Here is a 72,089-nt window from a genome sequence, read left to right on the forward strand (position 1 = left end):
GGGAACGGGACAGAAGCAGGGAACGGGACAGGAGCAGGGACCGGGGCAGGAGCAGGGAACGGGGCAGGAGCAGTGAACGGGGCAGGAGCAGTGACTGGGCAGGAGAAGCGACGGGGCAGGAGAGGCGACGGGGCAGGAGAGGCGACGGGGCAGGGGAGGTGACGGGGCAGGGGAGGTGACGGGGCAGGGGAGGTGACGGGGCAGGGGAGGTGACGGGGCAGGGGAGGTGACGGGCACAAGAGGTGACGGGGCAGGGGAGGTGATGGGGCATGAGTTAGAGCAGTAACCGGGCGTGAGCGGTGAAAGGACCAGGAGCGGTGAAAGGACCAGGAGCGGTGAAAGGACCAGGAGCGGTGAAAGGACCAGGAGCGGTGAAAGGACCAGGAGCGGTGAACAGGACAGGAGCGGTGAACAGGACAGGAGCAGAGAACAGGACAGGAGCAGAGAACAGGACAGGAGCAGGGAACAGGACAGGAGCAGGGAACAGGACAGGAGCAGGAAACAGGACAGGAGCAGTGAACGGGGCAGGAGCAGTGAACGGGGCAGGAGCAGTGAACGGGGCAGGAGCAGTGAACGAGGCAGGAGCAGTGAACGAGGCAGGAGCAGGGAACGAGGCAGGGGAGGTGACGGTGCAGGGGAGGTGACGGGGCAGGGGAGGTGACGGGGCAGGGGAGGTGACGGGGCAGGGGAGGTGACGGGGCAGGGGAGGTGACGGGTCAGGAGAGGTGATGGGGCATGAGCTAGAGCAGTAACGGGGCGTGAGCGGTGAAAGGACAGGAGCGGTGAAAGGACAGAAGCGGTGAACGGGGCAGGAGAGGCGACTGGGCAGGGGAGGTGACGGGGCAGGGGAGGTGACGGGGCAGGGGAGGTGACGGGGCAGGGGAGGTGACGGGCACAAGAGGTGACGGGGCAGGGGAGGTGACGGGGCATGAGCTAGAGCAGTAACCCGGCGTGAGCGGTGAAAAGACAGGAGCGGTGAAAGGACCAGGAGCGGTGAAAGGACCAGGAGCGGTGAAAGGACCAGGAGCGGTGAACAGGACAGGAGCAGTGACGGGGCAGGAGAGGTGACGGGGCAGGAGAGGTGACGGGGCAGGAGAGGTGACGGGGCAGGAGAGGTGACGGGGCAGGAGAGGTGACGGGGCAGGAGAGGTGACAGGGGCAGGAGAAGTGACGGGGCAGGAGAAGTGACGGGGCATGAGCTAGAGCAGTAACCGGGCGTGAGCGGTGAAAGGACAGGAGCGGTGAAAGGACAGGAGCGGTGAAAGGACAGGAGCGGTGAAAGGACAGGAGCGGTGAAAGGACAGGAGCGGTGAAAGGGCAGAAGCGGTGAAAGGACAGAAGCGGTGAAAGGACAGAAGCGGTGAAAGGACAGAAGCGGTGAAAGGACAGAAGCGGTGAACGGGGCAGGAGCAGGGAACAGGGCAGGAGCAGGGAACAGGGCAGGAGCGGTGAAGAGGGCAGGAGCGGTGAAGAGGGCAGGAGCGGTGAACATGGCAGGAGCGGTGAACATGGCAGGAGAAGGGAACAGGGCAGGAGAAGGGAACCGGGCAGGAGAAGGGAACAGGCCAGGGGAAGTGACGGGCCAGGAGAAGTGATGGGCCAGGAGAAGGGAGGGGCCAGGAGAAGGGAGGGGGCAGGGGAATTGATGAAGCAGGAGTGTTGATCGAGCATGAGCAGGAGTACTGACTGGACTGGAGCAGTGAAAGGGCAGGAGCAGGCGTTTCCCAGGGCGACTGGAAGGGTAGGGGGCCAGTTTAGTTTGGGGGGACCGGTTTTGTACAAGTGCAGGAGTTTTAAAAACACTGCAAAGTTCTTTGTATATTCAGCAGGTTTTGGTCAACAATACAAGTGCCAAGATAACTTTGGTGATCAATGTACCTGCTGGAGAGAGATGGGAGCATGTTTTGTCTAGTGGCTGTTTTACTCATCTAAGGTAGAGCAGAGTGGTAATATGCCTGCTGCAAAGAACATGTACCATGCATATCAAAGAGCAATATATTATGTGCATAGTTCAGTGGGTACTGCTTTGTGTTCACTTCCCGAATGAAAGGACACTTGAATACATATGGCCTGGCAGTTCAGGCTGGACTGTTCACATTGGGCACAGGATCAAGACTGATTTGCATATGGCTCGGTCCAAACTGGAATGGCATGGTGAGCAAAAAACGATGGATTTAAGCCCAGATCTCTGAACTGGGGTGAATGTATGACATTGTTCTGCCTTCTGTCCATCAATTGTTCTTTTTGCATTTGTCACCCCGAGTGGGACAGGTATGCTCAGACAATAGTCCCGTGCTCTCCATGCCACTGGAATCAAGCTATCCTGGTTGATGAGGGCTGAAAGCCCGAAACCGGTCCTAGGATGCTTGATTCCGGTCCAGGGAGGACCTGGCCTGGCAGTTCGGGCTGGACTATTCTCATTGGGTGCAGGATCAAGACTGATTTGCATATGGCTGGGTCCAAACTGGAATGACATGGTGAGCAAAGAAACAATGGATTTAGGCCCAGATCTCTGTACTGGGGTAAATGTATGATATTGTTCTGGATTCTGTCCACCAGTTGTTCTTTTTGCTATATTATGATTGAGCAGCTAGCTGGCTGACATGAATATGAAGGAGCCTTTGTGGGTTTCCTTGAGTCTAGATTCTCCTGAAGAGTCCCTTTCTCTTCTGAGCCTTGCTTAACACATGTGTACATAAGGAGCCCTGTATTCATGACCTCAATGTTTGAGACAAAAAATAATCATGGATTTCTGAATAATGAGAGTAAAAGCATTAAGGTAACATGTTGTTCCTGCTTATATTTCACATGCTTTACATAAACCTGTATTCCCTATGCGTGTTTGCTTTTTCCTGAATTAAACCTCAAATAAACATATCCATTCTTTTAATTAAATAATGTTATAAGCTGTAACTGGTCAGTGAAATGCTAAACGTACTAAAAATTGGTATGTTTTGCTATTTCTAGCCACACCCCTGACTCCGCCCACTGATTCAATCTTCGGTTATTCCTGCCCCCTGATTCTCCACCCACAGTTCCCCTACTTTTGTTTTCCCACTTCGACCACTGCTGTTGACACACTTACAGAGACAGACAGCGTTTAGTAAACTGTGACACAATGATTAATTCTCTGTTTTCTAAAATGTACTGAATAGAAACTGCTGTATCTTGAATTAATCAACTAATACACCTTCAATGTTTATTTTGTACTTCAGCTTTGACTTTTTTATTTCGATTTTGGTTTGATTACACACCTGGGGTCTACTCATTCTTTCCTCAGTGCCCTGAAAGACACACCCAATATTGTTTGTTTAAATAATTCCTGTTTAATAAAACTCGGTTCAGCTGCACTACAGTTTCTTTAAAAAATACTGGCTGTGCTACTGTTGTTCTTACAAAACATTTCTGAATAACAATGTTTGATTTCGACAATTATGTGTCTATAATGAATATTTCCACACAGAAAGATCTGGGAAACTAATAATGTGCCCCATTTGAATGCCTGTTTCAAGGATTACTTGATAACCCTCTTTGCATGGACATAAGGCTTGCTCTTGTTTTTTGTTTAAATAGTACTAAACAGGCTATAACATGCAGGTAGGAAAAAGGAACAGTTCCCCAGCTGTGGCGCTCCAAGCTAAGGAGCTGTGCTGCCCAAAAATCACACAGTCACTGAAATATAATAACGTGTCAAACTGTATCTAAGCAGTTGGCTAACAGTAGCCAGACAGCAGTTCCCCTTGCCTTTGCCCCACTGCCCTTACATTGAGAGAGACTTTCCTCAAGATTATACTTTGACAACAGTCTGGGCAACCATCGATTAAAGAAGGAGGTTCCGGGTTTAGCCGCACTGCTGCAATACAAATTTGAGCTGCTGCCATAGAGACATGTATAGGATATAATTTGTGTCTATCATTCCTGAGCTGAGCGTCTACCCCTAAAAGCATCAGCTGTGGTGTGATACAAATCTGAGTTTTTAACCGGTTCTGTGATCGCGTCGGCCAACGGCCATCGCAAGCACAACCTCGCTGGTGCTGTGCACGTCCATTGACCGACGAGGCCACGCCCACTCATTAATTCTCCCGCACTGTGGGAGAATTTGTGCACCGGTTAAGCGGTTAAAATCATGCTCAGATGCTCCCCGATTTTGTTCCTAACTTGCAATAACTTTATACAAATATAAAACCTGTGCATGATATCAGCCTCACTTCCCACACTTCGCAGACAGTTTGAATTGGGTCTTTTTATTCCAGCTACACATCCTCTGAAGGGTGTGATATAAGTTTTTTTAGTTTTTTTTTTTAAAGTTTCAAAACAAAGCTTAATTGAACTTTGGTACATTACAAAGTAGTACACATGCTTGACACTGTAAGTATATCGCATCATAATCATACCCTCTTCCAGCTCATGACTAAGCAGTACTATATTCATTATTCCATCACAACATTATCTCAAATGCTGGCCAGCTGTTCTCCTCTGGAGACAATAGATTCTTGAACTCGCCATCCCCTACAGGGTAATGTTCATCATTACCACTGTCCGAGATGGTATCTATCCCACAGTTTTTGTGCCATCTCCGCAGCTGCATTCCTGCATCAAATCCTTTCAAGCATAACTTCACGATTTGTAAGTAATCCCTCCATCTCTCCTGCCCTTAATTCCATGACTACCCACTTATATTCAGTCCCAACATGTTGTTCAATTTGGTACTCCCCCTTCTTCCCGCCCCCCTCTCCTCCCGAACTCTCTTCTGAACCTTTTTCTTGGTGCTCTAGTAGATAGGCTGTCAACGGGCTCCAGATATCTTTAGGCCTAGATTTCATTGGCAGTAGTTCCGCATAGTCGTGCAGGTGCTCTTGCCAAATAGTGAGGTCTCCTAACCAGTCCTTAAACTTAGGGGCTCGCCCCTGTCCCCATCTGCACGCCACCTGCCTCTTTGCCAGTAACATACCCAGCGCCAGATACTTTTTATGGGCGCTGACGACAGTCATGATAAGGCCTAGTAACGCTATCAATGGCGATGGGCTCAGCTGTATCCCTAACATTTCAGACATTGCAGCAAAGATTTCTTCCCAGAACGCAGCCACCTTTGGGCACCACCATGCGAGGTGCATGAAATCCGTCCCTCCCCTACCACACCTGATACATCTGTCTGAGTCTCTAAGTCGGATTCTACATAGTTTAGCTGGTGTATAGTACAGCCTGTGTGGGAATTTGTAGTGGACTAAACGTAACCTGATATTACTTGTAATTGCCTCAGTCTGTTGGTATCCACCCTCCCATTGTTCATCAGTAAGCGGGGTCTCCAAATCTTTGTCCCATTCTGCCCTGGCTCTTAGTGGCTTGGTGGGAATAGCAGTTCATGTCTGTTTGTTCAATGTGGAAATAATATGCTTAGGTTCGTCCGAGAGTAGCACTGTGTGAAGGGGTAAGAAAATGTCCGGTTCATTCGGAAACTTTGGGGTTAGAGCCTTCAGCCTTTGGCGCAATCTATTGTATAGGAAAATGTCTATATGTGTAGGCGTGTGTTCCCCAAAAAATTGATCCTGAGCGCGGAATTTCCCTGCAATGTAAAGGTCCCCCATGCCTTGTAACCTAATTACTGCAATAGTCTCTTACATATTCCCTCACAGGTAACCGCCAGTAGGGGGTTATTCACCAGTGTCACCTTAGGAGAGTACAGTATCTCTGTCTCCGTTTTATGTTCTAGCCATTTCCACGCTGCGACTGTGCAGTCTACCGTGGTCAGGTCTCTTTCGCGGTCCTTTATTGGGACATAGATGTATCCCTCAGGGGGCACCGGAGCCATATGTCCATCCTCTACAGCTAGATGTGGCATACAGGGGGGTGGATGGAACAAATAGGCGGCGAAATGCGCCTGCACACAGTAATAATATTGCTCAAAATTAGGGACATCATACCCACCTTGACGATATGGAAGCATTAATGTATTCAAATTGAGGTTCGCCTGACCCCCTCCCCAAATGAGTCTAACCATTTGTGTTCTGAGCGTGTTAAAGAAGAACCTACCAGTATGATATGGGATGTTAATAAACAAATAAAGGAATTTCGTCAGTACTGTCATCTTTAGAAGCGATATGCGTCCAGCCATGGACAGAGGCAGTTTTATCCATTTGTTTATGTTATCCGTCACTTTATCAATAGCCCTCCCATAATTGGTACGCATTAAAGTATCTTTGTCTCGCGAGACATAAATGCCTAAATATTTGAATTCCTCCGTCTCCCATACTAATGGATAGTCCGGGGTGTAATATAAGTTGTACAGCATCTTATGATGTTAACATATTAACCCCGCACATAACAATATCTCACACCCTACATTCATAGATTACTGAAAGAAGATGTTATCGGGGGTAGTGTTTCACCTTTTGCCCCATTTCTCCCGTTGGGTGTTTAAATAATCTTGGTTAAGACCAATAAGTGACTTATACATGTTTTAATCTGGTTGCCACCACCGGGGTTCAAGGACTGAACAACCGCGTTCTGTCTAGCAAGAGTTTACCATCACCAGGTTTATAAAAAGAAATCTCTTTTTGTACATATTTAAAGAAACTTTGCTTAGAAAAATCCATATTTCTGCTGCAAATCCACAAAAGAACATCTTTTACCTTCAAGAAAGATATCCACTATTTCCCATAAGCCAACCTTCCCCCAAAACAGACAACATTTGTTGTGAAATACAGACGGAAACAGGAGAGAATGTCAGAGAGAAGTATGAAAAACGAGATCAGGCCCTGCCAATTTGTCCCTCAAACTTTAAAAAATACATTGTATGAGCAGCCTCAATTTTCTTGAACCACACTTATTTAAAGTAGCTAGGTTCCAGGATTCTTAGAAAGCATCCACTTGCCTCTCTGTCCAAGGTTAATTTGAAAATACTAGGCAGACTTAGTGATTCAAGATATGTATCACAAGAACTGACAATTAACAGCCCCATGTGTTGTAACATGGAGGAGCACTAGTAGTACCTACATTTGGGCACAGCACAGTCCCCCACCCCATCTATTAGCATAACTAAGTGCATCAGGGATCTTCTTGCCCTTTTATACTCACAGATAAAGCCGTTAGAAATACCCTCTGACTTCTTGAACTACTCCTGCCCTGTCCGCAAAGGGATTGCTCTTAAAAGATAGGTAAAGAACCTTTGAAAGCACCAACATTTTAATAACATGCATCACCCAATACTTGTTAAATCAGGATTTTCAATACATGCCAGATCTCTCTTGATTTTATACAAGATAGGATCATAGCTTAATGAAATTATGTTATCCACCTTGGTGGCTAAGTTACCTCCCTGGTAGACCACGTTATCAAACTTCCAAAGATCATGAAAGCAAGTATCATCCTTACACACATTTTGGGCATTGCACCTATTTAAAAATTACCATGAAATCTGCCCAAAGCTATCAGCTTCTGCTTTTACCTTCTCGGATTCTTAGTGAAAATGACCCATCTTATGCATATGCCATTATCTTAGTGACGAAGCCATTAGTCACCACAGGGGTTATGGCTTTGTTATTCCTAAGGTTTTCTAAAAGTGGATCGTTGTAGAGAGCAAATCAAAGAGAGGGAGAAGAGACACGCCTGCCTTTTCCCCCTGGCAATCTTAATAATACCACTTCCCGTGCCCATCAGTTGGAATTTGGCCATCAGATTGCCATACATAGTCAGTGTGGCTGATTGAAAACCGGGGCCACCCCTAATCTCTTAAAACCTCCCAGAGATATGACTAGTTGACCCGGTCAATTGCTTTTTTTGCATCCAGTAGGATCATTGCTATAGGGGTACTCGAAATCTCAGCTATGTTAAATAACATTAGCACCTGTCTAATATGGTAAGGCGTGCTCCGACCAGGAACAAACCCATGCTGCCATGGAGAGACCAATTTGCAATGACCCTGTTGAACCGGGCTGCTAGCACCTTTGAATAGATTTTGGCTTCACTGTTGATGAGTGAAATCGACCTGTAGGATCCAGGTTCCAGCTGTGGTTTCCCTTTTCTAAAGAAAACCATGATATTGGTTATTGCCCATGATTCAGGAGCCGAATGTCCCCGCTGAGCCTCAAGAAGGTGGCAACCATATCGGCTGAGAGCCCTGAGAGAAAAGTAAGATAGAATTTAAAGGGGATCCTATCTTGCCCTACAGTCTTCCCAAGTGCAGGAGAACCCAAATGCCTCTTTTAATTCCTCTAGAGTAAGCAGAGAGTCAAGGTCTAAGCTATCTTTTTTGCCTAAGGTGACAACACCTACTTGCTGCAGGCATTGTTTAATAGCATACTGCGAAGGGCCAGATCTGTGCCTAGATGAATTCATAGTGAGCTGCATGCTTTTGTGAGTACAGGGTACAGCATATTAAAGCCAGACCTATTTAACATTGCTAATGCTTGTTTGCTTTAATACAACAGTTTGGCAGACAGCCAAATCTGTTTCTAGGCTTAAAAATAAATATGACCTTCAAAAATCTACAACATAATAAAAACCTCAGTGGGTGTTATAGATTTTCAGGATATGTATAGCCCAGCAACTATATTGTTACAGTTCAAAGCATTCCTGTTCGTTTTAATTAATTGAACGTGTCATAGGCTAAACTGCACTCGTAATATGGCAGACGGGGCATCCCCATCTTCTGTGATGGAGTACCCCATTCACCAAACTCTAAATAAGTCCCTTAGGGGCATATTATCAAGGGGGTTTATCTCCGCTTTTTTGGCTTTAACAGCCAAGAAAGCGGAGATAAAATGATCTCCCTATTACCTAGCTGTCGCTAACACCAGTTAGCGACAGCTAGTAGGAGATAGCGACCATCTTGGGCCCCACTTTGCATGTCAGAGAAATTTATCACTAATGACATGCAAAGTGGGCGTGCCAAGATGTTAGCGACTGGAAACAGTCGCTAACAACGCTATCTCCTATTACCTACTTTTGGAGATATTCGCGCTAAGCGCGAATATCTCCAAAAGGTAACACCTGCCCTGAGCAGTTCTTAGCCATGTTATCCAATGGGAGGTGGATAACATGGCTAAGAGCATTAGCTCGGTAATGCATGAATATCGCGGACTTTTCAGCGATATTCATGCATTGCGGCCGATTTTTATCGCATTTGCGATAAACCTTGGTAATACCAAGGTTTATCTGAGATAAAAATCGCCGCAGGTCGGCGATACATTTTTGTCTCTAGCCAAGCAATAGCGATAATTATCGCTATTGCTTGGTAATATGCCCCTTAGTTTTTCATATTTGTTTTTAGTTCTTTGCTTTTGTAAAAATACGTTTTAAATTTCACAAAATTAGCACAGTCAGCCAGATTCTGGTACAGAAGAGTACGTTTTACATCCATTAAGATCTATGTACAAACTGCAGGGCGGCTTTTAAAATACCAAAACACAAAACAGTGTAAACCCATAAAACGCAGATTAACATTCATCAGGATCGTGCAGTTATGTACTTCTTCTTAATTATGAATTCCAAGTTCTGGTAATGATCCTATAAACCCGGTGACTAAGTAAATGCTTACTCATACCTTTGGAAGATGTTTAATCAAATGGGGATAGCTGACAATCCGTGGCGCTGCAGTAAGAGCCAGGCATCCTCTCAGCAGTGTTGCAAGGTCAAGGCAGCCTTTCATCTGTCTATATCTTGCTGAATTTCACCTAAGATGGGGACCGCATTGCTGGAAAGGGGATCAGAGGGGAAAAACACAAAGTCCTTGTGCGCACATCAGCCTGCTGATCACTGCAATACACCCACAGGGATGAAAACATGCTTCTTGCAATTTATTTTCAATTATAATTCTCAGACTCGCACGAGCTGGCACGGCTTTTCAGAAATCAGCAGGCTGCTCCTGCACTTCAAAAAAATATTTAAATGACTCGAGTACTTTCTGCTGCTATTTGTAGAACCAAGGAGAGAAATGTTAACAGAATAAGAAGGCTGATGAGACGACTAATGATTCACCTACAGGAAAAGCAATCAATAGTTTAGTTATAGTGTACACACAGCGACCAATTTGTTGTACACAGACAACTATCGAATTTATGAGATATGTTTGGATAGATGTGACTGCAAAGAAAAATGTGTCATAAGGCGTTGTTTCGGACAATATAAAAACCCACATGGGTTTGTGTGGTATATTTGTGCTGAAAAGCAACATATGGGGTCATTATGATGACGGGCAGACTTTGTCCGCCCGTCACCATAGTGGGGAATGGGACCGCCCGCCATAAGGGCGGGGGTCCCGGGGGTGAGATTAGGATGTGCCCGCCACAGTGGCGGGCACATCCTGTATTTACAGCATTGTGGCGGGCGGTGCTCTCTGCACTGCCCGCCACAATGCAGAAAATGCTTTTCACCATTTGCATAATGAAAGCGGCAGGCACCGCGCGGTGCCTGCCGCTTTCATTATGCAAATGCAGGGAGGTACCACAGGTACCCCCCGTGTGCACCCCCCACTGTCCTTCACTCTGGGGGCCCGCAGGGGGCCCCCAGAGTGAAGACCGCCTGCCTTTCCATGGCAGCATTGCCCCCACGGAAAGGCTTGCCTCTCAGCCCATTGTAATATGGCGGGCGGTGTCTTACAGACACCGCCACCATGTTACAAGTTTTCCGCCCCGGCCGCAAGGCGACCGGGGCGGAAAACAGGCGGGCGGTGTTCTTCACCGCCCCCTTCCCCTCCGCCATCCTAATCTGGCGGAGGGGATTTGGGCTTGCGATGTCGGGCGGTTTGCCTCCGCCAGGCTGGCGGAGGCAAACTGCCCGACATCGTAATGGACCCCATAGTTTCTTACTGAAAAAAAATCTTCTTCCAAACTTAAAGCTTCATTATTACCTTTCTGTAAATAATGACTTTTCTGATCCAATAAGAAGGATAAAGAAAACTTTACATGGATGGTAATTGTCTGATTACTTACGATCATTCTTCATTACTCGCATACATCTCTGTATCTCAGTGACGGCTCCTCCGCTAAGGCAGGGGAGCGTTGCCCCACTGTCATAAAGCAGTGAAGGAAAATAAAAAATAAAATGATAATAATGTTATGTTATATTTTCAAGGAATAGCATCCAAACTTTTATTTCTCAACCTGTTCAAGTTGCTCTTGTGTATGACAAGTTATCAGCTCCCATCACACGGTCATCTGGTGAGGAGCTGATATCACACGGTGTCACACAATTAGCTGGAAACTCCTGCAGAGAGCATGTTTCCAACTAAGGGGCATATTATCAAGAACGGCGTTAAAATTATCACTGCTTTAGCGTCAGGAGACTGCCGCAAAAGAAGCGATAATGGGCTTGATAATATGCCCTTGTGAATTCCCGTAGAAGCCCATGTTCTGGTGTGAACCTGAGCTTCTATGGGAATTCACAAGGGCATATTATCAAGCCCATTATCGCCGTTCTTGATAATATGCCATCTAATTGTTTGGAGAATCTGCTCAGCTGATGTTTCAAGGTGAGAAACCTCCCGAAAACATGGCAGCAGTCTTAGAAGCTTTGTTTTTGCTGTTGGCTGGGGATGGTGTTTTGGGGGAGGAAGGGAGGGTAAAGGGTTGGGAGGCAGCAAATTTAAAATTGATGGGCTCTGCCCTAAGCCCTGCTCCCTTTGAGGCCCTGTCCCCTCCTCACATGGTGAAAAAGTTTTACAAGTTGGCAGGACTGTTACAGCGGGCCCCAACTCTTCAAGGGGGCCCATTCATCTCAAGGCTAATGAATGTCTTTCATACATGGGAGATCCAGGGCCGAACTGGGAACGAAAACCGGCCCTGGCAAAGTGCTCGGCCGCCCCTCGGGGGTGGGGGTGAGCCATTGGGGGTGCGACCGTTCTCTTTGCCGGGGCCGGTTTTCGGACGATTTTGTTACAGGACCGATTTTGCAGCTAAACTGGCCCCCATCCTTGCAGCACACCGGGGGATTGCCCGGTGCACGCAAAGGCCAGTCCGGCCCTGCTCGCATCACATTCCGCAGGAGGTCCCCATCATTTTGCATTACATTACTGCTTAAGTCAGGCATGTGGAATCTTATGGAATGGCAAGTTGAGCACAGGAATATAGTGGCTCCTGGTCAGGGACCCTTCGAACAAGGCCATAAATTCAGTCACCATACCAGAAAATTAGTTGATAGGAAAAACCAAGAAGACTAAATATCAGGCTCTGAATATGAATTCAAGCTGCATGCTGCAAGTGTCTTAAGGACTGCATAGCTACACTGTAATAGCATGCGAACATAAAGGACTAATGGCAGCTATGAAAGCTGCACTGAGATCGAGGGTTATTTTCTATCTGAAGGAACAAGACAGAGACTACAGGCATATTTACAAGGAGCAAGCACCACCTTAGCATCATTCATTTTGACTCAGAGGCAGTATAATCAGTGCTCCACCCAGCTCCATAGTTTCAAAGTAATGCATTGGACCCAATGTGCCAGTTTGTGGAGGCCTGTGTCACAAAAGTCATGTTGAACTCATGCTGTGAAATGTACAACTTTTCACTGTGTCACTCTACGCCTTCTCAACCAGGGGACTTATCTACAAGAACTGACACAGCAGCATTGATGTGTCAGATTTAGTGCGCCTGCTGTAAATGTAAAAAAAAAATGATGCTGCAGCAGTGCTAACTCCTTGTAAATATGCCCTCAGGCATAATGATTGATGCAGGGCTTTTAACATGGGACTAGCCACTGTGGGGCATATTTACAAGAAGCTAGCATCGCCTCTGCATGATTAATTTTGATGTAGCAGCAGCACAATCAGTGGTCCACACTGCTCCATATTTGCGTCACTGTTAGAAATGGGGGTCTCTAGTTGGCAGAGATATGTACCTTTGTCCAAGTAGAGACCCTTGCTTCTAGTCTGAGTGAGGGGAATACACTCTCTAGATAACCCCTGCTCACCCATTTGGTAGCTTGGCACAAACCGACTGGATTATTCCAAAAGCAATGTGTAAAGTATTTGTGCTCACAACACACAGTAATATAGTGATAACACCACAAATGGACACTACACCAGTTTAGAAAAATAAAGTGTCTTTATCTAAACTCAGCAAGACCAAAATGACAACAATCCAGCATACATGTAGTAAAATAGCAATTGCAAATATTAATTACAAGAATAAAGCTTGTAGGAAAACAAATAGCTCCACCTGGGCTAATGCGACATTGTGACAGCAATAAATCCAAAGTACGGCGCCGGACGCGAGGCGTCAGTTCCTATGATGGTACGAATTAGTGGAGTCACCCTTCGACGGTTATCGGTGCTGTGATAACAGGATGCAAGCGCTGGCGTTGACAGAGTTGGTGTGAGCGCTGACATCGGGAAATGCCGATACCGCAGGTGTCAACAGACCTCAAAGGGCATCAGAGCTGCGGTGAAGGCTGGGTGGTGCGTAGTGCACTTCATGAACTATGCCCCAGGCCTTTGTGCAGGTCACAGCTTTGCTGAAGGCATCAGAGATTAATTTTATTGCTTGTTTTATGTTTCGTCCAGCTCACAACAGCAGGAATAACCTTCCAGAGGCCCAAAACTGGAATAGGCATCTCCTGGCAGGTGAGAACCCTCAACAATAGTGTTCAGGGGAGCAGGGGGTGAAGTCTTTGTGTGCCTGAGACTTCAGAACAGGAGGCCAGCACACACAGGCCCTTGGAGATTCTGATTCAAGCAGGTTTCTCAGCAAAGTTCCAGTCGTTATCCTTTTCTTGGCAGAAAAAGTAACTGCAGGCCAGACCCACACAACACACATCAAGAGTACAGTACTACTCCTCACAGCTCTCCAGCTCTTCTCTTTGGCAAAGGTTTCTCGAGTCCGGAAGTGATCTAAAATTCTGGGGTTTACTGTCCACTGCTTTTACCCCATTTTGTATTTGTTCCTCTTTGTGCAAGGGTCTCTGAGCCTAGTCCAAACCTGGTCTGCACTCATTGGTGCAGTATGACTATAAGGGGTGGAGCCATGTCAGACACACCACTACATGTCCTACATTTTACATACACTGCACCCTGCCCCATGGTACCTTGGGCTCACCAGAGGGGTGTGTTACATGTAAGAAAAGGGAAGGTTAGAACCTGGCAAGTGGGTGCACTTGCCTGGTCGACATGGCAGTTTAAAACTGAGCACAGACACTGTAGTGGCAGGTCTGAGATTCCTTTACAGGGCTACTCATGTGGGTGGCACAACCATTGCTGCAGGTCCAATAGTAGCATTTGATTTACAGGCCCTGGCACACTCAGTGAGTGCACTTTACTAGTTACTTGCCAGTAAATTAAATATGCCAATCAGGGATAACAAATTGTAATAACAACTTACACAGGGATCACTTTCACCTTGACACTGATCAGCAATGGCAAACTGCAAAAAGCATCTCAGCCAACAAAAACTAAATCCAGCACAGCATAAAAAATGTAGGAGGTAGAGGCAAAAAGTCAGGGAAAACCATACCAAAGATGCCATGTCTAACAGTTACTCTGCAGATTGACTGCCTCAAAATCCCTAAGCCTTCTCAAACCAGGTGTAAGCATTGATGCAAGGTTTTTAACATGGGACTCACCTCTGTATTCTGACACATTGCTGGAGTTGTGTCTGTCTTATGACCAGCTCCAGCAATGTGTCACTTTAGTGCCAGAAGATGAGTCAGAGGTTTATGATGATCCATGAATCCTTGCCCTATGCAGCACTGTCTTGTAAATACAGCACATCCATGGTATCATTAGGGCATTTGAGGAAGGTAAAAGAAATCTGAAGCATCAATGCCAATGCATCAGTTCTTGTAAATATGCCTGTGCGTTCTGACGCAGTGCTGGAGTTGCATCAGTCTTTTGATCAACTCCAGCATTGTGTCACTTTAGTGCCAAGAAATGAGTCAAAATGTTGACACATCCTGGAATCCTTGTGCAATTGAGCACTGTATTGTAAATGCAGTGCATCCGGGGCGTTGTTGTGACATTTGCGACAGGCGCAGGTAATCGGACGCACTAATGCATCAGATCTTGTAAATATGCCCCTACATTGTTACATTTGCCCTTCTTCAGCAGGGCTGAATGGGCGAACCAAAAGCAGCCCTGGCACAAATGCTCATACCATCCCCACTCTTTTTGTCTCCGCATGCAATCTCTCTCTTCCCATCCATTCATCCATTCTCTCTCTTTCCTTCTCACCTTTCTCTCTACTCACTCTCATATTTCTATCTCTCTGTCTTCTACCTCCCTCCCTTCGTCTCTTCTTTCGAAGCTCCCTGTTCCTGGTGCAATTAACCTTGGGGAGCTGGGAAGGTGACAAAGGCTGTGAATCTAGTGGCAGGAGCATGTTTCAGGACCATTGGGCTCCTGAGACGTGTGTTCCCACTCCTGGATGACTGCTACAGGAAAACTCTGGTCCAGACACTGGTCGTCAGTAAATTGGACTACTGCAACAGTTTACTGCTCTCTGTCAACGAGGAGCAGTTGAGCCGTTTGCAAGTGGTCCAGAATGCTGCGGCCAGATAAATTCTGGGAGCTCCTCCTAGGTCTTCTTCACATCCTCTTTTGTGTAATCTCCACTGGTTGCCTATTCGCCAGAGAATCAAGTTTAAAGTGTGCTGTATAATCCATAGATGACTTCAAGGATTTGGCCCTAAATATCTGGCTGAACTATTTCAGCTGTATATTCCTACCCGTTCATTGCGCTCTAGTAACCTATCATTGTTACAAGTCCCTTGGATTAAGAAGGCAAGACTAGGGGGCCGTGCCCTGTCCTTTAAGGGTCCCACTTTATGGAACAACTTGCCCTTTGCCCTAAGACAAATTACTAACACACAGGCCTTCAAGAAAGCTTTAAAAACTCATCTGTTTCCAGCCTCTTAATATCTTGGCCTCCCTATCACTATGTTTCTGATCTGGCATCTTGGAAGACCATAAGCGCGGAGATACCCTATGGGTCGATTCCTGCGCTATACAAGAACCTAAATAAATAAATAAATAAATAAATACATAAATAATTAGAAAAGGCACCCTCCTATAAATCTGTCTGAAGGTCTGGGAGTGACAAAGGCAGCCACAGTAGCATTAAGCTTTCAAAACCGGGTTCTCGTGGCACCAGCCCACCAGGGAATAAAAGGCACACCCAGCCCTGCTCTTCAGGTTGCAGGTTGTGGTAAACAGGTGGAGGTAAGAGTGAGTTTGTTGACCCATGAGGACTTGTTTCTGTTTCAGCAGTGTGTGTAAAATGTTATTTGCTTGTGGTTGTTGGTTGCACAATCAAAACAGTGGATAACTGCAGGAGTCTTACAATTTGGACAACAGTTTAGTGTGCTTTCTATCCTTAGGTAGATGAAGATGTGAGCTGTTTTATCACTTTCTTTTGTTCAGTTGACCCTCTGTTAAGAATGATTAGAACAAACAGAGGTTTAAACAGAGATCCAAACAGAGAGCCAAAATAAATGACCCAAAGTTAATTGCTTGTTGTTTTATGTTTTCTGCAGTAGTGATAGTGAAATAAGTGTGCATTATAAGAAATCTTGCGCTATGTGCTTGATAGCAACATAAGAACCAGAATAGCATCAACATATTATTGTCTTTGAAACTAACCTTCAGTGGATCTGTATAGAAGATACAACCAATTGCATTTGGGGCCATTCGTTGTTATTCCGCATGTTGAAGCTTCTCTGTTATGAGCACTAGCATCTTAGTTTCACACCTATGCATGCTCCTCAAGATCTTCAGATGCCCCAAACCAAAACCAGAAGGATCATCAGGCAGGCCCTCATCACCAGCAGGCTGGACTACAGGAAGTCACTCTAGGTAGGAATCACTGCACGCCTACTGAAGAAACTACAGACAATACAAAACTCAGTGGCCAGACTCATTCTCGGCCTCCTCAAACAATCCCACATCACACCCCACCTCAAAACGTTACATTGGCTCCCAATCCAGAAGAGATGCCAGTTCAAGATGCTGACCCATGCACATCAACAAATGCTTGCCCTTGTACCAACAAACCAGGCACCTACGATTTGCCTCCCTCTTCCTCGCACACACAGCCCGAGTCCTGATTTAAATGAGTGCTGGATGAAAACCAGCCATGGGAAGGTTAATTTGTGTACCTACAATGCCTTTGGGTCAGCTCACACAATAGTTCTATTTCCTATTTAAATAATGCAAGTGGACAATGCAAAATTCAAGGGCAGTGTGAATGCTAATATTAATGCCACAGTTTGTTTATATTTATTTTATAATAGAGCTTTGTTGGACTTGGCCCTTTTTGCAGGGTCATCCCTAAACTTTTTGCCATTCTCCTAGCCTTTTTTCTAACATGGTGTTGGTGATTTGAGGACTCTGGGCACTTTAGCACTGCTGACAGTGTAAGTGCACTCTGTGATAAATATTGTAAGATTGGTCTACACCTGTTTGGGCTATTTAAAGTACCTTTCAGTCCCTTGGTATCTCATATACCCAGGGCTGGTAAATGAAATGCTACTGGTGGGTTTGCAGTGCTGATTGCGCCACCCACCAAAGTAGCCTTTCAAAACTTTCTCAGGCCTCTGCCATTGCAGGGCCTTTGCAAGCAGTGTGACGTGGCACCTAAAGTGTGTGCCATGTCAGTGACCCCCTTTTACTACATGTCAGTCACCGCTAAGGTAGGCCCTAGCTAGCCCTATGGGCAGCGTCCCTTGTGGGTAAAGGATAGGACATGTACCTTAAGTGAGTGACATGTCCTGGAAGTGACAAACAGCCATTTTGTGTTTCAGTGGTAATTCCTGATATGAGAGGCGCAGCGTGGTCAAGTTTGGAATATTTGGAATAGTCATAATAAATCTACGCAATGGTGTACGCAGATTTATTATAACTATTTTAGAAATGCCACATTAGAAGTGGCATTTCTGTGTGCTATGTGTCTGCCTGCCTGATGTGAATTGCATGTCTGGCTGTTGAGTGTAAGGGGCAGGTGAGGTGTGTGTGACTCCAGGAATGGCAGGGTGAGTCAGCGCTAGGCTGAATGGGACATCTGCATTTGGAGTAGTGGGAGGAGAAGTCCCTGGTCCCTGAATAGGATTGTGCCTGCCCTACTGAATGCTGGATCCACCCCCTGTGGTGTGTCTGATTACTGAGCCCCCACCTGACTGTTATATTTCATATCGGTACCCTGAGATAGGTTTAGAGAACATCGTACTCGTTCCCTACATCATCTCCCCTTCATTTCATATGAACGATCCTTATAAGGACATAACTCCAAATAAGGACAGAATGCCTTATAGGGACTGAACGCCTTATAAGGACTGATGCCTTTTAAGGACTAAACATTTCACTGAGTTCATGACAAGGGTGGGTTCTGCCTGATCGATATTGCTAAGACGTCATCCTTAGCACATATGAATAATTTATGAGTACACTCTCCGGGGGGCATACTTCACCTCTCCTATCTACGCACAAAGATTTAATCCCCAACATCATCCTCATACTAAATAATGTGTAACACATGTACATAGACTGTATAAATACAGCACCTCTTGCTATCAGTAAGCAGGAGGAAACCAAGACTTCGAGGCTGACACACTGACCAGAGACGCTGCGGTTCCGGCATGTCATCGCTCCAGCTGACAGTGGTCTAACCATCCCTTGCGGGGTGTCCAACTCAAGTCCAGGACACAGTCCCACACTCTCACTATTCAGGTATGGGGTTTTGACTAAATCCTAGCGGGATTCTTGGCTCTTAGATTCTAGGCTTTTAGACTATAAAGGCTCTTAAGCTTATTAGCTCGTTAGCACCTACTCACATGCTAGGTACACTCAGGTACATCTAGACAGGCATCTTAGGAGTACGTACTTTATTTAATAAATGATATATTCATGTATAGGTTCATGACTATTGGAAAATGGTAAAGCTGTGCTATTCCTTTTTATTCACTGTACTGCCAATACAATATCTCTGCTACTGTGTTACAGTTACAGCAGTGCACTTATCTTACATGAGAAGAAGAACAGTACAATAAATTCTGATTGTAATCACGCTCGACTGTTTATTCTGTGTATCTCTCTGAGAGCAAACCAAGCAAGCACGAGTGACTAGGTGAAAAGTAGTATATTGTTCCCATGCTTCTGAGGTTATTATGTTCTGAAAGTTGCACAAAGTACTCTCACCGATAACAGGAGATTCTAGTAGCACTGTGAGCCAGCTAATGCGAAGACATGGGCTCACATATTCAGTGGGGGTGTACGGAGTCAGTTTGCCACCAAGCCCACAGTACATGTTATCCGCAAATGAGTAGGTCCTGCATGAAGGTTACTATTGGAACTACACTACATGGCACCCAACGTGGTCTAATGGCACCCCAACGTGTCAAACATGGTTTGCCCAATGTGGTAAATACATGGCGCACATACTCAACAGTAGAATCTGAGTAGCTCAGTGGTGCTTAATCTCATAGAGCCTACTTACAAAACCCAGAGACGTCTAGAGTAGGTGGGAAAAAACTCCGCCATAGCTGAATAGGTTGAGATATCCTATGTATTGGCTGTTGATTAATCAAGCTTGAAAGGGATTATTCCCAAAATTGTGCATAAAACCTTTGCATCAAACCTTTTTTTAATTTCCTTGACCATTATTCCGTGTCTTAAACATGATGTCTGTCGAGAACAGTGAACTAAACCCACTATAGCAACCACTTCCCGATGATGAGGAAGATGCAGATGCAATACATATTGCACCCAAAGTAAGACAAACTCTGACAGTCAAACTTGTCAAACATGGTTTATCTCCGAGAGGAGGAGCAGTAATATTCGTGATAGAGTCATACGAAGATTTCAAAACAGAGGTATTCTACTCATGGGTTACATTCCCAGAAGCAGATGCTGTACCAAAAACCTTTCATTATTACACACATGAAGAATTTCCAGCGGCTTACACTCAGTTTGAGGAGATAGATATTCCGCTTCCCTACCAGGAACATATTTTCTGGTTTAATGGCGCCCTACCCCAAACAAGAACAAGAGCAAGACTTGGTTCTTTAGGAAGACCAGGAGCAACATGGCCGATATTAATGACGTATGCACCACATCCAGACATTGACACAATGCCAAGTGATGAACTACTTGTTCAAATCAAAGAGTTGATAAAACTCTACAGAAACATGACACACTTTGTCTTAAGGACACTTGCGGTCCAACAAACAGTAATTACACTTAATCGTGCTCCTACACAGAGCTCAGGTGCTAAAATTACTCCACAAACATTACACGCAGTAATGGGCAAAGTGCCCACAAAACGTGAACAAATTCCTTTCTGCGTAGGTCAGAAAATAACCCAGTTAGAAGCAGTATTTCCAAATACAACATCATTTTAAAAAAACACAGAATATTAACAATCTCTTTGCCCATGGGGATTATACCACAGTTAGTGGATTGTACCTCTTAGGGTACAGTCGTTGCTGCCATACATACCAGAACTCATGGTATTCTTTCATTAGCAGTAGTACCAGATGTATTAGGACAAATATAAAATTACTTTGGAGTAGAACCTGCCTAAAACTTAGGGATGAAGTTATTATATAACTACAACCAGGTATCAGCTATAATACTAGCTAATATTAAAGAGGAAGGAGCACAAGTGGCAATCCGCCAACGCCTAAGGGAGGCCGGCCCGTTAATACAGGAGGCTGAACTACCCAAAATAATTGAAACTGCGTATGCAGAATTTGGCAGAGATAGTTTGGGGGGAAAAGCTTTAAAACCTCAACTACAGGGCAGTCTTGAAAGGGACACTTCTAAGCAGGCACCTACGTCTTCTACAAAGAAGTGGGATAATAAAAAAGTAAACTCTAAAGACAAGAGAGCTCGGTCCCGAGGTAGGTCTCCTCAACAGGAGCCCTCTGAAAAGAGGTACAACCTTAGGAATAGGGATAATATTTGGAAACCTGACAGGCATCAGGATACTGATGCACGTTCCTCTTGATCCTTTCAGGGCTCGAAGAAAAGCTCTGAAAGGGAAGGACTGTCAAAAAATAGAGAGGAGCACACACAGTCCGGAGACAAGCAGCTCGCTCAAGACTTTACTTCTAAGGAAGAAAATAAGCAAAACTCAAAACCTCAATTTAAGAAAAAGAAAGATGCTGGTCTGAAAATCAGACACACCCAGAATTCTGAGGACATAACTTCTGAACGAGAAATGGGCTCTGTCGATTCTAGACAGTGTGGCAGAAATAACAATAGCTCGCCTGAAACTGAAGGAATTTCTGGTGACAGCCGAGTTGAATGATTACATCACGGTGGAAACACCAGACACCAGGGTCAGCGTCCCACATAAGTTATATGAAATAACACTCTGGTAGGAGAGGAACAAGCCCAGGAAAGTAAAAGGTCTTTTTTGGAAGAACTTATCATCTGGGTATGACATCCTGATAGCAGAACAAGATTGGCCGCCTGCATTCGTAATGGAGTGCCCCAGGGGAGAAAGTATAATTTTTCCTGCATTTTCCAACCACGTTCCCGTTCACCTTAACCATACATATGCGCATGAGTGGGTAGTAGCCCAATCTCCGGCATTGTACAAAAATCATGCAGGGTGGGATGAGAACTCACCCTACCACGTTATCCCGTTAAAAGTTTCACCTATTGCTTAGATGCAATATCCAATAAAGCAAGAACCTAAAAAACAGGTCAGGGAGATCTTAGATCAACTTGAATACCAGGGGGTCATTGAAAAATGTCATTGAAAAATGTCATTGAAAAATGTACCTCCCCAATGAACAATCCTTTGTTTCCCGTCCCTAAACCAAACAATACATATTGTCTAGTTTTAGATTACAGACATTTAAACTCATGCACAAGGGCATTTGGTGTCCAAAATGCACATAGTGTCACATGAATGAATAACATTGTGCTCAAAAATACAAATCACACCTGTACACAAATGCAGAAATGCATTTCACTTCAACAGAAAAAACTCCTGACAGCCGTTCAGAAAGAGCACTGGCTCAGGGGAAACTCATTATTGTGGTAACTCCATTACCAGCTTTAGAAGCAGTTACAAAAGCCAGCATCCCAAATTCGAAAGCATTACATCCAAAATGGATACAATGGGCTAATTCTCTTACTGCAACAGATGTTAAATACAGATTTGATCCAAGTTTAAAAACTCAAGCATTCCTGCAATATGAACAAGAATATCCTCTACCAAATGAAATCTTGCCTCTAGATCAGTATGAATATATTATTTATACTGACGGATCTGCGCAACCAGCGATAGGGAGTAAGCAACAATATTTTTCAGCATGTGCTATCGTTAAAGGTCGCATGCATGATGGCAAATTCCATCCTAGTTGCACAAAAACGCAATCTCTAGGAGATTGCACAACTCAGTTGGCAGAATTAAAAGCACTTATAATGGCACTTGTAAATATGGATTGAGAATTTCCCACATTAATTGTGTGATTCGTTTTACAGTGTACAGTTGTACAATGAGTACTCACAGAACTGGGAACAAAACGGGTTTAAAGATGCAAAAGGTGTCACAGTTAAACATAAAATGTTATGGGAACAAGTAGCGGAATTGAAATCCGAGCTACCGAGGACTCACGTGATCCATACACTGAGTCACCGGCGTGATGTCGTTTATGCTGTAGGGAAGTAATTGGCTGATGAAGCCGCAAAGGAGGCTGTTCGCATGGCTTCCGTATCTTTGCTGACTCGTTCAAAAACGAGAATAAACAGAGAAATATTGGTAGCTGTCATTGCATCACGCAAAGGGAGCACAGCAGTACCTAAAAAAGGTCCACTCAAATACTCTTACAAGTTAAATGTACAAAACATTCCATATGCTCAGATTCCTGGAGTGGGGGGTAAAGTAAATCCAAATATGGATCGTAGGCAAGGTCTAATACTAGCTGCACACAGGGGTTTGGGCTCCGTGCACACAGGTGTATCAGCGACTATTTCTTTACTGAAACAGCGCTATTGGTGGCCAGGGTTAGCTAAGCAAACTAAAGATTATGTCTTGAAATGCGACATCTGCCAGCAGATGAAAGGATCCACTGTTACACGCCCGGCACAGACACCATTACTGAAGTCAGAAAAACCTCTTGCATGTGTTTACTTGGACCACTGTGGCCCCTTACAAAGGACAGGGTCTTCAGATATATCATGGTTGCAGTGGATTTACGCTCCAGATTCCCATGGGTATGGCCTCAGCGTTCTGCTGATGCTCGAACTGTTATAAAAGATTTTCGATACTTTATCTGTACATACACAGTTAGCACGTTACACTCTGACTGCCGCCCTGCATTTAGCTCTCGGGCTTACAAAGAGGCCATGGAAGGAATGGGTGTAGCATTGCAGTTCTCATCACCGTACCATCCAGAGGGAAATTCAGTTGTGGAGAGAAAAAAACAGGATTGAAAGCAATCTTTAACAGCTAGGGTATTACGCAAGGGCAATAGTTGGGTCACACACCTTTATTGGGTCCAGCGGGCATTAAACAAGCAGCCAAGAAACTCACTAGGAGGTGTCACTCCATATGAGGTCCTCTTTGGGACACGAATGTGGGTACCTGATCTTGATTGTGAAGGCTCAGTGGCAGATAAAAAACCATTTGATATCAATGATCTTATATCTGGGGGGCAAGTCTATCTCTGTCAAAGCTGCTGAGGCCTGGAACTCGCTCCCAGCTGACCTACAATTCGTTTCAGAACCTCTGTCTTTCAAGAAGCAGCTGAAAACACACATATTCCACATGATTTACTAATTTGATGCGATCCCTGCCCTCATCTGTGCTCTCCTCCGTGCCAGGACACTCTCGAGTAACAGTGGGCGCTATAAAAGCATTACAACATAACATATAACATCTTTTGGCTGTTTTACAGGATCTAAATTAATCCAGGACAAAACAAAGCAATGTCCATCTAAAGCAGACCGCCACTAGAGAAGTCAAGGTACTCACGGTAAGATCTGTCTGGATCCCAAAAGTCCCAAAAGTCGGGGATCTGGTCAGAGAGAAAATAGCGGACAAAAAAGAATTTCGGCCCTCTTACAGAAAACCTGTACCAGTCCTTGCAGTACACGGAACAGGAAATGTGCTGCTCCCGCCTCTTGCCGGAAAAAAGGAGAAAAGATTAGTCTCAATCGACTTAATCAAACCACTCTATGTGACGATACTAAACAGTAGGCATAGTGGACTCTGATGTATCAGACGTCCTCCTCTAGCTACAAATCAAGAAGTTCAAACAGAAAGACTCATCACATTTGAAGAGCCAGCTGTAAGGAAAAAAGGACTAGGCAACAATGTTATATAACTTGTTCCACTTGAACAAGACATTCAAAATGAAAATCAGAATAATTCACAAGTTGTAATTTGACCAAACGCAGATGTCTACATCAACTTGCCTCGTCAAGAGGAAAATAACATTTCAACTAATCCCGATACAATTCCAACAATTGATCGAACTGCTTCTAGCTATTTCATTAACTTTGATACATTTTATCTGGATCTAAGCAAGCTGGTAACGACGCCAGCCAAAACACTGATCAAGCAAAAAAGCTAAGAACTTTCTTCTCTTTCTTCAAAAGACATACCTAATATCACCTTGGATTGAACTCTGGGTAATCTCTGGGATATTGTTTTTTATTTTCTGGCTAGGCTTAGTATTGACTTTTAGTATGCTAAATAGACACTATCTTCAACGAAGTTCCACAGCACAAAAGGTCAATATCCTACTGAATCCTCATCCATCATCACATCGTGAACAAAGAGACTTTTCGTCAGTGAACATTACAGCAGTTCCTATACCCAATGGTATAGTAAGGATAAGGTTGATTTAAATATATTAGGGCCGACCAAACTTTTATAAATTAATCATGTATTTACTTTTATAAATTAATCTTGTATTTACTTTTATAAATTAATCATGTATTTAAAATCTCATTAAGTGATTTTATTACCTCCAGTACATTTTCTGCTGGCTTTTCTAATAATGAAATGTTAAAGGGTTCTTCAGACTATGACAAATTGTACTGTTACCAACATTTTGGTCATTTTCTACACAAATTCATTTCACCTAGGAATGTTTTTGAGTACCATCAGTGGGAACATTGCCAAACACCACCAAAAACCAGTTCACATGCGTTTGCATAGAAATGTGCATACTTTTCAGGATTTAATACAACAGATCCAGCCTCATTTTCTAAAAGGTTACCTACACCAACACATGGGTGGCAGAATACTTCTATAAAGGAAGGGCCAACAGTTGATGACATACTAAAGTACAATAGATCAGACCCAAATTGGAAGGAGTGGGTGATTTTGCCCCTTGAAACAAACATATGTCATAAACGGTTCCTACATATCGCTGAGGGGCTCAGCATGCATAGGCCAGACCCATGTTATGTACAGAGAGAACATACAGGGGTAGTGACATCCTATAGTGTTGGGAAGTTGTGCCTAGATTGGCTAGAAACCACAACACTTGCAGAGGTTAAACAAAGCTTAGTTTTACTTTAGGAAATCTTGGGATTTACCATAAATATTTCAATGCTGGAGTGGAGATCGAGAAGTGTTTCTAAGTGGTACTTACTGCAAGAACGCTTTAAGTGGTTCTCTCATGTGCCAAGATATTATTCTGCACAGAGCTTGTAATTGTTCAGTAGTGGATCTGTCTTGCCACATGAAAGGGACTCCAGCTGCCGTGATTGCGCCAGCTTTTAACCTACTTTCAAATGGGAGTTACTTGATGCTGAGTGATCAGGTTGTGGGGGATGCTCCTTGGCATAGCATATCTGGTCACTGTGAACACCACGGTTACTTGCTGTATGCAAGTATTGTTTCCTCCGACAAATACAGTCAGGGAGGTGCCATTACAGCCCTCACTGAATGTTTGATGCTTTGAGCAGAATGAAAGTCATGCTTTTACAGCAAACCTTGCGGTTAAACTTCCCCTCGAGAAACCTTTGAACTCCAAGTTAAAAGACCTCGACAGAGATACAAGCATTGATTCGTACCAACTGCCCCCTACATTTCGTTTCTTTAATATGTCAGATACCAGTGGCATTGTACACCTATTTAAGACCATAGGGTCAGGATTCCTTAACACCTTCCAGACGATCCTTGGAGTTATTACTAACTTCATACACTCCGTATTTGGAAGCATTTTCTGGGGTCTACCTCTGATCCTGCTTGCTGTAGCTGGAGTCCTGATTATTGTCTACCTGCTACACAATGGACGGACCATTTCATGACTATTGAAAAATGGGAGAGCTGTACTATTCCTTTTCATTCAATGTACTGCTGATACTATATCTCTGTCACTGTGTAACAGTTATAGCAGTGCACTTATTTTACATGAGAAGAACAATGGTACAATAAATTCTCATTGTAAACACGCTAGACTGTTTCTTCTGTGTATCTCTCTGAGAGCAAAACAAGCAAGCACGAGTGACTGGGTGAAAAGTAGTATATTGTTTCGATGTGTCTGAGGTTATTATGTTCTGAAAGTTGTACAGACTAATCTCTCTGATAACAGGAGATTCTAGTAGCACTTCTAGTTAGCTAATGCGAAAACATAGGCTGACATATTCGGTGGGGGTGTACGGAGTCAGTTTGCCACCAAGCTCACAGTATATGTTATCGGCAAATATGTAGGTCCTGCATGAAGGGTACTATTGGAACTACACTACATGACGAAGGGGAAGAGAAATGCTGTCAACAGAGTACTCCAAATACCCCCTGAACCAGTTGCATCTGGTTCCTCTAAGCCCTGTGTGCAGACAAATAGAATCTGTGTATAAATATAGGGGCTGTGACCCCATGTTTGTGTGCTGTTCCTGACTTTGCTGGGGCTTGTTGCTGATGGGCGCCCAGGAGGAACTGCCACAAGGGCTTGCCTCCATGCTGGAGGGCCCAGTGTGCTAGCCTCCCTGGGCCCAACTATGCCCAGGACTTTGGTTGCCTCCAGCACCTGGTGAGCGCTATATTTTAATCTTCTCAGGAATGAGAGTCCTTTATTGTGTGGCATCTGCAGCACTGGGCTACATCGTGAGTGCTATGCTTTATTTCCTTACTTCCCAAAAAAGAGGAGAGCAGGGGCTTTGCAGCACGGAGCTGAACCCTGTTAAAGGGAATCACAATGTGGGGATTCCTCTGCATTTTGTGCCTTTTCAGCGGGAGCCCACCCCGCCTTGTGATGCTTAGCGGAAGCCTATCCCCCTTTATGAAGATTTAAAATGGTGGGTACCCACCCAGCATTATGGTGCCTTTTGCGGGTGCCGACCGCGCATTATTTATTTTCAGGCAGGTGCCCACCCCGCATCCTTCTGCCGAGAATCTACGCCACGGGGGATCGAAACCGGAAGTCAGGCACATCTGCCTGGCGGTGGGCTGGGTTGCGAGACGCGAGCGGGAGCCCTCTGGAAGGAAGGAGTAGTGCTGCAGCAGTTCAGCGGGGCTCCCATGGCGAAGGGAGAGCCCTGCATGTTGCTGCACTGACCGAGGGAGTCCAGTGAAGGAGAGAGAGTCCCTGAGGTGTGGGGGCTCTCCTGAGTATGACGCCAAGGACCGGAGTCCCCAACCAAACCTCCCGGTGAGTGAGGGCCGGGTTGATACACCTGAGGCACTGCAAGTACCAATCTTTGTTTATTCTTATAGCTGCACCAAAATTGCAGGCAGCTGCATCTAGGGGGATCTTTTGTTTCCTAAGAGTCCCGGAGTGGGGTTCAGAATGCACGTGTAGTGCCTTTGCCATTTTTTCAACATTGGGGGCCAATTTTATGCAGAGAGTATCCGCGGGGGCCCCGAGGGCACAGTCGCCTTTACTTTGGTCACAGCTGCGCCGCACCAGCGCAGACAGCTGCAACATTTGGCAGCAATTTTTTATAGAACTTCCTGAGTGGGTCAGGAGGGGCACAGTCGTGCCAGGGCCTTTATTTGATTCCCAGCTGCGCCCGCACCAGCGCGGGCAGCTGCAACATTTCGTAACATCGTTTTAGAGAGTCCCAGTGGGGACCCACCCAGAGTGTACAGGGAGTACCCATGCCTACAGTGATGATCACAGCTGCACATCAATTAGTGGCAGCTCCAATGTTTAGGCCTGCGCAATTGCGCACTTTGGGATTCTGCTGCATTGGCAGCCAGCCCTGACATTTGGGACATAGGGCATTTGAGACACCTGAGAAGGGCAGTTGGCCTGGGGGTCAGTTGTAGGTTGGTAGGGTGCAGGGCCCTACTGTGATTTATGTATGATAATTTCTATGTCATTTAGGCGTAATATGGTTTAGGCCTAATGAGCTGCATGAGGTGTTTTTATGTTTGTGCTGCCTATGACATAATGTGTTTATGTTTAGGATGTTTATGCATAATGTGTTCATGCTATTGAGGCCTAATGTGTATTGTGTTAATGCTAATAATGTGTGGGCCTAATGTGATTTATTGCCTAATGTCATGCTATGATATTTTAGGATGGTGTCTAATGCTAATGTGATAATGTTTAGGTCATTATGGTACCAGGAGTTACTGGTTGTGTTCTGCATTTACTTACCTGTTCTGATGGTTCTGACTATGACCCGATTGGCCTGGTTCTGTATATAATCCCCTGTGAATATTGCCTAGTGCCAGTTGGCACAGTGTAAATGTGTGATTATGTTTCTAATGTGTTTATGAGAATACAAAGGCTATTTGTGGTATAACCTTGTGTGGAGTTTCTTTTGTAGTGTGCCTAGTGTGTTGCTGCTGTGTGTGTGGTGAGCAAACGCTTTACACATTGCCTCTGGGATAAGCCTGACTGCTTGTGCCAAGCTACCAAGAGCGTGAGAAGGGGTTTCCTTCAGTGTGTAACTCCCTTGCCCTGACTAGAGTGGTGGTTTCTGCCTGGCTTTGGCGCAAGCCTTAGCCAACCAGAAATCCCATTTCTAACAAGTTTCAAATACCACATGGTTAAATATACCAACTTTTGCTTTGCATCATATATGAAGCTATATTGGACCTCCTGTTCCAATCACTACTACACAATGTATGACTGAAAAACCTCCTGAGGGTGAATACAAGATATGAAATGTAATTCAAAATTGGCAAAGGCTGAAGGAGGGTGCCTCAAAGCTGACTTTCTGTGTATTTATGTGTTGATGACTAGAACTTACCTAAAAGTGTGTCAAACATATTATTATTTATTTCCAATTACTGTACTCTTCAAAATTGCTAATTAGCCAGTCTTCAAATTCCACTGCATACACCCCTGCACCCAATGTCTGTAACAGAATGTGCAAAAGATAAGAGAAATGCTAATCCTTGTGCTGTGATGCAACTCGCTCTCTTATTCAAATGAAGTTTGTGATGGCTGCATGCCTTGGCTACTGCTGCCAAACAAATGAAACAGCAAATGCTAAATATTGAGGCCAACTTTTGTCAAGGTTTTGTGTCGCCCTTGCACCATGCAAGGGTGTGCAGGGACAACATAAAACCTAAGTGAGATTTTTAAGCCACGCAAGGCCACTTTGTGTGGACCTGCATGGCTTGATAAATCTAGAGCACAGCAAGGCAGTGCAAATCTCTGCCTTGCGTTACTCTGTGCCAGGAAGGCATTCCATGGGTGAAGCACAGGTGTTCCCATACATCCACCCATGGATTTGTAGCATTCTCCGATTTACCATTAGTGGTAGACCTTCAAATGTTTCAAAAGGAATGCCTCCTCAGGTGAGATGTAACGAGAAGAAATATCTTTATTTCTCCTTGTTACTTCCTCTTTCTATGTGTGCTGAATTCTGCAGCACACATAGAAAGAGGAAACTGCCTCTCAGGATTGTTCTTGAGTAGTAATGTGCCCCTTCCTTCACAAAAACAATTCTGCCTACAATGCAGGCACCCTTGCAACATGACGAAAGGGTGCCCGCATCGACGCTAGGCAGGCAAAAGCATGCCAGCGCTAGGAAAGGGCTGGAATGTGCCATAAAATGGTACATATTGCTCATTACTGCCCCTTCACACAGTGCAGGGCAGTAAGGTGGCTTGCTGCATTGCACTGTGTGAAAGATTAATAAATCTGCCCCTTAATTTCTGAGGCAGGAAACTGCTCAACCAATTGTAACCCCAATGTTTTACCTTATTCTATCATAATCCAAATTCACTTAATTAGTATTTTAGCACATATGGATAGAATTGTGCCTCATTCATAAAGGCAAATCAAAAAAGATCTTAAGACACACCCAGTAGATTTGTTTAGGAATTCCATCCATCTGTGAACCCATTCTCCATTGAACTTACATCTTTATTTCTCAAAAATCTCTCGAACCCTCCCTATCAAGAGATTCTCCACTCTCACTCCCAACATTATTCCTCATCTGCGTGACACCTTTCAAGTTACCTAAGGCCCTCCTCTTCCTTTCACCTGAAGGCAATATCTCTCCGATTCCTGTTGATACACTTCCCCTTCAATCCGCAAGTGCTCTTTCGCTCTGCTGACTTTTAACCTGCAAGTTGCATCTTACCTGCATGTACCTTCTGCCTCTTAGCTTCTCCTTCGCTCCTGCATATGGGTGTCTGTTCTGTCTCCTACTGAAAGCCGACTCCTACCTTTTTTCCTCCACCCTATTGTTCTCTCACTTACACCTGCATGGTTCTCTCACTTTCATATCCTAATTTCCAAGTTTGTCTCTTTCCTCTTTACAGCAACATGAAAATGGATCTTTAAATGTGATCAGAGACACCATTCCTCTCCTCACAACACTGCCAGTATAACGAGTGGGGAATGTGGTTTGTTACAAAGGGACACACACATAGAGTAGGTTAAACAGTATATAATCTAGGAAAACCTCAGATACTGAACCTCTAAATAAGACCAAGAGACATGCTCTTTATTTGTTCCTTCCCACTTATCTCCAAATATCCATCCCAACATTCCAAATAACAGCAGACATTTAAGGTTACACATGCCATGTTCCATCCACAGGCATTCAACCTACCATACTCCTACCCCTTTTAGCAACAATAAATCTAACCAACGAAATTAACCAACCAGACCATCAGCAGAGCACAAAACACATAAGAAAAAGACCAAACACCAAATAACCCAGCTATCAACAAGAGCAGAACCATGACAACACTCACAACTCACAATAAAAAGCCATTCATCCAAACACTCAAGACAACAAAAATACAAAGAGTGTAGACTACAACAACTAATTTCCTTAGCAAAATCATTGTACCTAGTAATCCATGACAAATCATGCCACCTGCTAGGCAAAGAACAGAATCGTCATCCTCACACTCAGTTCCTCCCCAAACTTCTCCAAACATGAGCCCCACAGGTAAATACGAAGGCAATTTGAATTGATTAGTTACCGGAACACTTGCTGAACTTAAACAACAACCCTATTCATAATCCATACAAAGAATATTGAAAGTTGAACTAGCATCACCAACCCTGCATCAGTCCTTACATCCGGCCTTGGCTGCACATTTACTACACTTTTGTACTCAGAAATACTTTCAAGGTCCCATATCCCACCCTCTTTCGATTTCACAGGAATTAAATCTATCTATGGTGTCTCCCTGAACTAATGGAATTGATTGTAGAGTTCTGTGGGGTTCGATTATCAATAAAAACTCATCTACACTCAACATAATGCATATGTCAATATTTGACCCAATTTATTGCTTACTAGGCTTTGATATTATAATAATAATTTAGAGCTAGAACCTCAGTATCATAACCCAGTTCAATAAGTGAGTTATAAGCTTATGATCATAGATAAAAGGTGGATTTATTCATATTTAAAACTTTGGAGTGCAATTAAAGATGCTTGTTCATGTTTTCAGTGGTGAAAGTCTTTGGTATTGGCAACGACTTGAAGTTTCACACTTGTGCTAGTTTTTCTGTAGTGTGACGACACCTCAATTCCCGTGCCATTCTTTACACCAGGAAGCAGTGACTGTATTAGATGTAGGCCTTATCTTGTTTCTGATCAGAGACATGTATGGATAGACTGGTTGATTACTCTGTGTGATATTTTGTATATATGTTTTGTGATACATGATAAGGTCCTTGTAAATGTCCTTAGAAAGTTGTCAAAGTTCAAAAGGTGTCAACCACACACATATTAGATGAGTTCATAAATGATCATTGCAATAAAACAGACTTTGATTTAAAAAAGACATTGTATCAATATAAAGTTAATAGTAAATGTTTAAGCCTAGGTTTTCTAGGGATTATTTGGGCAATGCCTTGTATTTTATTCAGTAGACTAATCCTATCCCTGAAGGAAACTGCGTTTGACCTAAAAACCTCAGAAAGCCCACTTAGCTTTTTATCATTCCGAGGTCAATAACATGATTACCATTGAATTGAATAACAATACAAATCTGTCATTACACTTCTGTGTAATTTTTAACAAATCCATCTTTATTTGAAATTAATACACAACCATCCAAGATGTGTTAAAACCCCTCTTCGTCAGGGCTGATCATTCATATGAGTTGTGGAACTGTAGTGTAGTTCCTATTATCCCAATAGGCTCTGCGCATTGGAATAATATCTTCAATAGTATAGACGTAGGACTGAGGTTAACTAGGTCTTCTACCGACGATATTAGACTTAAAGTTATGTGTGTGCCAGCTAGCTCAGAGTTCACTAGAAACTTTCTCGAATAGGCAAGGAGGAGTTTAACCTCCCTGGATAGACAAGAAGGGATTTAGTTTCTGACAACCATAGAACATGACAACTTTGCTCTCCCCTAATCAAGAGTATATCTCTAGAGTCGTGTGAAAACAAAAGACAACTTATTTTACTCAGTCAGTACGTGCATTCTTAGTTTCACCAGATTGTAGAGAAAAGAAAGAGACGGGCGTGTTCAATAAAAAGGTGTTATTTATTGATCAGTCTCCTTTCTCATACAAGAGAAATGAATCGCTATTATTGCAATACTTATAGTTAAGTAAAGTGCATACAGTAAAAACAGAATTATAAAATAATACTGTAAAAGCATTTATATGGTTTCTTAGCCATATGATACTTAAAATGGAGTAAAGTTATATACATATATACATTGACTAATCGTACTCAACTGGTGCTTCTAACTACGCCTACCCTGGTGTACCTGACCTAAGCCTAATACATGGGCGGGAGTAGATAAGTAGCAGTTTAAGTTAAGTTTGCTTTGCCAAGGATCTGATTCAAGAATTCTCTGTGAGGGGTTATTTAGTTCAGTACCTGGGATTTAGAAGGCTGGAGGGCTGGTATCTCAATCTCAGGACTCGATATCCCAGTTGCCCGCAAGGGCGGCTGGAAACGCCGGGGCTGGATTTCTCTGCAAGAGAAAAGGCAGCGTCTCTCTCTCAGCGCGTCAAAAAGGAGGGGCAGCGTCCGTGGGCTTTCTCTGCATCAGCTGGGCTCCTCGGCAAGTATCGCTGCTCCAATCTCGTCACCACCGTGTGTTTGCTTAGGGCAATGTCGGTAATATTTATACCTGAAAGGTGCCGAGATTGACGTAAGGATGGACATAAATACGTCAATAAGGATGTCATAAGAACTGGTCGTTCGTACATTCTTTACTGGAGTTCGTGGTTAAATCAAAACAATAGCTGCGGGGTATTTACCAGGTTGCTGGAGGTTTGATTTGTTTTGAGAACTCGGTATGCTTTCTATGGGGGCTGGGGGAATAGTGCTTGCCTAACGTGGTAGCATGCGCTATGACCTAATCAGAGAACGGGTTTCTGTGCCGTTGTATGGCCACTATTGATTTATTAACCGGACAAGGGTCAGAAACAGGTATATTGGTACAGTTCCCATAGGAAATACATCACACCCACTCCACGGAATCTATGTCCATATTTACTAACCTAAGCATAGTAAACATAACTAATATTGTATGTGTATTCAAACCGCCCCAAAATACATTAATTTGCATTAAATTTGGATTTGCGTAATACATGAAAAATGAATATAGTTACTGTATGCATTCAAGCAGTGTAATCATTCAAAGAGGATGCACATTTTATATCTGCACGAATGAATTGCGAAAATAACACATGAAATGGCTCTTAATACAGAAGAAAAAAGTGCGAGTCCATTTCATCACATAGAAATACAATCGTATGTGTAAATAACCTAGAGGTCGAGGTAAAGTTTTCTTGAGGTACCTAAAAATAGAAGTGTCTGCTCTCTAAGAATAGTTTACTTTAAGCAGAAGATAAGTACCTGAAAGGTAAATATTTTGGATGTTTGGAGAACGTTCCTGTTTGCCGGAGCAGACTCGAAAAAAAATCGTAGTGGCTTTATTTTTAAATTTGAAGGCCAAATTCAGAGTTCAGGGAACGCTGTGTGCATGTTTGCTCAAAGTCATTCTTTCTGTTCTGGTGAAAACATCATATCATTAAGATGTTCGAAAAAACAGTCAACAGCTTCTGGTGAGAGTTCGACAAGGTTGGAAAATGACGCTACCATGCAGTCATGAGCATGATTGCTTTCAGTGATGGTTTGATCAGCATAGCTGACAGATGGTCGTACCTGATCGAGGCTTCTTTCATCTTGTACTTCACTACCCTTCAATCGCAGTGGTGAAGTCTCCACGGATGCCGTTATCAGGATTGGTAGCCGCTGGGGACAGCACAATGCATGAGCCTTAACTGGACTCAACAAAGTCTCTGTATCCAATGGCACTTCCGATTGTAGTGTGAGACAGGTGTCCAACACGCATTGTTCGCCGCATAGCAAGCACCTTAATACAGGCATAACACAGGTCTGCCATAAGGGTCTGAATGAAAGAAACCAAGTCATATTTAAATCGCGTAGCCGTGCTAATCCAAGGACTTTAGTTATGCGGTCCCAGTAGCGGATAGCTAGGATCGTTTCTTCCATTGTTGTTGGAGTCATGTCTGTGACACGGTTTGCCATATCGAAGCAAAAGTAGCAAAAATAGGACGCCTGCTACTAGTCCCAACAGGAGAGGTAGTCCGCCAAAGAGAGAATGGACGAAGTTTGGAAAAATACCCAGGATCGCTTTGAATGGTGCTAAAGCGCCTGAAAAAACTGTCTTAAATACACTGGTGATACCACTTGTATCAGAAATATTTAAGATTTCGTTCAACATTTCTGCGAAGTGTAGGGGGCTATTGGTTGATAGCAGTGAATGAATCTCTGCCGTTGTCCTTGCAACTTGGAGATCATACGTTTCTTTTGATGACGTCAACCTGGTTGGCGTCTGTAGGAGCACAGTCTTCATTCTGCTTAAAGTATCAATTCGAATAGAAGAGAAATTAAAACTGGGCCATAACCTTGCCTCCCTGTCTGGAGTATCGTTTGGGAACAATACTCTTTCACAGCACATGACCCTGGTAGTCACGCTCACGAGATAAGGTTTTCCGGGCATTAGGCTGCAACACCTGCGATCTACAATTAGAATGTAACTCCCGTTCGAGAGTCTCCTAAAGAATGGTTCTATTCGTGTTGCAGGTGTGCCTAGCTGGTGACATGAAAGGTTATTTGAAGTCCCTTCACAGGCCCCATGCAAACTTAAACCCTGACACAGAAGTATACCACTTAGTGATTTTGCACAATTATTGCCACTAAGAAATACACTCTGTCCTTTATTACTAACACATGTGTCTGTATAGGGCAAGTCCCATGTCGACTTAATGTATCCTTTACCCAACCTTTCATACTGGCCTGCCTGTATATATTTTTGGCAGTATTGAAACTGGAAAGTAGTTATCGGAATATTTATTATCCCATGTATTATCCATTCAATGACAGGTCGTTCTGACATTGTCAATGGTAATCTCTCAAGTTTTTCAATGCTCAGAATTGTATAGTCAGCACCCTTCTGTGCCAAACTGATTTGTTTATCAGTAAGGTTAAAGATATTAAACAGTGACGTTGTGTTGATTAAACCCCAAGGCACATAGCCTGAACGCAGATTTTGCAACGTCCAGCCAAGCTGTACTATAGAACGTAATTGAGACTGACCGTGTTGTAACATCAGTAAGTCTTGCTCTATTATATCGATTGCTGAAGATACAATACTGTCCAGTGAATATATTCTGGAAGACAGAGTCATTAACCCATTGTCCACAACAGAAAGTGTTTTTTCCAAATTAACACGGTCAATTTCCCGTATTTTTTCTGCTGTCTCAATTTGAGTTTCTTTCCAGGCTTCGTTATAAGCTACATATATAGAGGCCGCTATGAAACGTTTTTGACGCTGTTTGCGTGGTCCCATGATGAAATCGCGCAAGTCAGCACCTTCTTTAAGTAAAGTTAGGTGTTGCTTAATTTCCGCCAGTGTGGATGTATGTAGCCACTGAAGGCAGAGCTTTCCCACACTGTAAGTAGTTACAATCCCTGGATGTTGTCTCTGGGAGTATCTTGGGTCTGGCCTGGTCAATGTGAACCCCTGTATTTTGTTCAGGAATCTGTTTTGACAGTTATTTGTGTCTGTGGGCCAGATCAACCATTTTTTCCATTCAGGATGTGTTCTGTTTTGGTTTAAAATACTGGTTACGTCTATCTCCACATCAGAGGTGCTATTACTATCCATTGTTGGCTTTGGAATAGACGGTTTGTTTAAGTCTTTGATTTTGGCTAGACCAAGACAGCTGGTCTGCTGAATCGTGTCATTCAAAAATATAATTTGTTCTGGGATCATGCAGGCTCTAAATAATGATTCTATAACTTGCACTTGCCAATCTTTTGTGCCCCAGATCGTTTTCGTTTCGATGTTATCATTCCAGAAATCAAAACCAAATGTATTAATTTTTTCAAAAAATGAGTCTGAATATATCAATTTTGTGTTTGTAAGCATGGTTTTCACTCCTGTCTTATTTAACAATTTGAAGTAGAATGTTTCTGCATTGCTTGTGTTAAACCCTGAAAAGTATGAATATTTATCATAAAATGTTTTTGAACTGCCTTTTGGTGGAGTTGCACAATGTTCCCATTGGTTAAAATTTAAAACATTTATAGGCTGAGTAGATTTATGCAGATAATGGTTACCATAATGGTTATAGCAAAACATTTGATCGTAATTTGATGAACCTTGTAAATAATCATGTTCTGTAAATTTGTCTGACATCACTAGATCAGACATCATATCATTAATACTTTCAAAATCCCAATTATCAGCGACTGTGCTTGGTTTTACAAAGTCACTTAATGAAATCTTAAATTGGTGTGGGTACTTCAGTAGTTCAACCGGACCATATATTTCATATTCAGTTTTGTCCCATGCTACCCCGCCGGGTATAGGATTGGCTGTGAAGTTGACAGAAGAAAGTTCTCTCTTCTCGACGTGTGAAGATGTGTGTGGTTTAAGGACCAAGTTGATATTCTGGCTTGCTTTGTCCATTTTAGCATATCTTCCCTCAATGAAATGTCCCAAGCATAGTACCATGATGAGCCAAAGTATGAGGATAAATGCACCAAATGCCACCCAAATTTCAATCCATGGAGAAATCAGATAGGTTTCTTTTAGTTGATGAAAAAGTTTCTTTGCTTTGTCTTTAAAAGTTCTTTTTGTTGGATGATCGTCAGGTTCATTCAGATCTTCAGAAAAATCATCGAAGTTGATGAAGTAGCCGGATGCTGTTCTGTCAATTGTTTCAATTGCATCTGGATTACTTTTTGTTTTTAGGATTTGCTTTGTTTCATTAGCATAGTCCGTTACATCAGTGTAGAGTGGAGTTTCTTGATGTAAAGTTTTGATTTGGGTTTTAAGAGGTTCAAGTTCTATTGCTTTGTTGCATAGTCCTTGTTGGTTCACTGTAGATTTTTCAAATGTGATCAGTCTTTCAGTTGGAACCTCTGTGGATGTAGCAAACTTAGGTGTTCTACTACTTCTTGGGAGTCCACTTGGCCTACTACTTGTTATTGGCCACATGATTGTGGTTTAACCAGGTCGATGGATACAACTCGGTTCTCCTTTTTACCAGCAAGGGGCGGTAATACTACTGATCTCGTCCCGTTTACAGACAAGACAGGAACTGCTTTTCTGTAAGAAGGCCCAAATTCCTTCTTTACCGCGATCTTCTCTCTGACCAGATCCCCGATTTTTGGAATCCAGACAGGCCTTGCTGGGACAGGTGGTTTCTCTTCAGTGGTGATTGGTTGTTGTTTCAACTTTATGTTGCTCAGGTCTCTTCTTGTTTCATTTAAGTCCTGTAAAATAGCCAAGCGATCTTTGATATCAAAGCATTTTTCTTTAACCACTGAAGTCTTACTATCTAAGTCCTGGACTAACATTCTAGTCCCAAACAATAGTTCGTACGGACTGAGACCTCTCAGAGAATTTCTTGGCAGATTATTTAGACTACGTTGGACACTTATTAAATGTTTGACCCACCCAGCTCCCGAACCTAATACCTTTGCTGTTATCGATTGCTTTATGTCACGGTTTTTTCTTTCCACGATTCCGTTTCCCCCAAAAGGGACAAGAGTACCGCAATGCAATGCCCATGCTGGTCATGGCCTCCTTATAAGCCCGGGAGCTAAAAGCAGGACCCTGGTCAGAATGCAGCATGCCAATTGCGTATGTGCCGATAAAGACTCGCAAATCTTTTATAACAGTTCAGACGTCAGCCGAAAGTTGGGGTCTACATTACAAGTGAAAATAGTCTCTACATGTTAATAAGACGCATTATTCATACTGGGTGAGTTTATGTTGTTAGCCTATTCCTTATTGAGCAAAAAGCCGTGGCAATACACCGTTTCGTTCACCACTGCGATCTCTGTTGCAGTTTGAACAGTTTTTCGCGAATAGGTGTTGGTCCAGACTCATTCCTGGCCACCAGTATGTTGATTGTAATTCTGCTAGAGAATCCTTGATTGTGCGATGTCTAAGACACTCGCCAATATGTGCGTCTACTATTAACAAGACTCTCCTGTTCATGTTTGGAATCACTCTATCCCCCACTCCAGGGATTCGAGCAAAAGGAACGGAGTTTGCATCGATTATGTATGAGTACTGTACTGGAAAGCCTTTCGGGAGTGTTTCTATCGCATCTTTTACTGTAGCGCTGACAGCCTGTAATATTTTGCTGTCTATTTTTGTTTTTGATCTGGTGATAGCAGCTACGGAAGCCGTTTGCACAGCTGCCTTCGCGGCTTCATCAGCCAATGAATTCCCTGCAACGTGAACGCCATCACGTTGATGACTCAGTGTATGTATCATGTGAGTCTTTTGTAGTTCTTTTTGTAAAAGAACTACTTGTTCCCAGAGCATTTTATGCTTGATTGTGCCACCTTTTGCATCTTTAAAACCGTTCTGAACCCAGATCTGCAAGTATTCATTGTAGAGACTGAACGCAATAATATGAATCGCACACTATGAGTGTGGGGAATTTTCGATCGGTATTTTCAAGCAGCATCTTGAATGCTAGTAGTTCAGCTCGCTGAGCTGTACAATCTCCTAGAGATTGTGTTTAAGTTACTAGTGGTCTAAATTTTCCTTCGTGCCAGCGACCTTTAACAATCGCGCACGCAGCACTGTAAGCTTGCTTACCCCCCACTGCGGGTTGTGCTGATCCGTCTGTATATATTATACAGCCGTAATGTTCTAGAGGCAGGATTTCTGTCGGCAGAGGACATTCAAATTCATATTGGAGAAATTCTTGTGTTTTTAAATTAGGATCAAATTCGTATACCACGTCTGTTGCAGCAAGGGAATTAGCCCATTGTATCCATCTAGGATGAAGTGCTTTAGCATTCGGAATGCTTGCCTTTGTTACCGCCTCCAGGGCTGGTATTGGTGTCACGATGATTATTCGTTTTCCTTGTGCTAGGGCTCTTTCTTTCGCTACAGCAGTCTGTACCGCGGTAAGGATTTTTTCCGTTGGGCTAAATTTCACTTCAGCTTTTGTGTACAAGTGTGATTTGTATGCTATCGGTACCTTTTCTCCCTCATTAGAAGTCAGGTATGTGAATCTGCATCTTCCTGGAATGACTCGAATCACAAGGTTGCGTGTGTTGTCACGTGTTTGTAGTTTTGTTTTAACTAACATGTCTGTTTGTAAAGATCTCAAAATTTCTGTGTGTTTTTGAGTCCAGTTGATTCTTCTAAAATCTGGTTTTATTAAATCATAGAGGGGTTTAACCCTCTCTGCATAGTTTATAATGTAAGTTCTTCCGAAATTCAGGAAACCTAGAATTGATTGCAAGTTTTTCAGTGTCCTAGGTGCTTGGATTACAGCATATTTCTCTAGAAAATCTTTAGCCAGGCTTTTGCCTTCACTTGATAATTCATATCCTAAAAATAGGACAGTCAGATGGGCAATTCTTGACTTCTTGAAGTTGAATTTGTAACCCTCTGCTGCGAACCCAAGTATTATGGTGTTTACTCTTTTCAAGTGAGTATCCAAGTCATCGTCTGTTAGATAGATGTCATCGACATAAGATAATGCCTCATCATCATACATTTGTAGTAACTCTGTTACTCTTGCTGAGAATAATCCTGGGCTGTTCTTGAACCCTTGGGGCAAACGACAGATATTTTCTGCGAGCCATTTATTGAGAAAGCTGTCAAATATCTGCTTTCAGGTGCTATATTTTGACAAAAGAATCCATTAGAGATGTCTAATGTTGTTTTGTATTTTTTGCGCACTATGCTATTCATTAGTGCTGCACTGTGTGAGTTTTGCACTGCAAAAGTTTTGCAACATGAGTTAAAGTGTCTGTAGTCCAAAACAAGACGATATGAATTATCTGGTTTGGAGACAGGAAACAAAGGATTGTTCATTTGTGAGGTGCATGTTTCAATCACCCCCTGGTATTCAAGTTGATCTAGGATCTCTTTTACCTGTTTTTTAGCTTCTTGCTTAATTGGGTACTGCCTCTGTGCAGTAGGTTGTGATTTTAACTGGATTTTGTGAGGAGGAGAGTCCTCATCCCATCCCACATGATTTTTATATAATGCAGGAGCTTGGGCTACTGCCCACTTTCTTGCAAGTGTATACTTTTTATGTATTGGAATATGATTTGAGAAGGCAGGCATAATTATTTCTTCGCCATGCGGGCACTCCCTGACAAACTCTGGTGGCCAGTCTTTTTCAGCTAAAAGGATGTCATAGCCTTTAGAGAGATTATCCCAAAACAGACCCCTTATCTTCCTAGTCTTATCCCCTTCTATACGCAATGTTATTTCATATATTTTATGAGGTTTGCTAACTCTGGTATCTGCAGTTTCCACCTGAATGTATTCATTCGTGTCCACTGTCTCCAGATGATTCATAAGGATCATGCGAGCTATCCTCACTTCTGCTGCGCTGTCTAGCATTGTCTGAGCCCATTCTCCGTTTTTCAGTTGTGTCCTCAGTATTCTCGGCATGGTTGATTACTTTAATACTGGCTACCTTCTTCTTTGGAAATTGTAATTTTTTATTTGGATGAGCAGGTTCCTTGTATTTGGACTTGACGTGCTCTTCCCTGTGTTCTGATCGTCCTCTCCTTTCCGATTTCTGCGAGGAAGTCTAAAAAGATTGAGAGGGACGTGTATCAATATCTTGATATCTGTCAGGTTTCTTTATATTATCCCTATTTCTAAGGTTGTATTTTTTCACAGAGGGCTCCCTTTGGGGAGACTTGTGTCCTTGGTCCGGAGATCTTTCTCTCCGCTGAGGAGACCTTCCTCTGGTTTGGAATTTTTTTTCTTTAGGAGTGGATTGTTTATTTCCATCCCAGCTCTTTTTTTGAGTGTTTAGATTATTTTTAATAAATATCTTTTCAGGATTTTCAATTAGTTGGGGTTTCACAGGTATTCCACCCAAACTATCTCTTCCTTGTTCTTCATAGGATTTTTCTATGATTCTGGCAATTTCAAATGGTTGGTCTGCTATATCTGTCTCTTTCAACTTCTGGCGGATCGCCACATTTGCTGCGTCTCCCTTTATATTGGCTAGTAATATTGCCGAGACCTGCTTGAAGTCTTTTAGTAATTTCATACCAAGAGTTAAGGGAGGTTCTGGACCGTATTCATCTTGAATTTGTTTTAGCACATCTGGTATTACTGACATGGATGGAACACCATGTGTTTTTGTGTAAACGGAAGCAAAGACTGTACCCCAAGTGTCACAGTCCTCCACATGCGGTGCGATTCCCATTGGAAGACAGATAGTCAGAATCCTGTGTTTCTCAACCGGGGTGGTATCCGGAAATACCGCCTCTATTTGAGTGATTTTTTGTGCTAACCAGAATGGAATTTGTTCCCGTTTTGCGGGTACTTTACCTAAACAGGACTGTATGTTCTGCGGTGTAATTTTATTTGTGTTCCCCTGATGAGGGGTCAGCTGTGGAATTTTAATAGCTGGTTGGACTGTTGAAGTCTGCATTATATATTGGACTAATTGTCTGTGTATTTTAATCAGTTGTTTTAGCTGTACTAAAAGATCTGGTGCAGACATCTCTTCAATGTCTGGATGTGGTGTGTATCCGGCTAGGACCGGCCACGTTGCTCCTGGTCTACCTAGTGGACCGAGCCTGGTGATGTGATTATTATGTTTTAGGGCGCCATTAAACCAGAGCAGGTGCTCTTGGTATTTGAGTGATATCTCCACTTCCTCGAAAGGAGTGTAGATATCCGGTGGTTCCTCTATTTTATAATAGTGGAACTCTTTTGTTACAGCGTTTGCTGCTGGAAAGTTTATCCATGAGTAGAATACCTCTGTCTGCCGATACTCGTGTGCCTCAATTACGAATATGACTGTACCACCTCTTGGTGTCAGTCCATTTTCTATAAGTTTTAAGGTTATAGTTTTCCTTATGTTGACCGGGATTAGTATTGCCTCCGGGTCTTGTTGCAGGAGACTATTGTCATTTGCTAGGAGTTGAGCTGCTATTCTAGCTGCCTCCCTATCTTCTTCAGTTTCTGACATTTTACTGTCAGGAAGGTTATTTTGTTTATTTGCAGATCAGGTTTCTATGGAAACAAAGATTAGATGCACAATATTTTGGAACAGTGTATCCTTCAACGTTGAATAAACCAAGAACCATACATAGGAGTCTCCTCCTACGAAGTTTTGGCGGATTTACCTTTCACCCACTCCAGACGTCTTTGGAGTATTATGGGAAAAAGGGGTCTGTGTGAAAAAGCACGACTGAGTTACTCTAATGTCTTGCGTTAGATTTATCGCCTATCCAAACGGTTGGGCGCCATGTAGTGTAGTTCCTATTATCCCAATAGGCTCTGCGCATTGGAATAATATCTTCAATAGTATAGACGTAGGACTGAGGTTAACTAGGTCTTCTACCGATGATATTAGACTTAAAGTTATGTGTGTGCCAGCTAGCTCAGAGTTCACTAGAAACTTTCTCGAATAGGCAAGGAGGAGTTTAACCTCCCTGGATAGACAAGAAGGGATTTAGTTTCTGACAACCATAGAACATGACAACTTTGCTCTCCCCTAATCAAGAGTATATCTCTAGAGTCGTGTGAAAACAAAAGACAACTTATTTTACTCAGTCAGTACGTGCATTCTTAGTTTCACCAGATTGTAGAGAAAAGAAAGAGACGGGCGTGTTCAATAAAAAGGTGTTAAATATTGATCAGTCTCCTTTCTCATACAAGAGAAATGAATCGCTATTATTGCAATACTTATAGTTAAGTAAAGAGCATACAGTAAAAAGAGAATTATAAAATAATACTGTAAAAGCATTTATATGGTTTCTTAGCCATATGATACTTAAAATGGATAAAAGTTATATACATATATACATTGACTAATCGTACTCAACTGGTGCTTCTAACTACGCCTACCCCGGTGTACCTGACCTAAGCCTAATACGTGGGCGGAAGTAGATAAGTAGCAGTTTAAGTTAAGTTTGCTTTGCCAAGGATCTGATTCAAGAATTCTCTGTGAGGGGTTATTCAGTTCAGTACCTGGGATTTAGAAGGCTGGAGGGCTGGTATCTCAATCTCAGGACTCGATATCCCAGTTGCCCGCAAGGGTGGCTGGAAACGCCGGGGCTGGGTTTCTCGGCAAGAGAAAAGACAGCGTCTCTCTCTCAGCGTGTCAAAAAGGAGGGGCAGCGTCCGTGGGCTTTTTCTGCATCAGCTGGGCTCCTCGGCAAGTATCGCTGCTCCAATCTCGTCACCACCGTGTGTTTGCTTAGGGCAATGTCGGTAATATTTATACCTGAAAGGTGCCGAGATTGACGTAAGGATGGACATAAATACGTCAATAAGGATGTCATAAGAACTGGTCGTTCGTACATTCTTTACTGGAGTTCGTGGTTAAATCAAAACAATAGCTGCGGGGGATTTCCCAGGTTGCTGGAGGTTTGATTTGTTTTGAGAACTCGGTATGCTTTCTATGGGGGCTGGGGGAATAGTGCTTGCCTAACGTGGTAGCATGCGCTATGACCTAATCAGAGAACGGGTTTCTGTGCCGTTGTATGGCCACTATTGATTTATTAACCGGACAAGGGTCAGAAACAGGTATATTGGTACAGTTCCCATAGGAAATACATCACAGAACCAATAGAATTTTCATATCACAAATCTTTTTCTAAAAAAAGATTATTCTCAAATCATTGCTTGCCCCATTCGGGTATCAGCAATCACGTTGCATCAGCGACCTCTACTCTTTATTCGAGCATTCTGTGGATTCAACAACTCATATGAATGATCAGTCCTGAAGAAGGCTTTATCCCTCGAAACACCTCTAGGCTGGATGTGTATTAATTTCAAGTAAAGATGGATTTGTACAAAATTAACAGCAACTGGTAATGAGGATTCATTTAAAATGTGGCATGCTGAATGGAATTACAGTAATTTAAAATCGTAGATTATTGCTTATCTCCTTAGGTTGGACTGTAACTTTGATAAGACCAGTGAGGCTGGATTGTACTTTAAATCATGGTTGTGGAGTGTAAAGTGATCTTGCTTTGCAGATGTGTCGCACAGACGTGGATCGGAGGAGATGCTAGGGTGTGGTATGAGGCCCTGCAGCGCCATCGAAGATGTGATCAATAAGGTGCTTGCGATGCAAAGTCCTAGTCAAAGATGCGTCGCACATCAGAGGTTCAGAAAAAGCGGCTGGTCAGGGAGTCCTGCGTCATTGTCAAATTTGCTGTCGATGAGGGGCTTGCAATGTGTAGGCCTGCATCAAGGATGCATCATGCAGCAGCAGTTCTGAGAAGACTGTTATGCAAAGTCCTGCATCGGAGATACATCACACAGCAGCGGTTCCGAAGAAAAGGTGCAAGGAGATGCTTTGCACTTCGCCGGTTCTGCCCATAGTTGGTCTGGCGGAGCACTTTCCGGCCCACTTGCAGGGGTCCAGGACTAGGGTGGCACTACTTGGGGGGCAAGACTCACAGCAGGCCGAGGCCAGATGCTGGGTTCAAGGAGTTGGAGCCTTGTCTGATCAGGAGGCTAGGCAACTAGCCCTTGGAGTCACTCTGGCAGTCCTTGGATCAAGATGCAGGTCCAGTACTTCTTACTCAGACAGCTGAGCTACAGAATGGCAGTCCTTCTGCGACTTCCACATGTATAGAGGTGTTCTAAAGAGTTTGGTCTGAAAGTCCAACATTTATATCTGGTGCCCACATTGAAGTAGGGGAAGTTTGTGTTTAACACTGTTTGCGATTCCCAATGGGGTCGCAAATTACGAGGCTCATGAATATTACTGAGCCTCTCGCAATTTGAGAGCCCATTGGGAATGGCAGGCCCGCCCAGGTATGGTGGCCTGCTGGGCTCAGCAGACCACCATGTCTGGGACTGCTTTTAAATAAAGCAGATTTTTTTTAATGCAGCCTGTTTACCTTAAAAGAAAACAGGATGTATATTGAAAAAGAAAAAATTTAACGTTTTCGTTAAATTTTTTAAGTGCAGGTAGTGGTCCTTGGGACCACTTTCTGCCTTTAAAAATAAATTCAGAGCCTGTCAAAAAGGAGAATGGGTCCCCTGGGGACCCCTTTCCATTTGCAACTCCATTAACACCCTCTTGAAGAGGGTGGGAATTTGCATGTGTTTTGCGACCGCAAATGCTGTTGCAACACATTCGAACATAGGTTAGAGAGTTGCAATTTGGAAGGGGTGTCTCTAAACACTTTTTTGCGAGTTGCAATTCATTTGCAAATCCCAAATGTGTGTTAGTACATGACCATTCCAATTTTAGCATGGTCAAATTGGTCGCTAACCAATTTGCGCATGCTAAAATTCGTTGTACATCTGGCCCTAAATGTTCTATTCAATCTATAAAACAGTGAAGAGGTTTGCTCAGCTAAAGAGATTCTTAAACTATGAAAGTGACGGGTGCCTAGAAATCTAGTGCGGTTAAACTATGGTATATTCCAAAAGAGAATAAAACTAAAGCATGACTAAGCATAGTTGATGTAACAATCGGATTTATGTCTACAAAGTGCTGTGTCGTGGGTTGTGCCTGTATACCACGCCCCTTGGGCATTAACTCACATGGAAGTACCATTAAAGTTAATTCCTAGGAACCAGTATTGGATTCATATCCCTGACATGATCTTTTGTGTGGTCTTGTCAGTGTTGGTAAATTGGCGAGAAACAACTTTTGGATAGTATTGAATCAGCACTGTATTTTTCAGAGGCAGAATCTTCACAGCAATTTCATACACAAGCCTAAAAGATGTGACATTTATCAATCAAGAAAGAAGAATAAAAGCTACATTTTGATGCCAAACCAAAGAAAGATTTCTGCAATGTCATATTCCGTACTGACCACCTTCTTAGTTGCATTTGCTGACTTTACTGCCGCATCTATTCTTCCGATTAAAGCTCTGTCTCATTCGTTCGACCATTCTATAACAGCACAAAGCAATCTGACAAGCCAGCTGCCACTGTGCTCATCTCCAGAGGCAAAATGTGTGTTCTCTTGAGCACCGGCCACCAGGCACCACAGATTGATTTGTGAAAATGTATCTTGGACGATAGAGCCTGCTTAACACAGTGGACAGGGAAGTAAGACAGTATCAAATCCTGATTGTGTCCCAGATTGACCCTGGCCAAGAGACCTGCTTGTACAAATAGAAAACGCACAGTAGTTTCTGCAGTCCTAATCCCATGGTATTAGGACAACAGCCAGAAAACATAGATGGTGCACAGTTTTTACTAATTTCCAGCGTACCGGTATTCTGGGAACCTATGGAAAACCAGCAGTTGTGTGGGGGATACATTTGTGGCCTCATTTATGAGGCCCCTTGCGCAATTGAAACGTCACCTTTTGTGACGTTCCGCGGCACAGAAGCCTGCGTGATATTTATCAGGCAGCACTAAGCCACTTTTTTGGCTCAATGCTGCCTGATAAATATCAGTCCCTTTCACGCAGTGTTCTGCGTTAAAGGGGCGTGCAATGGGTGTTGCTGGGGGCGTTCCCAGCAACATCCATGGCCTTTTGACACTGCCCCAGATTTACGAGAAATCGTAAATCTGAGGCAGTGCCAAAAGCTTACGCCTCCCCAGGGGAGGCATAAGGGAGGCGCAAAGGGGAGAATTATCTTTATTTCTCCTCGTTTTTCCTTTTTCTATGTGTGCTGCATTCTGCAGCACACGTACAAAGAGGAAAAGCCTCTTGTGGTTATTTTTGCACAGAAAGGTCTACAAAAATATTCATCCCTGCAAGGCAGGCACCCTTGCACCATTGTGCAAAGGTGCCTACGTTGGCGCTCGGCAGCCCGCTGCGCTCCTGCGCAGGAGAAAAGGACAGGATGCGCCGTATCCTATAGATACGGTGCATTCCTGCCCTTTTCTTTTGCCGTAGGGAAGCGCAGCAGGAAGGCCTACGGCAAAACCTCATAAATGAGCCCCTTGCAGTTTAAGGACAAAGGCTCCGATTGATAGATTTGCAGATTTTGCAAAAGGGCTTCAACAGAACACATTGGGAGACAGACAACCAATAAAATGGTTGAAATAGCAGCATAATGCGGACATGGCAAAATGTGCTAGAACTGTTTGCTGTGATTGACTGATCGCCTTAAAAAGCCTACAGTGCGCAACAGTATTAACAGGTATCCCACATGTGGCAGTCTTAGGACCCCGTCTCTTCTCTCTACACACCTCCTACATCTGCAGAATAATTTACTCTTTTGGCTCCCCATACTATCTATAAGCTGACAACACCCCTATATTGTTCTCCTTTTCTCATTTCACACCTAACCACAATGCACACTTCTCCAACAGTCTGACAGCCGTCAGTCTCAAGAAGACACTTCGATCCTCATTCTGCCAAACTGAAGGGCTAGTCTTCTGTAAAGAAGTCCAAAGGTAGATTATGGGTTGAATAAGTATTTATTATAGTAAAGGATCCCATCCACAGGATAAGCAGTCACCAGTAGTAAGGTCCAAGATCAACTGCCTAGGTACTCTAAACATCACAACTATAGAATCTATACAGAGCATTCCAATGCATGTGCCAACCTGGCAACAGGCTGCATGACCAGGATGCCACACATCTCCCTCCTTATAACAGATATGAATAAACAGAAAATATTATCTTACAAAGTCATTAAAACGAGTAGGTATACGTGTAATTCTTGAAGATTTCCTCGTGATGATAGGACCAACCACAGCCCGATGAGATGAAGCAGCTGTTGAAGGTTTCCTTGTGATGAGAGGACCAACCACGGGGTGATGAGATGATGTACCTGTAGGTGAAGAACTTGACACTGGAGATTTGGAATCGTCAACAAAGTCTTTCCTGATCACTACAACCCTGTTCAAGTTCCAAATGCGATGATCAGTTGTTTTGACAGCATTGCCTAAAACCTTGATGACTTGAATAGGTTTCAAAAATGAAGCAGATAGCATCTTGTTCTTTTTACATGGATTTTTTATGAGAACCCAATCACCCACATGCACCACCGTGTGTTTCACAGAATTTCTCAAATCATGAATCCTTTTCCTATCTTGTAGTTTTCTCTCCTGAGCTGCTTTCCACTCCTCATTATCATTTGATTCTTTCAGATGTAAATCATTAACCCAAGGCGGGGTAACCAAGGTGTTGGGACGTCTACATCTGAAAAGTTCAAAGGGTGTTTTTCCCGTAGTGGCATGTGGTGATAACCTGTAAAGTTTAACTTTTTCAAAAATATCTGATTTCCAATCTGAACCTGCAGATTTAGACATCCTAATTGTCTCCTTGAGCACACGGTTAAATCTCTCCACGGTGCCATTCGTCTCTGGGTGGTACAGAGAGGATTTTTTTTGTTTAACACCATGTTTAGATAAGAATGACTCCATCTCTTTAGAGACAAGTTGAGTTCCATTGTCTGTCAAAATGATGTTGGGAATACCTTCCCTAGCAAAAAGTTTCTCTAAAAATTGTATTACATGTTTGGATTCTATGCCACGAGTGATGGCAACCTCAGGCCACCTAGAAAAGAAATCTACTAGAACTAGAACATACCATTCAGATCCTGCAGAGTATATAGGCCCAAGGATGTCCAGGCCTACTTCTTCCCACGGATTGTTTGGAAGTGTTCTAATAACCATGGGCTGAACTCTGGGTTTTGCTACCTTCTCACTCAAAGCACATTCCATGCAATCTCTAACTTTCCTTTCGATTTCTAAATCCATGCTGGGCCACCAGTATGACATCCTCAGATTCTCTTTTGTCTTTGAAATGCCCATATGTCCACAATGAGCCAACGAAATGAGTTCACTTCTAATAGAAGTCGGAGGAACCAACCTAGTACCTCTTACCAGTAACCCATCATATTCAGATAATTGATCTTTAACATGCCAAAATTTCTCTAATATGTCACCACCTTTTGGCTTAACCTTCCATCCAATCTTGATCAATCTCAAAATTTCCATTAGGGCCAAATCTTCTCGTGAAGCTTCTATCCATTTACACTTATCAATGACACCTTCACCAACTGAACAAACCATTTCATCTTCACCTTCCAAATCATCTTCTAGATCTAAATCTTCTTGAGAGACAAGACGAGATAAGGCATCAGCTACCTTATTTTCGACACCTGGTAAATATCTAACTTCAAAGTTGTAATCTTGTAAACCTACTACCCATCTTGTGATTCTACTGGAAACAGCATCTATTCCTTTGGTTTTTAAGATTTCGCATAATGGTTTGTGGTCAGTTCTCACTTCAAAAGTACTTCCCCACAAAAAATTCTTTAATTTCTTTACTGCCCAAAAAACGGCTAGCGCTTCACGCTCTACTACGGAATATCTTAGCTCTGGACCTCTCAAACTCCTTGACAAAAACAAAATGATTACTTCCTTCCCTTCAATCTTTTGTGTTAAGACCGCCCCTAATCCTTTTAGACTTGCATCTGTTATTAGAATCGATTTCCTCTCAGGATCAAAACTATTCAATTTGGGAGCATTGTTCAACTTTTCTTTAAGCGCAATGAATTCTTTTTCACAATCATCACTCCACACAAAGTCAGATCCCTTTTTTAATAACGATCTCATGCTAGCACAGAGTGAAGCAAAACCACATATAAATTTGTTATAGTACTCAGCCATACCTAAAAAACTAATCAATTCTTCCTTGTTTTTAGGGGAAGACATCTTCATCATAGTGTTAATTAGACTAGCTTTTGGTGAAATGCCACCCTCTGAGATTGTGTGTCCTAAATAATCTATGGAGTCTTTCTTGAATTTACACTTTTCTAATTTCACTGTTAGACCGGCTTCACACAAACGTTGTAAAACTTCAATCAGTCTCAGATCGTGCTCTTTATCACAACTTCCAAAGATCAGGATGTCATCTTGATACACCCTCACACCTTCTAAACTCTTCAAGACACCCTCCAAAGCTCTTTGAAAAACTGAGGCAGCTGATACTAGCCCAAAAGGAAGCCTCACAAAGCGAAAAGTGCCAAATGGTGTTACAAATGCAGTCAAATCTTTTGAGTCTTCGTCAAGCTTTATCTGGTGATAGGCGGATCTTAAATCCACCGTACTAAAGACCTTTGCTCCTTTTAACAACATTAACATGTCTGCAATTTTGGGCAAAGGGTAGTGATCTACCACCACATTTTTGTTTAACTCTCTAAGGTCTATGCACAAACGAAGAGAGCCATCCGATTTCTTGGCGGCCACAATTGGAGCGACCCATTGGGTTGCTTCAACTTCTTCTATGATGCCTTCCTTAACTAATTTCTCCAATTCCATTTTAACTTGATCCCTAACAGTAACGGGAACAGTACGTACTTTACAACAAACAGGTATGGCGTCTTTCCTCAACTTAATGTGATGATCATAGTTTTTCAAACAACCCAACTTTTCAGTAAAGACAGTAGGAAAATCCTTTCTTAATTTATCTGAAAAGGACTCATCACAATTTTGGTTTATGTTGATTGAATCAGTGTTAACAAACGGAAACTCTTTTAAGATGATGGGGGGAGAGGAATTGGGATCTAGCATTACTCCTAAATCCTTTTGAACAAACCAACTCAAGATATTGTCTCCCTTTTGTGAAATATAGATTTTCGAGTTGGTAAGTCTCTCTTTATAATTAATGTTTCCTAAGAAGAATCCTAGAATCTCTATAGGTTTCTTACCATATGCAAGTGGTTTTATATCTGGACGAAACATTTTAATTTTTCCTTGTAAATATCTGAGATAAAATTCTTTTGCAACAATGGTGATCTTGGCACCTGAATCAAATAATACTTTTACTGGATGACCATTGACCAAAATTTCATCAATAGGACAATTCTTTGGTTGTGGACCAAAAACTACTTGAACCAAAACTTGGCCACAATCAACATTCTCATCATTTTCATAATAATCATTTGTGTCATCAAAATCATAATAAATTTCATTAACTTTGCCTTTGTAATCCCTTCCCTTGCAAACAATAGTAAAATGTCCCTTTCTTTTGCACTTGCTACAGGTAGCTTTCCATCCAGGGCATTGTCTATCGTTTGCAAAATGACCCATTTTGCCACATCTATAACATTTCACTTGTGTAAAATCAAACTTTTTATCTGGTCTAGTATTGAGGGTTTTGTTGGTAGTTACATCCCTCGTATTACCTTTGTGCCCAGTATTCTCCCTAGTTGTATTCGGAGTCTTGACAAGATTAACAGTGCTACTGTTCTTACTCTCTCCATTCTTTCTTATGACTTCTACACATTTAATAGAGTGTTCAATCCTTTTGGCTATGGTGATCACATCATCTAAATCAGGTTCATCTTTTTGCCATAGTTCCTCTCTAACACGTTCAATCCTACAACCTAGCATGAACTGATCCCTTATTCTTTCGTCAGTAGAGGCAGCAAACTTGCAAGATGAAGCTAATTTTCTTAGCGCAGTTATGTAATTCTCTATGCTTTCTTCCTCAAGTTGCAATCTGCGACCAAAATGATACCTCTCTAAGATTGTAGACACTTTTGGAAGGTAATGTTTGTCTAGCATAGCTATGCAAATTTCATATTCATTGAGAGTTCTATCTTGTATCTCTGGGAGGTGATCGAATACTTCCTGGCCCTCTGTCCCTAAACAGTGTAATAACAAAGCTGTTTTCCTTTCTGCGCTTAAGTTGGCCCCACAAACCTTTGCATATCTTTCAAACACCTTGCACCACTTTTTCCACCTTATTGGAGGATCTCCTGGATTTTGTAAAAAGAAGGGTGGAGCTGTGACATTCTGCATTATGGTACAGAAACAATGGTGCAGAGAATATATAAGAAAAGAAATGTAAGCAGATTAACCTGGCATAAAGAAATGTTTTCTTAAAGTTAAAAACAATGAATTGCTATAGTAATTTTACCTGAGAATAGAATGTAGGATTAAGCATATATTTGAAAGAAGAGTATCGCATTTGAGTTATAACAAACAAATAGAAATGTCTCACTTCTTTTTCCTCTTTTTAAAAAAATTTATCACAGTCTCAGTGTCTAATAAAGTATCTGGTTCAATACCTTCAAATTCTCCTGAAGGAACAACAGTTGAAACGCTTGAGAAACGCTTGAAAACGAGTTAGATCACAAAATGACGAATCTGCTGTTTCTTAAAATAAGGAAAGGTTGTTTAGGATGAATCCGTATTTTGAAGACGAAGTTGCTGTGTTGTTATGGCAACCATGTCGCTCCTTGTTGGTGAACGTGAAGCTGCCGTGTTGTTATGGCAATTACGTCATGACGTTCCTTGTTGACGAACGTGTTATTAATGACGTTCTTTCTTGCTGTGGTGGAGTGAGCGAACGTTGTGCTCGAGAAGAAAATGTGGTGAGTGTTTTAAAAGATGCAGCTGCTGGGCGGCTGCCGATGTTGGGCTGAGGCTGTTTATCTTAAAACAGGTCGACGCTGGCAGACTACAGCGTGTCAGAAAATGCGCTGCGCTCACAATGCGCTGGTAGAGAAACACCACTCACAATGTCAGATGTGTTGACGCTGGCTGAGGCTGTTTATCTTAAAACAGGTCGACGCTGGCAGACTACAGTGTGTCAGAAAATGCGCTGCGCTCACAATGCGCTGGTAGAGGCTTTTTCTATGAAAGCGTGTCCAGGAAATTTATGTTAAAAAAAAAGTACCTTTTTAAAGTTTCAAATGAGGTTAAGGAGAAATCTTTATATCCTTGTTGAGATCCTTTCTTCAATTCTTCAGAAATCCCATCCCGTCGCCAATGTAAAGAAGTCCAAAGGTAGATTATGGGTTGAATAAGTATTTATTATAGTAAAGGATCCCATCCACAGGATAAGCAGTCACCAGTAGTAAGGTCCAAGATCAACTGCCTAGGTACTCTAAACATCACAACTATAGAATCTATACAGAGCATTCCAATGCATGTGCCAACCTGGCAACAGGCTGCATGACCAGGATGCCACATCTTCCCCTTCTCCTCCACATCCACCCCTTCCTCTTTGTCTCACATCATCTCATTTCCCGACACATTGTCAGGTTGTCAGCCACCAACAATTGCTTTCTATTCAGCCCATCTATGAAGGTAAAGGCTTTTATCACTGATACTGTCTGCTACGGCATCTCCAGTCCAACTAATTAACATTTGTAAAATCCATTCACTGAAACACTTCAGCCAAGCTAAACCTCTCTTTAAATGACTGGTGTTCAGCAGACTACATTCATGTAATGGTCTCATGGTGGGCCTTTGGGCTTAACCAACTGCTCCTTGTGTTCTTGTATTTAGAGGGAATATTGGGGAAAAAAACTATCGTGGGACAAAATATCATGTCATGAATGTCGAGGACAAAAATATTGTGAAGGTAAGTTTCTGCAACTAAGCGAAGTTTTACTATGTATATAAAAAAACTAAGAGAAAAAAAAATATGTATTTTTGTTTCAGATTCACAGGTCCTTGTAATCTGGAGCAGGGTCAAAAAGCAATGGGTGTTGCGTGGAAATGCCCACAGTAACACCTATTGAACGTTCCTTTACCACCAAAAACTGTGTAGAGGAGAACAATGTTTACAAGGAGGTGTTAAGCTACGTAAAATGGCTTAGTGCTGCCTTGCAAATTTGGAGCAGAGCACAGTGCCACCGGAGCATCGCAAAAAGTGACACTCCAGTGGCGCAAATCCCTTGTAAACATGCCCCCTCTGTTTTTTCACTTTAACACTGTATTCAGCACATCCTAACCAGGCCAGGGAAGTCTGCCCAAACAGAGCATGCAGGCTTGTCCTGCTGCAAAGGATCTTGATCCATAATGAAGAGTAAATGGAAAGAAAATATATTTAAACTACCCTAATCCTTAGGTCTATCCAACCGAATCCACATGTGGGTCATACTCCCCTAAGCTTTAGGTAGTCCTTCAAGCATCATACTAGTTTTTCTGAGATTTTTAATCTTCCCTCTGACCGCTATGTAAACTGCTGCTCTTCATGTTTTTTACAAAACATGTTTATTTTGCAGCAGTTAGCTTGATAAAGGTGTTTTCCTATGAAGTAAAACTTATATTATAAATAGTAATTGTAAAATAGGGTTACACTATTTGATTGCTTGCAATTAAAGTAAAGAAAAACACTAAATTATGTAGTTAAGAATGTAGAATGTTGGAGAAACAAAAGCATGCTTTGCATGTTAATTCAGGAATCTTGGACAGATTTACAAAACTTTCTTCCTTAAGTGCGATTTACCCCTGAAAATTCAGGAGCAGGTCGTAGCTCTATAAGAGGAAGGCCCACTTGCCCCCACAAATCAGGCCTTCAGTGCTATATTCACCCATGCATTCATGCAATTCCACGTTACCCATGTTAACCCCTTCCATGCTGGTGACGAACCCCAGCCGTCACGCTCCATGGTGCTCGTGTGCGGATGACGCTGGGGTTCGTAACGGCCCGCCCTGTTCGTTCGGCGGCCGCACACGGGGGGAATCGCGGCCGCACGGAAGGGGTTAAATCAATATAGGAAATGAAAAAATATGTTCTTTATACTGTGACCTTGAGGGGAAAAATAGATTACAGTATTAGATCCTGAAGAAGGGTGGTGGACAGGTGAAGAGTGATGTTCAAAGTGATGAGCATAAGCAGATGCGTAGCTTGGTCAGTAAGAATGGGAAGATGTGAGCTTCACATTACCCAACAATCTCGCTGGCATAGCTTGTAAAAGTACCATCTATGGGAAGCAAAACATGATGGGGTCTTACGGGGCAGTGAGTAATGTTAGGTATACTTAATACAGAATGTTTTTTAAACTAACCAACATTTTTTAAGAGCGAGAAAGAGAGAAAGTGTGTGTGTGTATGTATATATATATTCACTGAAAAAACCATAGGTTATAGACCATATATAGTTAGGAATTAGCATTTAAAAAACATTATTTTACTCACACAAAACCATTGAAATTCCATATATAGTTAGTTGCACTAACTATATATCGCGCACCCGCAATCCACTGCTGATCATGTCACATATTACATCATTCATGACATGGTCAGTGACATCACTGATGACATCACTGATGACATCTCAAATGACATCACTGATGACAACATCCAGTGACTGTATGTTTCTGTAAAGTTAAAATATGTCTTACATATTGAAGAATGAGTGGATGTATAAGTGTCTGGATGAAGGATTTAGTAGGTGCGTGACTGACTGTATGAGTGAGTGATTAAATGTGTCTCACTGAATGCATGGGTTAGTGACTAAACTGTCTTAATTTGTGCATCATTATGTCTGTTGTGATGTAAACTGCTGCATGTGTTGATCATTAGCTATACGAGAGGCTATATGTGTTATTAATTGGTTGCCCAAGTATTTCTATGGGAGATTGAGTTTGTGTGGGGGTGGCTGGAAGGTGTGTGACTCTATGCATAGATGTGTGAGCAGTTTATTCACTAGGTGTATGAGTTCAAGACTGCATGTGGAAACAGCTACATGGGCAGTTGACTGTGTGCATGAGTGTATTGATGAGTGAATGGATATCTCAATGCTACATGTCATAGTAAGTACATATGTTAAACACAGTACATGTGAGAGTTGGCATATATAAATAACTGTGCATGAGAGCCACTGAATGAGTGAGTGGTTGTATCGATCATTGTGAACTTGTATCAGGGATTGTATAAGAGAGTAAATATGTGTTAGTATATGTTTCAATAAGTAAGGTGTGTTTAACTGTATAGTTGAAGAAATGGAGGTGAGATTGTTTCTTTGCATGACTGACTGGGTGTGTGAGTAACTCCATGGATGAGTGGCAGTGTGTGAGTGTCTGTATACACTGAGTGTATCTAAGGTTATATTAGAGTCTGAAGAGGTTTATCGTATTAGCACAAGAATGATGTCAAATGAGATGTCATCAGTGATGTCATCAGTGATGTCATTTGAGATGTCATCAGTGATGTCATCAGTGATGTCACTGACCATGTCATGAATGATGTAATATGTGACATGATCAGCAGTGGATTGCGGGTGCGCGATATATAGTTAGTGCAACTAACTATATATGGAATTTCAATGGTTTTGTGTGAGTAAAATAAGGTTTTTTAAATGCTAATTCCTAACTATATATGGTCTATAACCTATGGTTTTTTCAGTGAATTTCAATGGTTTTTTAATAGCAAATATCATAAGCTGTCGAATGTCAAGTACGTGGTAAGTAAAAACATTTTCGTGTTTATGCACACTGATCTGCTTTGAATGCTGCCCCCCACCCCTCATTTCTATTAGGAGTACTCTCTCTTTGCAGATAGTGAAGGGTAGTTAACGCAGGCCTTTGCCCCCGTTGCCCCCGTTGTAATCCGTCGTGCCTGCTTCTCTCTCCATTTGATTGATTGTTCTCTTTGGTTCATTCTCTATTTACAAACAAGCACAGAGTCGCAATACTCTGTTTAGTCTTTGCAGATAGCGAAAAATCGTGTAAAAAAACAAAAGGAATCGAGCAAAATCAGTAGGCCACTAATGGGATCTCTTTTTGACCTCCCTAAAATAGAAACATTAGGAACAACCTGTTGATAATACCAATGTGTATGTACATAAGCGGCGTTCATTTGTGTTCACAGTACCCCTTGTTGATTGTTTGAATCGAGCATTGAATTGTTCGAAGTTGATTCTCTTAAGAATCTTCTCTGCCTGCAAACGAGGAAGAATAGGAATATTCTCTCTCCCTTTGCAGATAGTGAAGGGTAGGTAACGCAAACCTTTAACACGTCGTGCCTATTTCGTTCCTCATTGATTGATTGTTTCCCCAAACATTGACTGTTTGGGAATTGGTTCTTTTTGGAGGTATTCCCTGTTTGCAAATATACGTAGGAAAATCTTTGCAAATAGTGAAAAGGTACGTAATGCGGACCTTTCTCCCCCGTTGTAATCTGTCATGCCTATCTACTCCCCACTGATTGATGCACCTGTTTCACCCGGACCATTTACTAGAGATACGTCATCTGGCCCGACCAGAGAGCACCCCTAGTGAAAAGGACATATGCAATAATAAGGAAGTGATCACTGTATCCTGTTAACAGAAACTTTAGCATGAAACAACCTGGAAAGAAAAGAATAGGAAAACGAAAATCAGTAGGCCACTGATGAACATGAACTTTTATTAAACAACGAACAAAGAAACGATAACATAACGTAATGATAAAACCTATTAATGTCCTAGAAACAAGAAAACGTTAAAATATGCCAGTGGTGAGAGACCAGAAAAACAGTAAGAGAAACCAAATCACCCCTCGCTGTCCCACCGCCTGCCACGCCAAAAAAATCGATAGACTAGGGAAAATGCAAGTCAGTAGAACATCCGCCCCCACTCTGGAAACTTCCAAGGTGGGGCAGGGTTGCGGCTACGCCCAGCCGGGAGCAGCCCATATAAGGCGGGTCCTGCTGCCACGCCTCGGCCAGGAGATCCTAACGTAGGGTGTAGCCGGAGGAGAGGCCGAGGCCAGCGGGACCCGGCCAGGGGATTGCCTTTACAACGCTGAACAGTTGCAGGGGGGGGGGAAATGTCTCCTCGACCCTCCCCTCTCTCTCCCAGTCCGGCCGCGGTGGCCCTTGACAGTTTCAGGTAGTCCCGCCACATGCTCTTCCGGTCCGGCCACCAACGGTCGGGGGGCCGAGGCCGACGGGATCCGGCTGCAGCCGATAAACCAAGAAACCCGTTCATGGGGCCAGAGCCAGGGGCGTCCGGCCGACATCTACCGGAAGCCCGGCCCGAAGACGGACGGGACACTTCTTCTTTCTTGAATAATGGCTGCGACAACACTGGGGGGGGATGTCTTGCACATGCCTCCGACTCCCCCCCCCCCTCGTCCTCATCGCCTGGTCCGGCCATAACAAATCTCAAGCGAGACGCCGTGGGGTGCACTGGGAGGGAGAGACGGTGCGAACAGGCCTCTCCCGCCTCCCCAGGTGGAGGCTTCCCAGCTGCACCCTCAGCGCTCCAGGCGCCCGGAAAAGGGTTCTTCCACTGTGGCCATGCTGCAACGTCTCGCCCGGCAGGGTGGAGCCCGTCCGCTCATTTGACCCCGCGATCGCCAGTAGCTACCGAACTCTCAAAATGGCGGTCGACCTGGCAAGAGCGGGCCCAGCATAAAGAAATGGCCCGGTCACTGGTTGACTCCACCACCGTAGTCCTCCACGACCTTGAAGATTCTAGAGGAGTCGCGGGAGTCTCCGACCCTCGATGGGGAATGACTGCCATGATCGCCCGTGGAGTGACGAAACTGTATCCGCGGGACGTCGGCGCTCCCTTGCTGGCGCCAGCCTCACTTTGAATTACTAGAATCCTGCAGACCTCAGTTCCGGTGAAAGCACAGTGTGACCCGGTAGGAAAAATTGTTGCACCCCCTCCCCTTTTTGACTGATAGTTCAAACCACCGATCCTTTCCTTTGCCCTTTTAACGGAACTTTGGACTGCCTCCCCCTCTTTTACATTTTCTAGAGAAAACAAAACATTAACCACTACATTAGCATAGCAGTTGACACCAGAACTGTATTCAAATTGAAAACCAACAACATCTTCAACATCCTTTTTGTTTCTGCTGTGACCCTGCTACAGCACAGGCATTGTCCCCAGCAGTAATTCTGCAATGCCGGTAAGAATAGCTGTGGTGCCTACTGGACTCACTCACCCCCGCGGCGCCCCACGCCGTTATTTGCTGGGCGGCAACTTACTAGACATCACTTTCGTGCCATCTAGATTTCAGCGCGTTCTGCTGCCTTGGAACTATTCGCACAACAGACTGCTACTGACGACCCACCCCCAGGCAACATCTACTGAATTTTCATAATTTGAAAGAACTAGTAACATGTCCTCATCAGGAATTCAAAAGAAATTGCCACGGTCTCTTCGTTGTTTAAATGTTTTTACTGTTTTTGTTTTGTTGTATATATTTATATGTTATTAAAGTTTTATATTCCTACTACTTTGTTGGAGTGCTATATATTTTTAATGTGACACATAATTGTAAAAACTTTGATGTACAAAGAGTCATTCCTGGAATCTTCCGCTTCAGGCTCGTTCCCCTCCCCAATCACAATACAGGATGTTTTTCAGATAGTAGGAACACGTGTGCTGTGACGGATCTCATTGGGTGTGGGCCTTGATCTACTATAACTCCTTTGAAGAGGGGTGATTCTTTACAGCTGGGGCCATAAACTACATCTGCAGGGCTAGGTGATAGCCTGGACAATCGGACACAGAGGAAGAGGAGTGTCAGAGGGTGCGGTAGTGAATAGGGCGAAAGGGAGGTGTCGGGCGGGCACAGAGTGTGATTTTCAGGGAAGAGCAGCGCAGATGGGGGGAGGTTTATTGCCGATGCATAAGACAGAGAGCGGGGGTGACCAGTGCCTGGGGAAGATGCTTGCGAGGGTGGGGAGCCATGCTACGAATCGACAGCGTGCAGAGAGTGGGTCTGGTCAAGGCATCTAAAATGGCTGCCGTGCACGACAAAAGTGTGGCATTTCAAAAAAGGCAAGATGGCGCAGACAATGTTTTTCAACACTTCCTCATTTCCTTCGAATCGAACGTTAACAGACGTTGGTGCATATTACCAAAGTTAAGCGATATTTATCGCTAACGATGCTTACCAACGAATTTTTTACCGCTAAGCATCGTTAGAAATTATCGAAGATAAACCTTGCTATTATCAAGGTTTATCGCAAATGCGATAATAAACGGCCGCAATGCATGAATATCGCTAAAAAGTCAGCGATATTCATGCATTACCGAGCTAATGCTCTTAGCCATGTTATCCACCTCCCATTGGATAACATGGCTAAGAACTGCTCAGGGCAGGTGTTACTTTTTGGAGATATTCGCGCTTAGCGCGAATATCTCAAAGTTGGTAATAGGAGATAGATATCTTGCATGTTGTAATGCAAATTATTGTGGTATATGGAACTCATACCATAATATCTCAGGAAAGCAGAAACTGATCCTTTTGGGACCGCCTAAAAAGGCCTAGGGGGTGAGGGGTACTCTACTTTGCCCCCTTTTCACGTTCCGAACTATTTTATTTTACTCTCTTCTGTAATTACACAAAATAGCAGCGATAAGATGCATCGGAGACACACAGTGAGAGAAAGGAGGCCGGAGATGAAGAAGAGATGTCAAATACACATTGGAGATAATATAGTGGCAGAAGGGAAGTAAATATGAGTAAACTTACCATGTAACATAAAAATGTTGCACTCTATACTATAAGTCTCATTTTATACTACAATCACTTCGCTACAACCTCATAAATTAAAAATAAAAATGAATAATGTCTCAAACAATTTTTGATTTCTAAATATAAATTTATTCTTCAGAATTTTCTAAATTTGAAAGAACTAGTAACATGTCCTCATCAGCAATTTCCTCATGAAAAGTCTGCAATGATGATTCTTGTAACTCTATGGTCTCCAAACATTCGATAAATTCGCCATCAACAGATTGATCAAAAAAATCATTCAAGTCATCTCCTCCTTGTGACAATATTTCATTATTGGTGCTGTCAATTTCAATCAATGTAGTGGAATAATTCAAGTCATCTCCTCGTGACAATATTTCATTATTGGTGCTCTCAATTTCAATCAATGTAGTGGAATCATTCAAGTCATCTCCTCCTTGTGACAATGTTTCATTATTGGTGCTGTCCATTTCAATCAATCTAATGGAATCATACAAGCCATCTCCTCCTTGTGACAATATTTCATTATTGGTGCTCTCAATTTCAATCAATGTAGTGGAATCATTCAAGTCAATTCCTTGTGACAATATTTCATTATTGGTGCTGTCCATTTCAATCAATCTAATGGAATCATACAAGTCATCTCCTCCTTGTGACAATATTTCATTATTGGTGCTCTCAATTTCAATCAATGTAGTGGACAATTCAAAAGAAATTGCCACGGTCTCTTCATTGTGAGCCATTTTATTTTGAAATTGCTTGCTGTAAATTGCAGAAAAAAATAATCACTTTCATTTATCGTTTTTAGTAATACATAATATAAAACTAACTTTATCAAGTATTTAGTATAACAGAAGGACTGCAAATAAATAACAGAAAACATTTTTCAAATTATCTTCAAGTGTACAACATAGTTCCCCTTACAAATTAACAACTCACCTTTTTAAAAGTAGGAGAAGTGTTAGTACTGTGTAAATCAAACACCAGAAATTCACCACCAAAAATTCCTCACAAATGTACCTCAGACAGTAGTATCACAAAATGGCTGTGGTTTCCTCTCATTTGACATATATACATAACCAATTAACTTTCATCACACACAAATACAAAACCAAAGTAACATTTTAATTGGTTCTAAATTTCAACACTTTCAAATGTGTTTTCCCCATGCAATTTTCCATAGGACATTTACATACGTCTACAGCCTGAATGGCTGAACGGAATTACACCAAACTTGGCAAAATGGTACATCAAACCTAAGAGGTCAGGAAGGATCTACTATGCCCCCTTATGGTCATTTCCCCCTTCGCTTTGGCCTCCTCTTGTCTCTCAATCCTACCGAGAGACAAGATGGCGGCCGCTACGGACTGTTTGGAATGTTGACAGACGCCGGAGAACCAATCAGCTTCGCAAAGCTCCGTAACGCGAAAAGTACGCGAAGCGGAGCGCTGTTACAGATATATATCTTTTTTTGAACGTTAATTTCTCAAAATCCACTGGAGCACACATATTGAGACCTAGCAAAGGCACATCGGGCTACCAGTCCCTAATATTTTACCAAGTTTCGTGCAAATCCATTCAGCCGTTCGATTATTATTATTATTTTTTTTTTTTGCCCCGCGGGGCCCTTTTAAAACCTCCACATGAAACCTAGGGGGTCAGCGAGGATCTACTATGCCCCCTTATGGTCATTTGCCCCTTCGCTTTGGCCTCCTCTTGTCTCTCGATCCTACCGAGAGACAAGATGGCGGCCGCTACGGACTGTTTGGAATGTTTACAGACGCCGGAGAACCAATCAGCTTCGCTTCACCAAGCTCCGTTGCGCGAAAAGTACGCGTACTGGAGCGCTGCCCGGTCCGCTGTTACAGATATATATCTTTTTTTAAACGTTAATTTCTCAAAATCCACTGTAGCACATATATTGAGACCTACAAAAGGCACATCGGGCTACCAGTCCCTACAATTTTGCCAAGTTTCGTGCAAATCCATTCAGCCGTTCGGGCTAAAAGTGAGGCCAACCGCCCTATGGAAAACTCAATGTTAAAAACACGTTTTGGGACCCCCCTTTTTTCTCGACCCCCCCTGGACGAACCCCCCCCAATTTTCAGGGGCTGCTCAGAAACAAAATGTGCCATTTTCCTGAAAATTTCAGCCAATTCCGTCCACAAACGCCAAAGTTATTAGACATAGAATTTTCAAAAATCCCATAGAGAAAAAATCCTAACTATATATACCTACTGGCGACCGCCAGTAGGTAATATATATATATATATATATATATATGAACGCTGCAAGGTCTCCAATCTGTAAGGCGCACTCCAGACACAGCACCAGGTTAAATCTTTTAATTGTAAGGCAGGCCACCTCTCGATGTCTTTCACAGTTTCACAACATCGCAATGCCTGATGCGTTTCGAAGCAAATAGCTTCTTCCTCAGAGGCTGATGAGGGAAATGAGCGCTTCGCGGTACTACCGACTATATACCCCTTACATATCACGTGTCTATTGATGGACTGTCCTTATGGAGCACAGGGGGTTATGGGTGATGTAGTCTCCAAATGTATCCTAATATCGATGCGCCAAATATGCTGCTGAATTAATTACAACCCTCAAATGGCTCTTGGGAAGCGGTCCTTTTCCTTGACTTCACGCTGTAGACCCACAGGGTGGCTAATAAATACATGCCACATGGTCCCCTAAGTTCGCGGGGCAGGTGCTCCTCGGCGGCTTGGAGTGCTGCCAAAAAATGAACGCTGCAAGGTCTCCAACCTGTAAGGAGCACTCCAGACACAGCACCAGGTTAAATCCTTTATTTGGAAGGCAGGCCCCCTCTCGATGTCTTTCACAGTTTCACAACATGGCAATGCCTGACGCGTTTCGAAGCAAATATCTTCTTCCTCAGAGGCTGATGAGGGGAATGTGCGCTTCGCGGTACTACTGACTATTTACCCCATTCAAATCACGTGTCTCTTGATGGACTGTCCTTATGGAGCACAGGGGGTTATGGGTCATGTAGTCTCCAAATGTATCTTAATATCGATTTTTATTTAAATCAGCAAAATCCGTGCGGGGTGCGCGGATCCTGCCAATAAAAAAAAAAGAAGTGCGGTCTCTCGCACTTCATTGGTAATTAGACACCGGGGGGTGGGCAAGTACCGGGGGCAATGCTTTTATGTGAATGGGGGACCGCCACCCCCCAGGGTTTTAAAAAATGATGTGTGGGGGCTCACAGCCCCTCCAGCCCCGAGGACCGCCACCCCAGGGGCTTCATTAGAATATATGCGGGGTCTACCCCCAGGGACCTTCAGGATTGAAAGTGGTTTAATGCCCCAATATACAGGGGGCACGTTTGCACACTTGTTATATCAGGCCGCACTCTCCCTGCACCACTGTGCAAACATGCCTCTTGGTGTGTTGAAAGTTGGGAGATTAAGTCTCCTTGAGCCCTGAGGGTTCCTGGGGGCCATCAAGCCCACCAGGTACCTCCACTAAGTGCCACAGAGCTGTGTTGCAGCGAGTTGTAAAAAGGCTTGTGGCCTCAGACCACCTCTGTGCAACGCAGCTCTGTGGCGCTTATTGAAGGTACCTGATGGGCTAGTTTGCCCCCAGGGACCATCAGTATTCAAGGGGACTTAATCCCTCAACTTAGAACGCGCCAGGGGACGCATTTGCAGAGTGCTGCAGGGAGGGGGTGGGGCCTCCGGCGAGTTGCCGGTTTCTATTTTCTTTTTTTTAATTCTTATTCTATGGTAGGGGGGCTGATGGCCCCCCTTCCCGGGGCCACTTTTGGCACCGGGACCCCATCCCCCGGAGCCTGAGCATTTTCCTTGTTTTAAAAAAAACAGGAAGGGGGCGCGTGGCCCCCCTTTCCTGGACCACTGTTGGCCCCGGGGACCACATCTCCTGGGGCATGGCCTGTTTTTTTTTTATATATGTGGGGAGAGGGGCCATGTGGCCCCCCTCCCGTGCCACTCCTGGCTCCGGGAACCCCATCCCCTGGGACCTGGCCTGACCATTGGGGACCGTGGGGGAAGCCCAAATGCCCCCACGGTCCCGCCGGCTCCCCCGCCTCCTGCGGGAGCCGGCATTGTTTTTGCACAAGGGGAGCTGCTGACATACAGCTCCCCTTGGGCAAAAGCAATTCTGCTTTGTTTTTCTGCTCTCGCTTCTAAAAACCAAAGCAGAGTTTATTATGACAGGGCGGGAGATAGTAAACCGCAATGTCCCGGGGGTGGGTACCCTGGGACATTGCAGGAGCCAGCCCTGGGGTGGCGGTCCCCATGGCCATCAAGGGATCCGGTCCCTGGGGCTTGGGGGGCCCACAAGACCCCCTTTAATAAAGAAAGCCCCAGGGAGGTGGCGGTCCCCTGGGCTTAGGGGAGTCTGCAAGGCCCCCGCACTTAATTAGGCATGCCCCGGTGAGGTGGTGGTAGGAGCCCCCCCCCCACGCTTTTTTTAAAACAAAGCAACAAAGGATTCGCATCCCCAGCGTGAATTCGGACGATTTAAAAAAAAAATGTTTTATTTGGCCCTGGGGGTCCTTGTGGGACCCCCTGCGCAAGCCTAGGGGGTCAAGGTGTTTGTACCCTGCCCCCTTTTCTTGTTTTTCACCTTTTTATTTGCTCTTTTCTTGTGACTCGGTTCTACTGAGTCACAAGATGGCTGCCAACACTTCCCGGTTTGGAGTGTTGGCAGCCAATCAAAGTGAAGCTCGTGCCCGGGAGGAGCCGCGACTCCTACTTGGTGCTCAGATATATAAAGATTAATTTTTTTAATTTCTCAGGAACTACTGAACGGCTTTACACCATTTAAAAAAAAGGGTGCTTTCTGAACCAAGAGCTACGTTTCTGCCCAGTTTGGAGTAATTCCGTTAAGCATTTCGGGCTGTAGCCTGTTCTATTAATTCCTATGGAAATTAACATGGGGAAAATGCTCTTTGGGAACCCACTATTTTCTCAGTCTGCGCTTGACAAATCACCCCAAAACTGTTAGTTCAGGAGCTGACCGGAGCGGGCCACCAGTTTTGAAAATTTCGCGAAGATTTGTCAAACGGCACCAAAGATATTGGCAAATCAAAAAACGCTTTTCTTATGGATAATACATTCCGACACAAGCCTCACCATTCCCGACTTAAAAACACCTGAACCCAACTATTTATTACAAAATACACTTTATTGGGGTGTAACACCCCCATCAGCCCCCCATAAAGCTACGGCCCAAAGTAGCTTTAAGAGCTGGTGAAACTAAAACTTGGTTGAGCTTCCTAAGACCCATAATTCTGCACGGAAGCCATCGATTTGGAGTGTGTCGACCATAATCCACATAAAAGTCATTTTACTAGCCTTTAATTCAGAATGATACTGGGGTGACTCAGAAGTCTTAATAGATTAATGAAAAGGAACAGAAGGCACGCGTATCTTTAGAATGAATTCTGAATTCTTCACAATGGATGAATGCTACACCTGTAAACATCCGGCGGATGGGTTTTGAGACCCAGTTTAATTTTATGGAAATGAAAGACTTGAAATGTGCCATTGTGCATTCACCGTCTGAATTCCATCATGTGAAATTAGAGTCGCACAAAGCAGTAATTAGATGGAATTATAAGGCATCACATTGCCGTTACTCTGGTTCATACAGCTGGGAGAATAGACCGGCTCTCTTTAGAACTGCACACAGTGAAAAGCAAAAAGGGACCACAAGCCGATTTGTTTGCTTGAAGTCTCCTCGCATAATTTCTCTCATAGGTCAGAGAAAGGTCATCGTCATTACTCAAGGCTCCAAGCAGCTTTTTCAGGAATAAATCCCACTAAGTTCCCTTTACCTTGCTTAAGCAGGAGCAGGGCGTGATTGTAAGGCCCTGCTTCCTTTTAGTCGGAATGCAGATTTAAACAGTTTTGCTTAATTTTACATTTATAATAAAAATGTATTGTCTATACACCGAAGACGGTGCCCTGGAAGCTGCACATGGTTTCTCCCTCTGGTTGGATATAATGTAAATCGAGTGCGTTATTAAATTAACTTCCAATGGCATGCTAACACCATGGTGCATTACAGAGAGGGGCAACCTTTCAGTGACAGAAGTGCTGCGTCAATCCCTAAGCATATTACTGCACAAATGTTACAGCCCGAAATGCATACATTAAAAATGTCGTTTCAGCATGTTAGGGATCACCTCTAAATCTGCTCGCCTGTGACATTCTATATTCTCAGTTCGCATCAACGTAATTCAAATTGTGTTTGCAGCATTGTTGCTAGCACTTAGAGATGCCTATATAAATGTTTGATTTCAAAGTTATGTTGCGATTCCGGATAGAGGGCGAGCCCCACGGAAATGACGTTGTAGCTCTTCACAGACGGTGGGTGTGGGTAGTCAGGAGTACCAGCAGCTACTCTGGCTTGTCGTATTATACCCAGTGCTTAATTTGAGCTGGTGGTTTCCGGAGCTTGGCACCACTGCTAAATTGTCAAGTGCTTGGCATCACCGCTTTATTGTCGACACCAACACATATGACCATTGCCACACACTGGTGCTGTTTGTATAATTTATAGATGAGCAGAACAACAGTTGGTCATTCATTCAATATATATTAGAAATACCTAATACCACCCAATCCATTCTTATACATTTGGCGGTCTTGAACAGTCTGAATTGTCATACTTGTAGCAGAGTAATGGTTAGTAGTTGTGTAGGTGCTGTAATTGGCAACCTTGTCAAAAGCAATGGGCGGTACAAGCTGTGATGGCCTCCTGACTGTTGTGTTGTCACCAAGGAAAGGACGTGGAGACAGGTATGTCAGTCACAATACCTTATTGCCTTTCTTCGTTGCTGTGCCCACACACACATCTGTCCCCGTGCCCTCATTCCCCACAAAATGCCCTCCGCACTCCCTGACCGGAAGTGGTGTCTGGTTGCTGTCCCCTCCCTACATTAGGGTGCAGGGTCCTAGTGCCTTCTGCCCCAGGTCACTACATCTACCCCCTCTGTGGAAAGAAAACATTGGAAAAGATCTAGAGAGAGAAAGAGAGAGAGAGAGAGAGAGTCTCTTTGGCATTTTGCTCACTCTTTTTGGACATGAACCTTCTGTTTCCTTGTGAGGTACCTCTTCTTGTCTCTCAGTGTTGTGTGCCCTTCTTCCCTTACTGTCCATAAGGGGGGCTTGGGGGGGGCAGCCGACCGCAGGGAGGTCCCTCCCCCGGGCTGATTGGGAGGGGTTAGTGGGGGGGGGTGCCTGCGGAGCGCCTGCCTTGGGCTTCTTTTGGGCTTCTTTTGGGCTCCCTTGGTTCCTACTGGGGGAGCACAATTATATATTGCCCTGCCTCGTCATCCCGGCCACCATTTTAGGCTGAATGACCTGGTGGCCGGGAGCTCATTAGTTTAAATTTCAAAAAATTTCGAGTTGTTTGTTATCTTCGTCATGTCAGGGGAGGATTATCGTGTTTTGGAGGCGATCCGCCTCTTGAGCGAAGCGGGACGCCTGGACCTGGTGTTGGGTGATGTGGCTGGGCCGTCGCGTCCTCGGCGGCAGGCCTCAGCTCGTGTTGCGGCGGTGGTCGCGGCTTGTGAGTCGCCGAAACGGTCTCGCCGGGAGGCGGTAAGTGACAGGGGCCGCCCGCGCTCTAGGAAAGCGGCCCCTGGAAGTGTGGCGCATTTTGAAGCAGGAGCGGCTTTACCGCGGGAGGCGGGATTGGGGGAGGGAGAGGCTTCTGCTCCCCTGGGTAATGTTATGCCGCTGCAACGGTCGCTTTCGGTCCCCGCTGCCAGAGGCAAGCGGGCCGTCAAGCGGAGAGGCAGGAAGCGCTCTGCTTCTGTCTCCGCTTGTCAAGCGGAGGACTCGACGGCTGAGGCGCCGGCGGTTGGCGCGCATGCGCATTTTGAATTCATTGCGCCGCGCGCTCAGGTGGATTATGTGTTACCGGCGACAGTGCCGGCTGGCATGTCATGCGAACCATCGGCTTTGGGGGCAATTGGTTTACGTCATGATGTGGACTTGTTGGCTGCTCATGAAGGGTTTGCAAGTGTCCGAGTGTCAACGCCAGTTCGCACTTCCAGGCCACAATTGTTTGGGAATGTTGATTTTCAAAATAACGTGCAGCCTGGACAATAGGGTGCTGGAGAGGTTTTTGTACCTTTTAGCCCCCTGTTGTTTTCCCCCCCTGTTTCTAATCGTGGGGAGGTTTTTTCAGTACTCAGTGGTTCTGTGGGGGAGGGGGAGTGGGCGCAGGTGGAAAGGAGGGAAGGGGCAGTGTTTCAGGGGCAGGAGGCTGGTCGTGTTGTGTTGTGTTCGCCTGCAGTTATCTCTGGGTCAGGTAAGGTGCTTGTTGAGCCTTCTGTGGGGGGTGAGGTTTTTTCCTCCTTGCATGAGAGTAGCAGTAGGCAGGTGGGTGCCAGGTCCTGGGAGGGGCTGGATGTTTTTCCTTCCTGGGCAGAGGGGGTTTGTGATGCGGGCGGGGTTACTCCTATCAAGGGGACTGATATGTTGAGTGTCTTTGGGGGCACTTTGAGGTTTCCGGGTTTGCCTGTGGGAGGTAGACCTTTTGGGAGGTTGGGGATCCCCGGTCTGAGTCTCAGCTGGAGGGGCATGCTGTGCAGGTGTTAGGTCCCGCGTCTAGGTTGGTTCAAGAGCCTCTGGTTTGGAGTGATGGTGACGAAGTGCCACCGTCCCCTCCTCTGCAGGGGTTGTCTGTTCGGTCTAAGGGGTCTGTTGCTCGGGAGGCTGGTCAGATGCAGTTGCAGGATTCTAGGTCTTGTGTGGCTAGTGGTATTGATAGGTTTGGACGTTCTGGTAGTAAGGGTCCCGGCACATCAGTTCAGCCTTTTTCTTCACAGGTTGGAGAGCGTCGTGGAGAGGCAGACTTGGTAGGGTGGAGTGCGGCCCAGTGGCACCAAGGAGAAGGGAGGGTGGAGCCTGGCGCGGCATACCCCGTACCGGCGAGGGATCCCGTCGTGGTCAACGTAAGCAGGTCCGGCGCGACCTCGTTGGCCCCAACATCTTCATTTACGGATCTCGGCGCGGTCAGTAAAAGCAGGTCTGGCGCGACCTCGTTGGCCCCAACATCTTCATTTACGGATCTCGGCGCGGTCAGTAGAAGCAGGTCAGGCGCGTCCTCGCTGGCACCAACTTCTCTTTCTTCGGGTATCGGCGGGGTCGGCAGAAGCAGGCCCGGCGCGTCCTCGCTGGCCCCAACTTGTGGTTTTCAGGATCTCGGCGGGGTCGGCAGAAGCAGGTCCGGCGCGTCCTCGCTGGCCCCAAAGTCTATTTCACAACAAAAAAGGGATTTGTCATTAGATAAAGTGTGCACAAGTGGTCGACGTTTGGGGGAGTACAGACGGGTCCAGTCGGCTCCCCCGCCTCGTGTCTCAGTCAGCGATACAGAAAAGGGGGGGTGTCTCAGTCAGGGCTGGTAAGGCCCATGTTGGTTTTCAAAGTCCGCCGGTGGCGGCCCCTCATAGGTTGGAGGAATATCTAGTGTTGGATTATGATGAAGAAAGCCCCGAGGAGGGCGAGTTACGGGCTGAAGGTTCACAGGGGGGGGGTTTTCACGTTTCTGATGATATTTTACAGGCACCGGTGGCGGTGCGTCCAACATCTGCTGTTCCCAGACAGACTCGAGAGAGCGGCCCCGTGGCGAGGGTTCCTCGGATGAACGATGATGTGGAGCATCTGGCATGGAGATTGCGGCCGGCTCAAGTTCCTTTACTCCAACCAGGTGAGCACACTGTGCCGCGAGCTAAACCTACTATGGTGTCTGTAGGGACAGGTGGTGAACCGCTTTCTGAAGGTTTGGACCTTAAGTTACACAAAGGTCGTTATGTCAAAGACCAGGGGGTGGGTACGAGTGATGGGGGTCTGGGTTCCAAGGTTGATTCTAGCACTCTTACTGAGCCCACGGAGGTAGGTAAAGATCCCCCACATAGTAAAGAACTTAAGATAAAGAAGCTACCTTACATGGGCGTTACGAAGCCTTTGGGCGCCCATTTAATGTTAGCCACTAAGGAAAGGATTTGGAAAGGGGAGTACGTCGAATTATTGAAGCTCTTACATAGGGAAGTTCGCTCCAAGGAAGGGTCTAAGGAAGAAGAATACGAGTTGGCCAAGCGCCCTAAGGTTCCTTTGACGATTGAAAACTGGACGGCAGCATTTTTAATATATGCTAGCGTGTACTGTGAGAAATTCCCTGAGCGCTGTGTTGCCATTTTTAAGTATATGGATGTGATCAGAAAGGCGCAGATTAGTGGCAGTGGTTATGCCTGGTCACAGTATGATGAGGAATTCCGAGCTAGGATGGCTTGGGATCCTGAGGCAAAATGGGGGGAGTTGGACAATGACCTGTGGCAACACACTATGGGTGCATCTGCTGGTGGTAAGACGATTTTTACAGCTAGCGGCTATCCATTACCTTATCGACCCTTTCTGGGGAAGCCCACTCGGGGAGGGGTGGGTGCAGCACCGTCAGTACAACCTGCCAATGGGACCTGTTGGGATTTTAACAGAGGTTATTGCCCCAGGGAGTATTGTAAATTCAGGCACGAATGTTCCCAATGTGGTAGACCGCATCCATTGGCCAGGTGTTGGGGGCCTCGAGTTGCAGGGGGTCGACAATGGTCACAGCAGCCTGCTAGTGCCCCGGGTCCTGCACAGCAGCCTCAGCCTAACCGGGGAGGGAGAAACACTTCTGGATCTGGGCCCAAAGGCTCGTACTCCGGTTAAAATTTTTCAACTGGCAGTGGCTTTGAGGGGTTATGGGGATGCTGAGGCTGCTAAGTTACTGCTTAAGGGTTTTCAAGAAGGTTTTCGTCTTGGTTATACAGGGCCGCGTTTGCGGCGGTGGTCAAAAAATCTGTTGTCAGCCAATGAACATCCTGCTGTGGTGCAAGACAAATTGGATAAGAAAGTGCGTGAGGGAAGGATGGCGGGTCCTTTTGATGATTGGCCACTAGAGAATCTTATTGTTTCCCCCATTGGTGTAGTCCCTAAGAAGGAGCCTGGGCAATTTCGTTTAATTCAACACTTGTCATGGCCGGAGGGCTCTTCAGTTAATGATTTCATTGATGGCGAGGCTGCTTCAGTGTCTTATTCTTCAGTGGATGTGGCCATGGCCCTGGTTGTGTCTGCCGGCCCTGGTGCGGCGATGGCAAAATGCGATATAA

Source organism: Lissotriton helveticus, chromosome 4_1, assembly GCF_964261635.1.
Source record: "Lissotriton helveticus chromosome 4_1, aLisHel1.1, whole genome shotgun sequence".
NCBI lineage: Eukaryota > Metazoa > Chordata > Amphibia > Caudata > Salamandridae > Lissotriton > Lissotriton helveticus.